General features: G+C 31.2%; 8 protein-coding genes across 10 annotated transcripts in view; all 8 read left to right on the top strand.

The window, feature by feature from the left end:
• The first annotated feature begins 7479 nt into the window (after positions 1-7479).
• Positions 7480-9509, top strand: LOC114184713 (F-box/FBD/LRR-repeat protein At1g16930-like). The gene is made up of 3 exons (XM_028072024.2): positions 7480-8651; positions 8744-8911; positions 8984-9509. The coding sequence occupies exons 1-3, from the start codon at positions 7566-7568 to the stop codon at positions 9263-9265; spliced, it is 1536 nt and encodes a 511-aa protein (XP_027927825.1). The 5' UTR covers positions 7480-7565; the 3' UTR covers positions 9266-9509.
• A 3660-nt stretch (positions 9510-13169) lies between these two features.
• Positions 13170-15248, top strand: LOC114184266 (putative F-box/FBD/LRR-repeat protein At5g22670). The gene is made up of 3 exons (XM_028071557.2): positions 13170-14331; positions 14418-14591; positions 14668-15248. The coding sequence occupies exons 1-3, from the start codon at positions 13261-13263 to the stop codon at positions 14950-14952; spliced, it is 1530 nt and encodes a 509-aa protein (XP_027927358.2). The 5' UTR covers positions 13170-13260; the 3' UTR covers positions 14953-15248.
• Positions 15249-17741: 2493 nt separating this feature from the next.
• Positions 17742-19875, top strand: LOC114185946 (F-box/LRR-repeat protein At4g14103-like). The gene is made up of 3 exons (XM_028073922.1): positions 17742-18891; positions 18983-19150; positions 19223-19875. Exons 1-3 carry the CDS (start codon positions 17854-17856, stop codon positions 19541-19543), a joined length of 1527 nt encoding a protein of 508 aa, XP_027929723.1. The 5' UTR covers positions 17742-17853; the 3' UTR covers positions 19544-19875.
• A 2131-nt stretch (positions 19876-22006) lies between these two features.
• Positions 22007-23989, top strand: LOC114184288 (putative F-box/FBD/LRR-repeat protein At5g22670). Its single transcript, XM_028071579.2, has 3 exons — positions 22007-23138; positions 23231-23395; positions 23479-23989. Exons 1-3 carry the CDS (start codon positions 22098-22100, stop codon positions 23752-23754), a joined length of 1482 nt encoding a protein of 493 aa, XP_027927380.2. The 5' UTR covers positions 22007-22097; the 3' UTR covers positions 23755-23989.
• A 12851-nt stretch (positions 23990-36840) lies between these two features.
• Positions 36841-39013, top strand: LOC114185925 (putative F-box/FBD/LRR-repeat protein At5g22670). Of its 2 annotated transcripts, none has more exons than XM_028073890.2 (3): positions 36841-38000; positions 38095-38262; positions 38438-38618. In XM_028073890.2, the coding sequence occupies exons 1-3, from the start codon at positions 36933-36935 to the stop codon at positions 38465-38467; spliced, it is 1266 nt and encodes a 421-aa protein (XP_027929691.2). In that variant the 5' UTR covers positions 36841-36932; the 3' UTR covers positions 38468-38618. The 2 variants fall into 2 exon arrangements, with proteins under 2 accessions (XP_027929691.2, XP_027929690.2); XM_028073889.2 differs by having other exon boundaries at positions 36842-38000; positions 38340-39013.
• A 2116-nt stretch (positions 39014-41129) lies between these two features.
• LOC114184300 (putative F-box/FBD/LRR-repeat protein At5g22670) lies at positions 41130-43143 on the top strand. The gene is made up of 3 exons (XM_028071594.2): positions 41130-42266; positions 42361-42522; positions 42598-43143. Exons 1-3 carry the CDS (start codon positions 41220-41222, stop codon positions 42913-42915), a joined length of 1527 nt encoding a protein of 508 aa, XP_027927395.2. The 5' UTR covers positions 41130-41219; the 3' UTR covers positions 42916-43143.
• Positions 43144-47054: 3911 nt separating this feature from the next.
• Positions 47055-49226, top strand: LOC114185924 (F-box/FBD/LRR-repeat protein At5g22660-like). The gene is made up of 3 exons (XM_028073888.2): positions 47055-48236; positions 48328-48492; positions 48575-49226. The coding sequence occupies exons 1-3, from the start codon at positions 47181-47183 to the stop codon at positions 48848-48850; spliced, it is 1497 nt and encodes a 498-aa protein (XP_027929689.2). The 5' UTR covers positions 47055-47180; the 3' UTR covers positions 48851-49226.
• Positions 49227-63788: 14562 nt separating this feature from the next.
• LOC114184241 (endoribonuclease Dicer homolog 2-like) overlaps positions 63789-70679 on the top strand; it is a 10580-nt gene continuing 3689 nt past the window's right edge. The window contains exons 1-16 of one of the 2 annotated variants that reach the window (XM_028071526.2): positions 63789-63890; positions 64239-64345; positions 64479-64656; positions 64807-64920; positions 65911-66045; positions 66585-66669; positions 66756-66820; positions 67274-67414; positions 67568-67696; positions 67790-67910; positions 68019-68118; positions 69038-69233; positions 69316-69476; positions 69624-69842; positions 69989-70203; positions 70355-70626. In XM_028071526.2, the coding sequence (XP_027927327.2) occupies positions 63828-63890; positions 64239-64345; positions 64479-64656; positions 64807-64920; positions 65911-66045; positions 66585-66669; positions 66756-66820; positions 67274-67414; positions 67568-67696; positions 67790-67910; positions 68019-68118; positions 69038-69233; positions 69316-69476; positions 69624-69842; positions 69989-70203; positions 70355-70626 (2301 nt within the window). In that variant the 5' untranslated portion in view covers positions 63789-63827. Of the gene's footprint in view, positions 63891-64238; positions 64346-64478; positions 64657-64806; positions 64921-65910; positions 66046-66584; positions 66670-66755; positions 66821-67273; positions 67415-67567; positions 67697-67789; positions 68119-69037; positions 69234-69315; positions 69477-69623; positions 69843-69988; positions 70204-70354; positions 70627-70679 lie in introns of both variants that reach the window. The other variant, XM_085673133.1, reaches the window with a different exon arrangement.

Raw genomic sequence — 70679 nt, 5'->3', positions numbered from 1 at the left:
TGTTCTATATGTTTTTTTATAACTATCTTTTATTTGAAACTTGTTTGTCATTGATTTTTTCTTTTAGTGACTCTTAATTTTTCATTTTTTAATTAAATTATGATAAATTATTTTTTAATCTTAAACTTAAAAAAGAAATAGATATATTGATGAAGAATAAAAGAATGAATTTATTTGTTAAAAGTGGTAAAAAGAAAGTTATCTGTGACGATGAAAATAATTCAAATTCAATATTTTATCTTAACGTATCTTGAATCATGATACAAATGATTATATTGTTCAATTAGAGGAACATGTTTTATATTAATTATTTGGAAGGTGTTTATATTTACATTGAAAAATAAATTGTTGACAATTTTAGTTTTAATTCAATTATTGATGAGTTCAAAAATCTGAAAGAACAAGGACAATCCTTTACATATGTGTGATTTTTTTTGTATGTACAATTATAGTAAATTATTTATTCATTTTTATTTTTATTGTATTAGTTACACTAATTAAATATATAAATTTTGAATTTTGAATATATTATTTTGGCTCCTCCAAAATTATTGGTCAAGATCCGCCACTGCCCCCAAGCCCAGTTTTATCTAGCCCCCAAGCCTAGTTTTGTACTGACCCCCAACCATAGTTTTATCTGGCCTAAGCCCAGCTTTGTTTGGCCCACCGATCGAGATTAATCTAACCCACAAAGCCCAAGTCGTCTGGCGTCCTAGGCCAGTTGTTCAGAAAAAAAATGCAAAAAATAAAAGTGCAAAAGATTCCCTTTGACATGTTTCGCCATTATCATGCACTTTCATCATATTACATCGTCCATCATACATCATAAAAATCAATGAAAGTCAATTAAAAAAAAATTGTTCAAAAAGAGAAAAATGTACAAATATTGTGTACAAGTTTCACCGATATTAAGCATTCACTTGATGTTTACCAACATGTCAAAATCATCTTCAGGTTCAACCTTTCAGGTATAGAACATCTCCAATGGAATGGTCATGGATATCCTTATGTTTACATCAAGGCCCTCTTTGATGGAATGGTCATTAATTTTCTTATGTTTACATCAAGGCCCTCTCCGATGGAATGGTCATTGATTTTCTTATATGCCATCAAGGCCCTCTCCGATGGAATAGTCATTTTTCTTATGTTTACATCAAGGCCCTCTCCGATGGAATGGTCATTGATTTTCTTATATGCCATCAAGGCCCTCTCCGATGGAATAATCATTTTTCTTATGTTTACATCAAGGCCCTCTCCGATGGAATGGTCATTGATTTTCTTATGTTTAGATCAAGGCCCTCTCCGATGGAATGGTCATTGATTTTCTTATATGCCATCAAGGCCCTCTCCGATGGAATAGTCATTTTTCTTATGTTTACATCAAGGCCCTCTCCGATGGAATGGTCATTGATTTTCTTATGTTTACATCAAGACCTTCTCCGATGGAATGGTCATTGATTTTCTTATGTTTACATCAAGGCCCTCTCCGATGGAATGGTCATTGATTTTCTTATGTTTATATCAAGGCCCTCTCCGATGGAATGGTCATTGATTTTCTTATGTTTACATCAAGGCCCTCTTTGATGGAATGGTCATTAATTTTCTTATGTTTACATCAAGGCCTTCTCCAATGGAATGGTCATTGATTTTCTTATGTTTACATCAAAGCCCTCTCCAATGGAATGGTCATTGATTTTCTTATGTTTACATCAAGGCCCTCTCTAATGGAATGATCAGTGATTTCTTTCTTCCCTTCTGGATAAGGCTTTTTTCTTATGAATAGTTGATTCCTTTTTTTACTTTCAGGATCCTGACCGTCTTCATAGAATTGGTCATCGCATCCCTTTAAATCATTTTTTAGTCACCCCTTTCTTGTTCAAAACCCAAACAAAATTAATGTCTCTATCTTCACTTATCTTTTACTGTGATACTATGAAAAGTCAAATTTTCATAGTATCAGTAAAATCTAAGTAAAGAGGGGCAGCTGTCAACACCTAATTTTGTCTGGGTAAAAAAAATAATAATTTTGTTTTCAGAAAATAATTAGGAAAAGGAGGGAAAAAAAACAAAAGAGCAGTGAACATTGATGGATATTCCTACTTTATTTTCATCTCATTTTAAATTTAGTTTAATCTTGTTTTATTTTATTTAATCTTGGTTTCTTTAACTTGTTTATTTTATGTTATTTTATCTTTTTTATTTTATTTTATTTTAATTTTTTGTTTTTTATTTTTTAATTTTGATTTTAATCATACTTTGTTTACTTTTTTTTATTATTTTATTCCTTTTTTCAAAAAATATGTATATAAAAAAATGAAATGAAAAAGAAAAAGAGAGAAGACCAAGAGGTTAACGTAAGGTCTCTGATAGTTAGGGGTGGTAGCTAATTGGCCATGGTCATGATGGTTGAAGAAGGAAGGAGCAGGAAGCAACATCTGCTTTCAGCCTTATCCCACGTCTCGAGGTGGGAAAGGAACAGAGCAGAGGCACAACAAATATCATCAAAGTCCCTTCATTCAGGGGATTCACCTTCTTCACTCATGGGGGCTTTTCTCATTCTGTTCTCTGCAAAACAAAAAAACAACACCTTCATCCTCAGGATTCCAACCAAAACACCATAACCTATTGTTGCCCCTTGATTCACTCAACAGATTCACCTCCTCCCAATCCCTCCATTATCACTTTCATCTTGAACTTGCACAAAACCAACATAACATATTCATACCATCATCCTTCACCCTCCATTCCTTTCACCATCATCTTCACTATCATCTGCCACTTCTAACAATTGCCACAATCACACGCGTTCAACACAGAACGGTAAGGCACAGAAGAACAAAAAATTGTCGGCGACAATGCCGTCGGCAAGTCAGAGTTTGAACAGGCTGGGTGATAGGGGCACGGCATAATTGAGGGTGCAACAGTAAAGCACAGCGGCGCAGGTTCCAGACCTTTTGTGGCTCGCAGAAGAAGGGAGTGGAACGTTTGGGGTGCCGTGGTGGTCGGCGACCTGGTAGCATTTGGAGTCATCGCCGGTGGATCTGGCGGGCCGGGAAGCTAGCGTTGTCGTCACCTTAGGGCTGAAGGTGGTGGCTCGTGTTAGGAAGTGAAGTTGCGATTGAAGAAGCGTGCATACATAGAAGAAAGAATGAGAAACAACAATGGGAATGTTGCGATCGTCGACGGTGGTCGGCGTCGTAGACATTGGCACTGGCCGGCCATGGGTACGTGATGGTTAATGCCGTGAGCGTAGATGAGGAAGAAACCTCTTTAGGGTTTTCATATTATTAGAGCCATTTTTGGGTTTGGGTTTAAATTTGCTCCCATTAACTTCCTGCACCACCACTTTTATTATTCTCACCCTTTTGTGTATTGTTTCATGTTTTACTTTGTGCACCCCCTTTTTCCTTTATTTCTCATCCCTGTTTTAATTTTTGCTGCGAGTACCCCTTATATTTGCTAACCTCGCACCCCTGTTACACTTGTTTCATACTTTACTCTGCGCACCCCTTTTTCCTTTATCTCGCACCCCTGTTTTAATTTTATCTGCGAGTACCCCCTGATATTTACTAACCTCGCACCCATGCCACCCTTGTTTCATGTTTTACTTCGTGCACCACCATAATTGATAACCTTGCACCCGTGTTTATGTTTATCTTGTTTTGGGCTTGTGTTTTATGTTTACTTCATGCACCTCACACATTACTCATGCACCCTATTATTATTATTATTATTTTCTTTCACTTTTGTCCTTTTGGTTATTAAATTTTCTTTTATCCTTTTTTGTTATTTATCTATTATTTTTTTCTCAAAAAAAAGAGAAAACAAAAATGTTCTAAATTATAAAAATTACAAAGAAAAAATAGGAAAATCTAAAAATGAATAATGTTCTCTTTTGCTTTGTTGTGTTTGTCCAGTCGCCCGTACCGTGTGACACTCATTTTCAAAACACCAAAAATAGTTTTCTTTATATTTTAGTGTGTGTCCGATCGCTCGCATCATATGACACATGTTTTCAAATAATTCAAACACACCAAAAAGAATATATAAAATTTCAAAATATAAAAACATCAACGTTTTAAACAAGATATCTTTTTAAGAACTATGTGATCCTTGATTCTCCACCGTGAGATATGTAGGAGCAAGGTCAGTCCTTGTCAAGTTCATCTCTAAAAAAATCAAATCTTTTACTCAATTGTTTTTCAAATATCTTTTAAAGAACTACGTAACCATGATTTCTCATCTTTAATGAGAATACGTAGGACCAAGGTCAATCCTTGTCGGGCCCAAAAAATTAAAAAAATATTTTTGTTTCTTTTTAGCATTTTTGTTTTATTATTTCTTTTTGGGGAAAATTAACATTTTGAAAACCACATCAACTTTGCATTTTTAATTAAAGGTACCGCCCTCAAGCGGGCGTGTGCTAACACCTTCTCTACGCGTAACCGACTCCCGGATCCAAAATCTAGTTTTTCGCATACTTGTCTTATCTTTATGGGTTTCCATAGTTTTCCAAAATAACTATGGTGGCGACTCCAAATCTCTTTTTAAACCCGTTTTCTTTTTCGATTCGCCTCCTGTCGCGATCCTGGTTGCGACAACAGAATTTTCACATCAGCAGACATCGTTTCATACACATGCGCTTGTGCAAAAGCTTCTACGCTAACATCCCGTAACATGTCCTCCATATTGTCTTTTTTCTACTCACTCTTCCCATCGCTCTTCCATGGTGGAATTAACAACATGTTCAGTTCGGACAACAATTGGAAAGTCTATTAATTCACCGTGCCTTGTCCATATTGTATAACTTCTAAGGAAACCATCACAAATAAGATGTTCCCTAACTTGAGTTACATTCAACTTTCTCCCATTCAAACAGTTGACACAAGGACATCTAAACTTAACCTCATCATCACTTCTACCCTCATAACGTTGTGCAAATTGTATAAATTCTTTTACTTCGTTCTCATACTCAACACTAATGTAAATTAATCCAATCTCGATCCATACGTATATATACTGAAATTTCGTGAACAATTTCAGTAATCTCGATCTCATGTCGTTTGTGTAATCAAGGTGTGACCCTATCCCATTTAAGAAGATTCACTTTCTTTATTTTAGTGGTACATATTACTTTTAAATACATATCTTAAATTTCACGAAATTTTGTGAACATTTCGCATTGGTCTTCAGGATACACGAAATGAAAGTGATTATCAACCACAATCAAATATGCACCTGAAGATAAATACAAAACATAGTTGACAAATATTCATGAATTTTAAGATATGTATTTTAAAATATATATGCACTAATAAACTACTAGAAAATGATTAATCTTTTTAAATTGTCCAATTGGACAATTCAAGATTCAATACATTTAAATTATTAGTATTGTATCTCCTTATATTAATTTTAAAAAAATGTAGCTTTTTCAAAATGAAAACTCGGGAACAATACATAATTTTCATATTAAATCTCAAACGGAAAACTAAGGCTAACTCACATTATAAGAAAATCAAACAAATATTTAAGCAAATAATAAAACACATATATATAACATATTACTAATACATAACAGACTACAAAATCCTAGAAAATAATAGAATTAGGAACCTGAGAGCATGAAAAGCAAATGACAATGGAAGATGATGCACACCCACGATACTTACGTTTTTGAGAGCTACAAGAGACAATAAAATACATAAGAGACCGTAAAAAAACAGAAAAAACAACGCAAAAATCAACCAAAAACCTCATCAAAATGCAAAATAATAACCCAAATCGTAATAAAAAAATACAAAACGAAAAAAAAAAAGAGAGAAGGGAACACATTTTCAACTTATCCCTTGGGAGAATTGGCGACGCGACGGTGGCTAGAAATGGGGAAGGAGACGCAACAGACTCGTCGGAGTAGTGGCACGGAGCAGTGGCAGCGTTCGTCGGAGTAGAGTGGTGGCAGCATCGTGGACAATAGACGCAATTCAGAGAGAGAGAAGAGAGAATGCTATCAACGACAAATGGTGGTTGTTCGCATGCTGTTCAGTGGCACAACAACAATCGGTGACAGTTTTTGTGGTGGACGGTGTGGTGGACAATGGCAAAGCAATGGTGGTGTTCGCGCAAAGAATTTGGAGAAAAGGAACAATGTTCGCATAGAGGTTTTGGGACGAAGGTGAACAATGAGAATTTGCAAAATTAGGAACCTAAATAGGGTATATGGCCTAAGTTCAATTAGTAACTGAGGCCTAAAGTGGATATTGCCTCAGTCCTACTCCATCTGAGGCTAAAGACTTTGTTGGCAGTGGCAATTTTAAAAAATTAGGGGATTCTGATGAGTTATAGACTTCGATTAACCTATAACTGAAGTATACAAATCCTTATTGGCTTCGGTTGGTTGGTGACCCGAGGCAGAAAAGTTCAAAAATTTTCAAAAATGTTATCGCGTCCTTGTAGACTTCGGTTCCTCAATAACCGAAGCTTATAAGATGATGTATAAACGCCAAACTGCAGTAGTGTATTATCTTATACAATATAATATGTTAGAATTATATAATAATAATAATAATTATTATTATTATTATTATTATTAGTATTAGTATTAGTATTATAATTACAAAAATGAAAACTATAAGACTGAAAATTATTTATTATTATTATTATAATTAATAGATAAATTTGAAAATAAAAAGAAAGAGAGAGAGTTAGATATAAAAGAATAATTTAATTGTTTGTAAAATGAACATAAAGGTGCAATATATTTTACACCAAATTTAAAAGTTATAATTATTTTATTTTATAATTATTTTTTATTTATTTTTTAAATCAAATGAAACTAACAATAACTTTACAAAACTTATCAAATTTAATTTTCCACTGGATTGAGTTTAGTGAATTAAATATTCATCTTTAATTACAGATGTTAAGATAATTAAGTTTACATAACTGTACAACTTTGTATGTTTTCTATATTCATATAAAATAGTTAAAAATATCTATATAAATACATGGTAAATATGTCTTCTCACACTTTATTCATAAAAAATATCTATATAAATTCGTTCTAAGTTTATCTACTAATAACTGTAACTTACACATTATGAATGTTTTCCACAAGTACACAAGTACAATAACTGACCGATAAAGTTTAACAAGTTTTCAAATTGATTATGTTTAATCCTCTTTATAACATTTATTACATTATCACATCTTAAATATAAAAATAATATTATTTCCATACTTCTAGATTGTTAAATGTCTTAAAAGTGAATTTTTTAAACAAAATCATAAACAGAAACTGTAATTTTAAAATAAATGATTTGACGTCACTTTATGAATTTAAGGAATATCACCATGGTCTTCTCCTACAAATTAAATATATATTGGAATCTAATTAAATAAAATATAAGTGCACTTTTCAAGGGCGCTGTGCTCAAACCCTAATTCCACGCTGTCTATAAATAAAGTTAGAAAGTCACTTCTTAGGGTTTTCTAAGATTGCGCCGACTTTTCCAATTGTTCCATTTTCTCTCATCCCAAAGTTAGAAAACCCATTCCCTTTGAAAATGGAGGACCCTTTACTAAAGATGATTAGACAATCCCTGCTTGAAACCCTAGTTGAAGCCCTAGATCGAAGAAGAGATGATAAGATTGATAGAATCAGTATACTTCCACAATCTGTTCTTCTGCACATTCTTTCACTCTTGGACTTCAAAGAAGCTGCAGCCACCTCAGTTTTATCCACGTCCTGGAGAGACCTTTTCTTACAACTTCCCAACATTTTGTTAGTTTTCGATACCAATGGCAATCCCTCTGACAATCCTAGACTGTTTCACATCTTCACACTCTTTGCTAATCGAGTGTTTCGAGAGAGAAACCCAGAAGCATCCATTAAGCTTCTCCATGTATCTGTGAGGAATTACACTAAAAGGATGGAAGAGGATTATAGATCATTGTTGATGTCTGTAGCTGCTGCAGTGTCCACTCACAAGGTGCATCAATTTTCTCTTGATCTTGGTACCTATAGTTCAAGTACTAAGGCATCTTCAATTGTTCTTCCACCTGCAATGTTTAGATCTGAGACTCTAACCAGTTTGCTTCTTACCCTTTTTGTGGGGTGGGATGTTCCAGAAAATGTTTGGTTGCCCAATCTACGGGATGCTCACTTTCTTCCGTATAGATTGATGCATGAGAATTCTATTCAGAGGTTTCTCGATGGATGCCCTAGGCTAGAAAAACTTATGTTTTGTATAAGGTTAATTACATGGAAGGTTAAGACTAAAGTCAAAACTCTTCGCATGTCAAGTTCCACCTTGAAAGTTTTGGGGGTTACTTGGGATCTGATAGATGAAACAGAGATGAGTATTGCTGTGAAGTCTGAAAGTCTTGAGAGCTTGACATTATGTCTTAGGGGAGGTCACAAAGTGAATGTGGATGCACCAAATCTGAAGTCCTTCGACATTAGCGGTCATGTGCGTGAATTGAACATCATTCAAGGTTTTCCTTCAATTGATGAGGCCGAAATAGATGTTGCATATACGTTTCAGGCCTCAGATCTGGATAACATCTATTCACGTTCTGAAAAAGCTTCTACCTTTTTGAGAGCTTTGGGAAACGTGAGATTACTCCGCATATCGGAACCCATCATGAAGGTTTTGATTTATTTTTGTTTCTTTAGTTTGTCTTGTGTTAAAGTACTGAAACTTTGTTATTGTCATCTAATTCTTTGTTTATATGTTTGAAGGTTCTATATCTTTCTACCTCGGCGATGCCCACTTTCAGAAACATGTATAAGATAAAGCTCATCCCTCATTATTGTGATGATTTTCCCCGTGACAGGATTGAACAGGTGTTATTCGACTTGTTTGAAAATTGTCCCAACCTTCAAGTGCTTTCCTTTGATAAGATAAATGTAAGTTGTGTTTGCCATTTCAGTTTAATTGCTATGCCTTTTTCAGTTACTTATACACACTCATACAAACAGGTGTTCAACGACTACAACAACTCTGGTGATGTCGATTTTGAACCTGTTTTCCCTATTAGAATGGTTCAAAATCTGAAGAAATTAAAAATTGCTCATTTCAAAGGTCGAGAAGGGGAATACAAGCTGGTGGAATATTTCATGAACAACGGAGAATCTTTGGAGATTGTTTCTGTGAGAAAAGATGGTTGGAAGGCAATTACGCGAGAACAACAAAAGAGAATTCTCTCCTTACGTGCTGAGAAGAGAGTGAGAATATATTTAGGTAAAAATTTAATTTTATGAAATCCCCATCTCTTTAAAACTATGTTATTTCGTCGAACACCACCACGCCTCTTCTTGGAGCGGTGGGTTTTCGATATTCTCTTTTTCATATTCCATTGCATGCTTCTTCGCTGAACAACACTGTTCTAGTTCGTCCGTGTCTCTACTTTACTCCTTCGAGAGCCAACTAGCTTTTGTTTTATAGGGTTTGTAAGTTGACGGTTGAAAACAAACTTATCTTTTATTTATTTTCTACATGAGTTAATATGTGTTGGATTGATGCGAGTAGTAATATTTCTCACTTATCATAAAATAAGTTAAATTGAGTTTACTCATCTTTAATCCAACTTATGCAATATATGTAAATTAGGTTCATTTTGACACCCTTAACCGTATGCAATTGATATTGATAAAATCGTCTTTTACTGTCAATATTTTAAAGGAAAATCATATATATGGGTCCAACATTGTTTAAAGTTTAGAGTTTATGTTTTAATTGTTTCTCTACTGGCTCTTCGTGAAAATTTTAAAGCTATATTTAAATTTTACAAGCTTGGAAACAATAGAAGCAACAAACACACAATACAAATTACATTTGAACTGAAATAAATAAAACAATTAAATTAAAATTCTTATTAAATTAAAATTTAGAAGCCATGTAAATTTGGATCTGAATAACAAATTATATATGAGAAACCAATAAATCAAATCACTATATATTTTAAGATTAAATAATACCATTGCAGGCAAGGTTTTGACACCATTTATTTTAGATGTTGTATTTCACTTGCTAAACCGAAGCGTATTATGCCGAGGTAAAAATGTTGGATTTTGGCCTTGGTTATCAACTAAAACATGAAGTTCCACATTATCCTTTGGTTTTAGAATCAAAGTATGAGACTATTGAATAAATAATAGAGAACGAAAAAAAGAAGGATTAGGCCTAAATTCATGTAGTAATTGAAGCCTAATACTTTTTCTAATTTAAAATTTTATTTAATTTTACATGCATTAGACTTCAATTTTAGTAATAATCGAAGCTTAATATCCTTTCCAACAAAATATCCTTACAAAAATATGTTATCCTTCAATTTTGGATAAAATTTTTGTTTCCTCGTATTATTAGAAAACAATAATAATTTCATTAAATCAAATATTTTACAACTTTATTTTTTTTAGAATAGCCTGTGCAAAATACATAATACAAATGTACATTATTATTTAGAATAGTACATTTATTTGTTATAAGAATAACATATTTTTGTAAGGATATTTTGTTTATGGTTTTGGTAATGTTTATGTTTGTTGTATATTTTATCCAGTTCTAATATGTAGGAAGTAACAAAAACAGAAAAATTATTTAGAAAAAATGGCTACTTCATGTCTTAATTATAACCAAAATTGAAGCATAAATAGAGTATTAGGTTTCTATCTTGGTAGTAACCAAAGCCTAATATCCTTCCTAACTTAAAATTTTATTTAATTTTAGGGTATTAGGTCTCGGTTATTTAACGAACTTATAGACAACGATTTTGAGAAATCCGAAACATAAACACCTTTATGATTTAGTTATTTTAGAACCGAAATCTAAACATTTGTACTCACAACCTCTCTCACCCTCCCTTCTAAACCCCTCCAAACCCACCTTATTTTTCTATATTATTAGCAGGAGGGATCCATATCCAACAAATGATCATGTTTTACAAATTTTCCAAGATTTAAGCATTTTTCTTACAAAAATATACAATCTAGTGACTTTAATTTTTTAACACTAAATGAAAAACAAACATATCTTCATATATTTTAAATTGTTCAAATCTACTTTTTAGATTGGTAATTTCTTTATCTACAATATAGAGAAAGTAATTAATTCTAAATTTTTTACAATTTCATTCTAAACGTTTACCTCAAATTATTTATTTTTGCGTCTAATACGTTTTTTCACAAAACTTAGGTTCTTCTCAACTCGATAATAAATCTTTTTTTCCCAAAACTTGAATTATCTTTCTAAAAAAATCTAACTTTGAATTATGCTCCAATTAATATATTATTCACCAAAAGACTAACCCCTAATAACTAATAGTTTTGTAGAAAAATTTAACTTCTTTATCAAGATATATGCAAAAAAAATTCTCAAAACTCATTTCTAATTTCAAAAAGTACTGAAACAAAATTGGGAAAAGAAACACATTTCTAATTCTAATACAAATAAAAAACATAATAAAAACAACAATGCAAATAGAAAGACAAAAACATACTAACCAAAAATAATGAGGATGAAAAAATTGGTACACATGGACAATATGAGATTTAAGGAATGTAATATGCTAAAACTTAGAAAAATGACTCTTATAAGGGAAGAAAGTAAGGAGAAACAAAGATACAAAAAAAAGAAAATACAATTCATATGGATTATAAGAGAACAAAAATAATTAATTCTTTCATTTTTCGTAAACAAAATTATAATTTATTAAATAAAGGTTTTAACTCATTAATTATTGTTATTAATACCAATCAAAATTAAAACAAACTAATAATAATTTAATTGAATTTTATTCTAAAAAAAACTTGTATTTACTTTAATAGAATTATATTAGTAATAACATATTTTTTTGAGGCTTTTTTTTTTCTTAAACATAATTTTAGAATTAATTTAATAGGGTTATATTGGTAAAAAAAACAATTGAGTCATTTTTTCTTAAACATAATTTTATAATTAATTTAATAAAAAAATATTAGTAGTAATTTTTTTTGTGGCCTTCTTTTACTAGAGGCCTAAAGCGGGTACTTTACTTGTTTTACCCTTAAGTTGGCCCTGTATATAACATCAATTATAAAGAGATAAGAATTTAAAAAAATATTTGACTTATTTATTTATCTATTTAATTTAATATTCATTATATATATATATATATATATATATATTATAACAATATAATATTTTAGAATTATACAATAATAATAATAATAATTATTATTATTATTATTATTAATTATTATTATTATTATTATTGCAAAAGTCAAAAATTATGATTGAAAAATAATTTGTATTATTATTATTTTTATAATTAATAGATAAATTTGAAAAGAAAAAAGAAAGAGAGAGTTGGATGTAAAAAAATAATTTAATTGTTTTTAAAATAGTACATATAGGTGCAATATTTTACACCAAATTTAAAAGTAATAATTATTTTGATTTATAATTATATTTCATTTTCTTAAATCAACTAGCAATAACGTTACAAAACTTATTAAATATAATTTTACACTAGATTGAGTTTAACGAATTAAATATTCCTCTTTAATGACAAATGTTAACAAACACAATAATGGGTAAGATAATTAAGTTTACATTAGTTTTTTATGTTCTATAGATTCGTACAAAATAGTTAAAAAATATCCATATAAATTCATGGTTATTTTATCTATATAAATAATATCTATATAAAAAATAGTTACACTTTATTCATAAAAAATATCTATATAAATCCACTCTATAACTTTATCTTCAAACTGTAACTTACACATTATTAATGTTTTGCACAGGTACATAAGTACAATAACTGACTGATAAAGTTTAACAAGTTTTAAACTTAATGAAAGTGAAAAAACAATTAAAATTAAGTTTGAAACGCAATCCTTATTTATAACTTAATAGATGATCTCATCTTAAATAAATAATATTATTTCCATACTTTTTAGTTAGTTAAATGTCTTAAAAGAGATTTTTTTTAAAGAAAATCATGAACAGATACAGTAATTATAAAACAAATGATTTGATGTCAGATTATGAATATAAAGAATATTACCATGGTCTTTTCCGACAAATTAAATTATATTGGAATTTAATTGCATAAAATATAGGTCTACTGTTCAAGGGCTTTCTTGAAACCCTAATCCTCGCTGCCTATAAAGTTAGAAAGTCACTTCTTAGATATGAGAACCTAAGATTGCGCCGACTTTTCCGATTGTTCCATTTTCTCTCATCCCAAAGTTGAAAACCCATCCCCTTTGAAATGGCGGAACCTTCAGCAAAGATCCTTAGACGAACCCTAGATCAAACCCTACATGGAGAAGCTGATAACATTGATAGACTCAGTGTACTTCCCGAATCTGTTCTTCTCTCCATTCTCTCACGCTTGGACCTCAAAGAAGCTGCAGCCACCTCAGTTTTATCCACAGCCTGGAGAGACCTTTTCTTAAACCTTCCCTATGTTCAGTTGAATTTCAATGGAAATGGCAATCCTCCTGATCATCCTAGACTCTTTCACCTGTTCACACTCTTTGTTAACAGAATTCTTCGAGAGAGAAACCCAGAAATACCCATTAAAGCTTTCTGGCTAACTGTGAAGAATTTCACTGAAAGGATGAAACTTGATTATAATTCATTGATGATGTCCATAGCTGCTGCAATGTCCACTTGCAAGATGATGACCATTGATTACGCTATTGGTTCCTGTAGTGAAGGTACTGAGGTATCTTCACTTCCTCTTCCACCTGCAATGTTTATGTCAGAGACTCTAACTCGTTTGCGTCTAACCCTTTCTGTGGGGTGGGATCTTCCGGAAAATGTTTGGATGCCCAATCTAAGGTACGCTTACTTCATTCCATATAGATTGACGCATGAGAATTCTACTCAGAGGTTTCTGGATGGGTGCCCTAGGCTAGATTGTCTAATGTTTACGATTAGGGCCACACCAACGAGGGATGAGCCTAGAGTAAAAACTCTTCGCGTGTCAAGTTCCTCCCTGAGAGTTTTAAGGGTTGGTTGGGATCCGATAGGTGAAAGAGGGATGAGTATTAATGTGAAGTCTGAAAGTCTTGAGAGGTTGATATTATATCTTAGGGGAGGTCACAATGTTAATGTGGATGCACCAAATCTGAAATTCTTGGACATTTGCGGTCATGTGCTTCAAATGAACATCATTCGAGGTTTTCCTTTAATTGATGAGGCAGTTATAGATGTTGCATATGCGGCTCAGGGCACATATTGGAAAGACTTTCATGCAGATACTAAAAAAGCTTCTACCTTTTTCAAAGAGTTGCAAAACGTGAGAGTACTCAGCGTATCTGAACCCATCATAAAGGTTTTAATTTATTTTTGTTTGTTTAGTTTGTTTTAAAGAACTAAAACTTTGTTATTGTCATCTAATTCTTGTTTATATGTTTGAAGGCTCTCTTTGTTCATGCAAATGAGTTGCCGACTTTCAGCAACATGTATAAGATCAAGTTTATCCCTGATTATTCTCTTGATGAATTTACCCGTAACGGCATTCAGGATGTGTTCTTCAACTTGTTTCAAAGATGTCCTAACCTGCAAGTGCTTTCCTTTCATGATAAGATAGATGTAAGTTGTGTTTGGTATTTCAGTTTAATTGCTGTGCATTTTTCAGTTACTTATACACACTCATATATACAAACAGATGTTGAGCAGCAGCAACGTCTTTGATATCGAACTTGAAACTGTTTTCCCTATTACAATGGTTCAAAATCTGAAGGAATTACAAATTTCTGAGTTCAAAGGTGAACAAATGGAATACATGCTGCTGAAATTTTTCTTGAAGAACGGACAATCTTTACAGATTATTTCTCTGAGAAAAGATGCTTCGAAAAAGGCAGGTAGGTATACTTGGCCGCGAAAACAAAAAAAGAAAATTCTCTCCTTCCGGAGGAAGTGCACAAAAGAGTGTGAGATTATATTCAAATAGAAATTGGATTTTACAAAATTCCCATGATTAGCCATGGCAACAAGTCTATCTATCTCTCTAAAAGTATGTTATTTTTGTTGAACATCGCCACCTGCCTCGTCTTATAGACCGGTGGGCTTTTTATATTGCTTCTGTCATATTAGATTGTATGCTCCTTGGCTGGAAACAATGGTTCTGGTTCATGTTCCGCCGAGTCTGTATTGTGTACCTTCCTGAGCCAACTGGGCTTTTGTTTTGTATGGTTTCTTTGTTTTATTTTCTTCAGTATTAATAAATATGAAATAAATAAGGAACAATAGCCTTGTCTAAACCTTTAAAAAAAAATGAATAACCATCTTATGAGTATCTCTCTTATAAGACTAAATTGAAACATACAATTACTCTACCAAAGATTATGCTCCTCCTTCGTAATGTGTACTAGATTTCTCGCATTCCCTTTCTTTGCTTTGTAATTTAGCCAATGTTACTTGATTTCTAAGTTAACGATTGAGAAAAAAAAATTATCTTTTTTGTTGAGGTGAGTTGTAAAATTTCTAGTTTTCTGTAAAATGAGCAAAGTTGGAGTCATTCATTTTTTATTCAAATTGTGGTGAGTTAAATATGTTCACGTTGACACCCTTAGCCATGTGCAATGACAAAATCGTGTTTGATTGCCAATCTTTCAAAGAAAAACTATGTATATGTACCCAACATCAAGTTTTCGTAAACCTTTTAGAAGAAGGAACAACATCTTTAATTCAAGCAAAAATACAAAGGATTTCAAGAAACAAATTTCAAACTCCTAACCACCAAAATCCTTCTCATATCCTAAAGTGAAGAAAAGCAAATTCATAAAACCATTTGTTAAGAGAAATTGCTTTACATCGACTCAAATGTTTCAATGTCACATCAAGTTTCTTAGAAAGATTTAATTGCATGAGAGGTTTATCATCTTTTGTTAACAAAACATGTCCATACAAATGACTTTACACTCTTCCATACCCATAAGATAAACTCTTTAAGCAATTTGCACGAGTTCATATTTAATATGAATACTCTGGGATAAGTTACCGACAAAGGATAAATTATCGGTGAAGGGGGTCCAATTACAACATTCTTTGTGTGAGTTATGCCTAGATTGTGAAGAGAGAGTATCACACCTATTTTTCTCTTGTATAGTGTCTCAAAAGGTGTGGAAAATGTGTGATAGCTGGATAGGGGTGAGCTCAGTGCATCACAACCAAGCTAGGATACATTTTCAACATGAGAAGCTTGAACACTAGGCAAAACACAGTGTGGAAAGGAATGTGGCTGGCTATGGTTAAGGAAATTTGGAGACATAGGAATGAGGTGATCTTTAAACAAAAAAAAGTTGACACTGAAGAGATTTTTAATTTTGCTCAATTTAACGCTTGGGCTCAGTTGAAACATAAAATAGTAAAGAAAAAGTTACAATTTTGAAAATTTAATGAAATTATAAGCACCGGTAAACACCTTTATGCTTTGGTTATTTTAGAATCGATACCTAAACTTCTACACTCAGATAGAAAACAATAAAAATAGCAGGAATATTTGAAAAATCAAGATCTATTAGGCTTCGATTATTGAGAAACCGAAACATAAAAGCTTTTAATCTTTAATTATTTGGACAATCAAAGCTTAAAAGTTTGTGAAAGTTGCAAAATTGTCCCCGCGATCATGTATGTTCTTTTTTCACCATAATTAAAATATATAAGCCGATTTTGAATCCAAAAACTACACTAGTTTAATTTAAATAAGTACCAAATAAATTTATATAAAATCAATTATAAAATGATTAGTATTTAAAAAGTACTTTATCGATGAATGCACTTCATTTAGTTATTTATTTATTATTGTATTTAATATAACTATTTAATATATATATATATATATATTATCTTATAAAAATCTAATATTTTAGAATTATATAATAATAATTATTATTATTATTGCAAAAATGAAAAATGTATGATAGAAAATAATTTGTATTATTGTTATTATTATTATAATTAATAGATAGATTTGAAAATTAAATGAAAGAGAGTTGGATTGTTTATAAAATATATAGACGCAATTTTTAACCAAATTTATAAGTAACAGTTATTTTTATTTCATAATTATATTTCATTTTTTAAAATCAAATGAAACTTATAAAATTTAATTTTTCCCTAGATTGAGTTTAATGAATTAAATACTCATCTTTAATTACATATGTTAACAAACACAATGGTAAGACAATTAAGTTTATATAACTGTAAACTTTTTATTTTCTAGATTCATACAAAATAGTTAAGAGATATCCATATAAATCCATGGTAATTTTATCTTCCAACCATATCTTACACTTATTCATAAATAATATCTTTATAAATTCAGTCTAACTTTATCTTCTAGCTGTAACTTACACATTATTAATGATTATTTATGTTTTGCATAGGGAGACAAGTACAATAACCGATAGAGTTTAACTGAGTTTTAAATTAATAAAATGAAAAACCACCTAATATTATGTTTGAAACATAAACCTCACTTATAACTTATTACAGTATCACATCTTAAATATAGAAATAATATTATTTCCAAACTTTTAGTTTATTAAAATGTCTTAAAAGTGAACTTTTCAAACAAAATCATTAACACAAGCTGTAATTGTAAACTAAATGATTTGATTTCAGTTTATGGGTGTTTTCCTAAAAATTATATATATATATATATATATATATATATATGAATTTAATTACATATTTTATATAGGTCCACTGCTCAACTGCTTTGTTCAAACCCTAATTCAACGCTGCCTATAAAGTTAGAAAGTTCCTAGAATATGAGAAACAAGCGCCGACTTTTCCACTGTTCCATTTTCTCTCATCCTAAAGTTGTTGAAAACACATTCTCTCTGAAATGGCGGAACCTTCAGCAAAGATCCTTAGACAAACCCTAGATGGAGAAGCTGATAACATTGATAGACTCAGTGCACTTCCAGAATCTGTTCTTCTCTCCATTCTCTCACGCTTGGAACTCAAAGAAGCTGCAGCCACCTCAGTTTTATCCACAACCTGGAGAGACCTTTTCTTACAACTTCCCAACATTTGGTTAAATTTTCATATCTATGGCAATCCTTCTGACCATCCAAGACTGTTTCACATCTTCACACTCTTTGCTAATAGAGTGCTTCGAGAGAGAAACCCGGAGGCACCCATTAGGTTTCTCAAGGTATGTGTGAGGAATTTCACTCAAAGGATGGAAGAAGATTATACATCATTGTTGATGTCTGCAGCTGTTGCAGTGTCCACTTACAAGGTGTACCAATTTGATCTTCGTCTTACCTGTAGTTTATTAATTGCGTCATTGGAGATTGCTATTCCACCTGCAATGTTTGCATCAGATACCCTAACTAGTCTGCGTCTAACCATTTCTGCGGGGTGGGATGTTCCGGAAAATGTTTGGTTGCCCAATGTAATCAATGTTCACTTCATTCCATATACATTGATGCATGAGAATTCCACTCAGAGGTTTCTCGATGGGTGCCCTAGGCTACAAGATCTGATGCTTATGATAGGGATCATATCGAACTATGAGATTAAAGTCAAAACTCTTCGCATGTCAAGTTCCTCTTTGAAAAGTCTGAGGCTTGGTTGGGATCAGATGGATGAAACAGAGACTATGAGTATAATTGTGAAGTCTGAAAGCCTTCTGAGGTTGACATTATCTCTTACGGGAGGTCACAAAGTGAATGTGGATGCACCAAATCTGAGTTTCTTCTCCATTACTGGTGAAGTACGTGAATTGAACATGACTCAAAATTCTCCTTCGATTGATGAGGCTGTTGTAGATGTTGAATATACTATTCAGTCCGCAATACACTCTCAAAACGCTTCCACCTTTATGAGAGCTTTGGAAAACGCGAGAGTACTTGACATATCAGAAGGCATCATGAAGGTTTTAATTTATATTTTTTTGTTTAGTTTGTTTTGTGTTAAAGAACTGAAACTTTGTTATTGTCGTCTAATTCCTGTTTTCATGTTTGAAGGCTCTATATGATTCTACATCGGCGATGCCCATTTTCAGAAACTTGTACATGTTAAGGCTTATCCCTGATTATTATGATGATGTTAGCCGTAGCAGAATTCAACAGGTGTTATTCAACTTGTTGGAGCATTGTCCTAACCTTCGAGAGATTTTCTTTGAGAAAGTGATGGTAAGTAGTGTTTGGTATTTCAGTTTAATTGCTGTGCATTTTTCAGTTACTTATAAACACTCATACAAACAGGTCTTTGATGACATCCACAACTACATTCCTGTCAATTTTGAATCTGCTTTCCCTCCTAGCATGGTTCAAAATTTGAAGAATTTAGAAATATTTGATTTCCGATGCCGAAACATAGAATACAAGCTGGTGGAATTTTTCATGAAGAATGGACAATCTTTAGAGATTGTTTCTCTGAGAAAAGATAATGTGAGGGGAAGTTGGACACCAAACGAAGAAGGGAGAATTCTCTCCGTCATGACGTGCTCAGAAGAATGTGATATTTTGTTCAGACATAAGTCGGAGTCAAAGATTATATACAGAAGGAATTTGGATTCCCCATGATTGTCCACGGCAACGACTCTATCTCTTTAAAAGTATGTTATTTTATTGCGTTTTTAATATTGTCTGTCATATTCTACTGCATGCTCCATTGTCGAACACCACTGTTCTGGTTCCTTGGACAGCCAACTGAGCTTTTACTTTTTGCATGTATTTAGACAACCAACCTACTTAGTCCACCATTTCATGGTGGGTTGAGTCGGATTTTTATATTTCTGGTTTATCGAGGTAAGAGTTGAGGTAATTGTTTTTTCAATTAGGATTATCTTCAAGGAAATCGCTTGAAGCTTGAAAACTGTATGTGAAACGCAATCCAAAAATCCTATTTTTTAATATGTTTATATCTCAAAAATTGCACAACTAAGAAAACCACTAATCTAAAATATTTGTTTTCTTTATTTCTTTTTTATAATCTTGTTAACAATGCACTTCCCCCATTTACAAAGGCAATGAAATAGTTCTTATATATCAATTCAATTTGAAAATAATAGTCAATACAACATTTATTGTGAAAGAACTTAATATCTTAACCAATAATAGATCTTCTTTTGTAACCGTTTTTTGGATGTATCCAAATGGCATAAATTGAAAATAATTTCAATTTTAGAGCAATTAGTGTTTGTTAAATAGCCATGTTTATCACAGCAGTAATATTAAAATAGTTCTTAGAAATCTAAGGGGAATTAGAAGTTCTGTGTTGAATAAGATAGAATGTTAGCTTTCCTTACATAGAAAAAACTCAAATTTTTTCTAGAGTTTTAGTATAGATGTGGTGTCCTTTTCTTTTATATATATTCTTTTACTATTTGTTAGTACAAAATCTCCATGTGTCTTTAAGAAAATCTAATCATAGTTTGATTTCGATTTATATACTTTAGAACGTCTCACGAAACAATGACTCTTAACTTCAATTTTTGGAGAATCTAAGAGTTGATGAAATAAGTATTTCTGAAGAGATGAAACAACATCAAACCATATCAAATAAAAAAATAGAAAAAATTTGAGTAGTTACTTACTTTCTTTCTATTTAGATTGAAGCAATAATAGTGATGTTATGACTATAAATACATGCATAAAATATTAATATTGCATTTCCATTTTAGTGGTGTGAATTAGAAAAATTGAAGACATACTTAAATATTATTTAATGAATACTTTTTTTCTACAAAAATAACTTATGTTATGTAACTTTTATTATTTTTATTATTATTAGACCTTTACAACTCATTAATACCCATAAAAGTTACAACACTATGAGAAAAAACATATTTAATGTTAAAATCGATGCTAACAAACAAAAGTTGATACTAAATAGTTATTAGTGTTAATTTTTCTTTGCAATAGTTATTAGTGTTAATTTTTCTTTTGCATGTGTATGGGGCACTAAAACTATAACTCTAGTTTGTTAGTATCAAATTTTGAATGTCAACTCTAATTAGTTATAACTAAATTTTAAATTAGTTTTTTACTTAAATAGTTTAGGATTGACGTGGCCGACAGTAATGACTTAAAAAAATTGTACAGTATCTTTATTTTCAAATATTATAAATAAAAAGTAAGAAAAAAATTATAATGGATGAAAAAGATGATTGTAAATAAAAAGATGAATGTGGATGCAGGAGATAGAAAAATAATGTTAATAAAGGAGATGTGTCGACAAAAAAGATGAATATAAATGAAAAAAAATGAATGTAAATAAAATATATAAGTGTGAAAAAATTTATGAATGTATAAATAAGTTAAGAATGATAAAAGATATTATGCGAATGAAAAATATGAGGACGAAAAGATTTATAAATAAATGTGAAAAAGAAGAGTCGTAAATGAAAGATGTGAGTTTAATGAATTAAATATTCATCTTTAATTACATATGTTAACCAATGGGTAAGATAATTATTAACTTTAAATAACTGTACAACCTTTTATTTTTCTAGATTCATTCTGAATAGTTTACACGGTATCCATATAAATTCATGGTAATTTTATCTCTCAACTTTATTCATAAAAATATCTATATAGATTCCTTCTAACTTTATATTCTAACTGTAACTGACACATTATTAATGTTTTGCACAAGTACACAAGTGCATTAATTAACTGATAAAAAAGTTGAACTAGTTTTATGTTAATACAAATAAAAAACTAACTAAAATTAAGTTTGAAACACAATCCTCACTTATAACTTATTACAGAATCTCATCTTAATTATAGAAATAACATTATTTCCATACCTTTAGCTTTATTAAATGCCTTAAAAGTGAACTTTTTAAACAAATCATATACAGAAATTGTAATATTATAAAATAAATAATTTGATGTCAGTTAATGAATTTAAAGAATATCACTGTGGTCTTGTCTTACAAATTAAATGTATATTAAAATTTAATTACATAAAAAATAGGTCCACTTTTCAACGCGCTTTGTTCAATCCCTAACTCCACCCTACCTATAAAGTTAGAAGGTTCTCTTCCTAGGGTTTGAGAAGCAAAGATGCGCCGACTTTTCAATTGTTCCTTTTTCTCTCATCCTAAAGTGTCGAAAACCCATTCCCTCTGAAATGGCGGAACCTTCAGCAAAGATCCTTAGACGAACCGTAGATGGAGAAGCTGATAAGATTGATAGAATCAGTGCACTTCCACAATCTGTTCTTCTCTCCATTCTTTCACGCTTGGATCTCAAAGAAGCTGCAGCCACCTCAGTTTTATCCACAACCTGGAGAGACCTTTTCTTACAACTTCCCAAAATTGAGTTAACTTTCGATATCTATGGCAATCCTTCTGACCATCCTAGACTGTTTCACATCTTCACACTCTTAGCTCATCGAGTGCTGAGAGAGAGAAACCCAGAAGCACCCATTAGGTCTCTCAACGTATCTGTGAGGAATTTCACTGAAAGGATGGAAAAGGATTATAGATCATTGTTGATGTCCGCAGCTGCTGCAGTGTCCACTTACAAGGTGCAGCAATTTGATCTTAGTCTTATGTTTAGGTTAATAACTAAGTCATTGAAGATTTTTATTCCACCTGCAATCTTTACATCAGAGACTCTAACTAGTTTGCGTCTAACCCTTTCTGCGGGGTGGGATGTTCCAGAAAATGTTTGGTTGCCCAATGTAACGGTTGTTCACTTCTTGCCTTTTTTATTGGTGGATGAGAATTGTGTTCAGAGGTTTCTCGATCGGTGCCCTAGACTAGAAGATATGATGTTTAAGATGAAGGATGAGGGCAAAGTCAAAAACCTTTGCATGTCAAGTTCCACCGTAAAATCTGTGATGCTTGGTTGGGATCTGAAAGATGAATCAGAGACTAGTATTACTGTGAAGTCTGAAAGCCTTCTGAGGTTGACATTATCTCTTAATAGAACTCACACAGTGAATGTGAATGCACCAAATCTGAAGTTCTTCTCCATTAAGGGTAAAGCCCTTGAATTGAACATGATTCAAAGTGTTCCTTCAATTGAAGAGGCAGTCATAGCCTCTGATTGTATGCTTGAGTTCTCAAATTTGAATAACTTCTATTCACGTTCTGAGAAAGCTTGTACCTTTTTTGGAGAGTTGCAAAACCTGACATTACTCCACATATCAGAACCGATCATGAAGGTTTTCATTTATTTTTGTTTGTTTAGTTTGTCTTCTTGTGTTAAAGAACTGAAACTTTGTTACTGTCATCTAATTCTTGTTTATGTTTGAAGGCTCTATATGTTTCTAAACCGGAGCTCCCCACTTTCAGAAACATGTATAAGATAAAGCTTATCCCTGATTATTCTCTTGATGATTTTAGCCGTTACTGGATTGCAAAGGTGTTATTCAACTTGTTTCAAAATTGTCCAAACCTTAAAGTGCTTTGCTTTGAGAAGGTAAAGAAATGTTGTGTTTGGTATTTCAGTTTAATTGCTATGCATGTTTTCAGTTACTCATACACACTCATACATACAAACAGGCGTTCGACAACTACTTTGGTGAGGTTGATCTTGAATCTGTTTTCCCTACCAGCATGGTTCAAAATCTGAAGGAATTAGAAATTTTTAACTACAGAGGTCGAGATATGGAATACAAGCTGGTGGAATTTTTCATGAACAACGGACGATCTTTAGAGATTGTTTATCTGAGAAAATATGATTTGATGCCAAATACTTCTACTTGGAAGCGAAAACAACGAGAGAGAATTTCCTCCTTTTTGACGTCTTCAGAAGATTGTGAGATTATATTCAGATAGAAATTGGATTTGATGAAATCCCCATGATTACCCACGTATGGCAACAAGTCTATCTCTTTAAGAGTATGTTATTTTGGCTATTAGATCAACGTTTAATTTAGTTGCATATTTAGAACAATGATGCTTTCTGTTGTATTTCGGTTTTCTTGTTGGAGACTTAGATTAATTGTTGTACCACTCCTTAAATAGACATAAATTTCCTTAAATATTTAATTCGGATTCTTAATCACGATTACTATTTGTGTCTTTGGTTGAAATGATAGTTAGTTGTTTTACCTCGGGGGTTGAAATGATATTAGAAATTTTATACAACAGGTAAATGGTAAACTATAGTATATAGATCACAGTTTAGTATTTAGTTGTAAATCTTATTTTATAAGATTACATTAAGTGATTGAAAAGTTTATAATTTAGTTTTGTAAAGTTAATTAGGTTTAAAGTTCATTTTAATATGATATCAACATCACACTGAAGTAAAATTTATAGTAAATCAAATCACACATGATAGGAAAACTACTAAATATTTAAGTTCAAGTTTAGAGTTCTACATTATTCAAAAAAAAAAAATTGCAAATTTTCTTTATTCCAAAGGAAAATTTAACTCTTCTTAAGAATTAATAGTTCCATTAATATATAGCCAAATTATAACTTCATTTTACACTTTAATTGATTATTATAATATGATTATTAATTAGTTGTTTTAGTTCTTTCTATTTTGGAAGTGTAGTTGAGATCTAAGATGCTATGTTCTTTTAATGGCAGGACTTGCATTTTGTGAGTTTCTTTTAGTCTAACATAAAGGCATTATGATAGTCTTTTAATAGAGTATGTAACAATCTTTTGTCCAGAAACATATTTAATAGGAAGAAAACAGAAATTGTTGTATTTTTTTCCCAAAAAGATAGACTTTATAAAAGATTTAAGAAATATAAATTATGAATAGAAAATTAATACATTAAAAAAGAACTTTAAAGTAATAAATTTTTAGGTCATTTATTATATATATATATATATATATATATATATATATATATATATATATATATATATATATATATATATATATATATATATATATATATATATATTTGCATATTTTTACCTAGTGTTTAACTCTAATTTACCCTTGACTTCAAGGGAATAAAATTAAAATTAGTTTAGTGTATAACTTAAAAAATAAATTTTAAAGTAGTTATATGAGAAAACTTTTATATATTTATCCTCTAAAGTCGTGTTGTTTTTTCTTCTTAATTCTATGTTAGAACAATTGGTGTCTATAGAGAGGCTTAGTGTGTTACATGAAAATTCACACGGTTAACCTTTGTTTAAAGAAAACCTATTTTTTGGCATAATAGAATTCACACAATCGCCCTTTGTTTTCTTATGGACTTCATGAAGATTTTAACTTGAAAAATGTTGATCAATAACAGTTTCTTAGTGTATAATAGTAAAGTGTAACTTTCTTGCATGTGGATTTGGTTTTTTCACGTAGTGAATGTGAAGAAAACAAGTCTTGTTTTCCTTCTTTATCTTTCATTTTTTATTTTTTGTTTTTGTTTCTGTCGGATTGTGAGAACATATTATAACATGAAAAATGATAATTTTTAAGCAATCCTTTACTTATTCATTAAGGATATAAGGTATATTATTTACAAGATTTTATAGATAAAAAGTACATATTTTAAATTAATTTCTTTGTATTAAAAGAGCTCATTATAATGAATGTTCTATATTTTAGGTGTCATAGAGTAACCTCCAAAGAATTCAAAATATCAAAATAACGTGATATTTTTTAACGCATAAAGTGGCAAAAAGGATTATAAAAGGAAAGTGTGAATCACAAATAAAAGGAGAAATTAATTAAGAACAAGAAATAAGAAAATACAACTCACTATAAGTATGTATAGTAATTTATACAAAAATATATCTTTTAATAAGACTTATAAACATAAATTGATGTCTCAATAAGCTTAGCTTTTTATATAGGTCAACATTTTTGAAATTTAGAAGATAGATAAATTTAACATTTTACTTCATTATAACAAGTTTAATGTATATTACCATTGTTAAGTTTATATATTTTTTCTTCTAAACCTCTCCTCCATTATATATTTTTTGTTTAGACTTATGAAATCACCCATGCACATACCACACCATGGTGGAAAAACCTTCCTTTTAGCTTCTCCAACCTAACTCAGTGTTTTTGAAGCTGACAGCTATATATACTCTTTCATCCTTTTACACAATCCTCCTATATTTAAAGTTCAGTGTTACTGTGAAGTCTTAAAGTTTTGAGATTTTCATATGCTGTTTTAGAAATACAATACAAGGTTACCTTAGATGCCTCAACCTCAAATCTTTTAACTATCAACGGTCATGTGGATGAATTGCATATAACTTGCACCCTCTCTTTCGAGATCACGTGATGATAGCTGCTGAATTTCAATTTTCTATTTGCCAATGAGAATAACTTGAATTCACGTGCAAACCATGTATTAAAGTTTGTATAGAGCATGCGAAACACCTGATTTTGTCACAAAAACAGATGTACTTTCTTGTTTGTCTCGTTTAATTTCACTGTCTTTCAAGTTTTTCCATCAAAGGAAGTTGTTATATAAATTTTGTTACTTACAAGAACTTGAATTGTTCAAAAGTTTTGTTAGCGATTTGGGTTATATTTATGTTCCTTTCTCTTTTTCTCTATCAAAAGAAAAAATCAGAAGGAAACTTTCAAAGACTCTACAATTAAAAGATCATGTATAAGCTTTTATCTATTATTCCTAACTATTAAGTATGTTTCCACATTTTATTTTTTGTGATATTAGAAATTGCTCAATTAATTATAGGGTTTATTGATCAATTGATCTAATTTGATTCATAATCTAACAAACCCTTCTTACTTTAGTGAAGTATTGATAAAGGTAAGTTGTGCTCGATATTCATTTTAAGCAATTATGTTCGAGTTCTTAACTTCATTTGAAGATGTTGAGCTAATTGAAATTAAAATTTTCAAAACTTGTTCAAGATGATAAATTTTTTTTTTTTGTTTTTTAAATTCTCAATGTGCAGAACAAGAGTAGGTATGTTAGACCCAAGTACTGATTGTTAGCATACTTTATCTGCACAATAAGATTAGGTACATGACTATTATAAACTATTGAATGATTTATACAAAAACACATAGTTTCATTCCTATAGTAGAACATAACAGTAGAATTTGTGTACACCTAATAACAGTAGAACATAACAGTGAAAGTAATTAGCGAAAAAAATAATTTTTTTAAATACTTAATTATAATTTTAACAAAATCAAAAGGTGCAACTACACACGGTCATGTACATATAGGTCCCCACTAGTTAGAGGAGGATTCAATAGGAATTCAAAGTTTGTTTAACAAGGAAAATGAGAATGAAGTAGAATTTGGAGTATTGTGTGCATGTAAATCTTTATACACATCTTTTTAGGACTTTTAAATATAAGTTGGTTGGAGTAGCCAATTGCTTATTGTTCATAAAAAGAATCGACAACAACATCTTTCATCTACTGCCTCACCAAGACCCACAACGGTTTTTGCCTTCTCTGCCTCTCCTACCTCATACATTATTGTTTCTTTTGTAATTACATTATTACAAGCGATTATTTGATGTTGTTGGTAGTGTTACTTATTAGGAGACAATAGGATTCTTTTTAGTTCTTCGATGTATTCGATGTAGTTTCTGTCGTAGTTATCCGATGTGGTTGTTTCAATTAATTTAAAAAAAAAATGGTTAGATCGTTGAGCTCTAATTTTTTCAATCATACACTGCTTTTACCTAGCCATCCAAGTTTTTATTTACTTTTAAAATATTAGATGATAACCTAGCTTAGTTGAAGTGTTTTTTTAACATTCAAATTTCAAAAAATATTTAAAATCGTAGCCTAAATCATAAAAACTGTGGTCTAATATTTAGGCTACGGTTTTCAGACGTGGACTAGATTGGTGTGGTCGTAGGTAATAAGCCACGATTTTTTATATGACAACATTTTCAAAATCGTGGACGGAAATCTTAGGAATGATCACAGTTTTCAACTTGTGATTTTTAATTTGTTTTAGACCACATTTATTAAATTGTTATTTTATGCTTTAGACCACACTAATATATGTATTGCCTTTAGGTTTAGGTCATATTTATTAAACTGTTGTTTTATGTAAAATAAGTCTTTTGAATTTTTTATAAATTGCTTATGCAAGAATTAAAGATGGATATTTGCAATATTTATCCTCAAATCACAACATTAGACAACAAGAAACTACACAACATTAAGTGAAAATAACACTTAAATGATCGATGAGAAAATATATATAATTGAAACTTATATATGAAGATTATAAGAATTCAAAGTACATGACTAAAATAATTGTCGTGAAATCATTACTAATTAAGGATCAAGTTATTAAAGTTAAAACTAAAAAGTAAAAAAAAAAAACTATATATATAAAAGTATTTCTTTACTACATGATTGTAACTTTATTAATCTAAAAGGTTTTCTTCATTGTCTTCATCATCTTCATGCTTTTGAAGCTGCAAACAATATTAAAATATAGTGTCAAATTTTTTCAACATGTTATATATAATGTTATCACAAATGGTTTGATGATTTGATGCTTGAAGATTTGATGAAGACACATGAAGCCATTGCATTGGGAGATGATGAACCTATGATAAATTGATGAAGATGTGAAGACTTGAAGATTATCGTGTTGATCAAGCTTAAAGTGTGTGTTGAATTTGAGTTTCACATGAACAACACAAAGGTTGAAGATTGACTCAAGCTTAACATCATGGAATAGTAAGAAGCAATCATGTGTGGCACTCTCCATAAATGAGGCATAATACATAGCAGATGGTCATGGTTGTGCTCAAACCATTTGACTAAAACATCAATTCTTGGATTGTGATAACACTAGTGCAATCAAACTAACTAAGAATCCATACAACACTCTAAAACCAAGCATATTGTGATCAGACATTACTTCATTAGAGATCATGTTCAAAAAGGTGATTGTAAAATTATGTTTGTTAAAACTAAAATTTAATTGGTTAATTTCTTCACAAAACCATTAGCTCGAGATAGATTTAACAAACTAAGAACTAAAGTACACATATTGGATATGAAAAATGCAAGTTGATTTGTTTTTAGCATGTTAATCTTATTAATCCATGTATTGATTTCAATTAAATAAGCTAATGTGTGCATAAAATGTGAACTATGTAACATCCCTAAGGAATATTACTAATTTTTATGCATCTCCTGGCCCACCTGTCAAATCATCTGCTCCCAGATAACGAGTTATTCGATCATCGCCACACACACACAGAAAGGGTGAGCTATGCACAATATATAAACCGATACATGAAATAATTATGCCACCCTTCCCAAAATAACATAACTAAAATTTCATGATTTTCAAATTACCCAACCATGACCTCATAGTCCTTCATGAGTCATATACATGAACTAGGTCTTGGGACTTCATTGTGCTTCCTCGAAACTAACCCATTCGTGGTCCAACCCTATGAGCCTATCTCGCTCATAGTCCTGCCCTACAGACTCCTCATCTGTAGTAAATCATCCAAGCCTTCATAACTTGGACCCTAGCACGTACGCAATCACCATACTATGGACTCCTTGCCCAATAGTAGCCGACGAGAACATAACAGTTCCTTGCCCATCGTGCGTCTGATGCATGTAATCACCATGCTAAGGACTCCTTGCCCATTAGTAGCCGACGGGAACTTAACCAATTCCATGCCCATCATGCATCCAACCATCAAGCACATCCCAAACCCCTATTGGACTTAGTCCTTCAAGCCCAAACACCACAAACACAAGCATATAATCCCTATCCTTTAGGAAATAACAAGCAAACAGTCCAAACAGTACACAAACACATAGCTTCGCGCCATTCTCGCTTAAGCCATGTCTGTTCGCCCAAGCTAGAACCTCGGTCTCGCTTAGGCTAGCCCACTTCGCCTGAGCGAGCGTGTAACAGTGGTTGTACCTCGTCATTTCGCTTAGGTGAGCTCTCCTCGCCTGAGCGAGACCTCAAGTCGCTCAACCCACACAAAGATTCTCGCCTGGACGAGGATTCAATCAGCAAATACAATAAGTCTCCTCGCGGCCTTGCTTAGGCGAGCCATTCTCGTCTAAGCGAGCGTACCTGTCGCTCAAAACCCTAGAACCTCTCGCCCGGGCGAGAAATTGCGCTCAATACATCCAGGTTTCCTCGCGACCTCTCTTAGGCGAGTGCCTCTCGCCTGAGCGAGAGACCAAGTCGCTCAACCCTTTTCCTGGTCGCCTAGGCGAAAAACACGAACCAGAATAAAAAACGAGACTCTGTAACTCTCGCTTAGGCAAGATGGACCCGCTTGGGCGAGACTTGTAGGGTTTCGAGTCTGTTCCCACACATAATTCGCCAAAACTAAACCAAAACCCCACTCAATCATTACCAAGCGTAAGAATAATGTCAAGCAACACTCAAAAGCATGTTATATAACCATTTGAACTACCACACCTCGGGATTTCATCTGCATTACCCATTCAATTCCAAAACCCTTATCATACCCATATAAGCATAAAAGGCTTTGCACCCAAATGTCAAGCCAACCAATTCACAATCACAGTACATAGGATACGAAATTTACATCATTCAGAATTCATTTGAGAAAGACAATAATCCAGAATCATAGCACACACATCAGTTAATTTACATGCACAAAGACAAGCTCCCCTAACCTGGATTCTTGATCAAAATTGAGAACCCTTGATTCACAATTACCTTTTTGCTTCAGCCCTTGCACCCCCAATTCAACCTCTCACTCTCCAAATTTCGCTCTCCTCCCAAGCTAGAACAAACCAAAGTGAAGAAAACCCTTCTTTCTCCCAGATTCTACCTTTTATAGGTCTCCTAATATTGGTCCAAAACTAAAACGAAAAATTGGGCTTTTTAGTGTGTTTAATTCTCATTTAGGGGCATTATAGGATGTTTTCCAGCCCCTCGGCTTCCCCTTCTAGGTTTTCTTTTACCCTCTCATATTCCCTCCAAAACTACACTTTTAAAAAATAAAGTTCTAGTTTCTTTCCCAACCAAGTTTGAACCTATAAAGCACAACCACTTTACCAATTCCCATTTTGTGATACACTCCAATCAGTATAAGCTTACAATACCAATTTCATACTCATACATATTATTAAAAATTAATAATAAAACAACAACACATAATTAGCATACATAGGACTTGAACCCAAGTACTCTCAACCACTTGAACTAGTACTTTTCCACATCACATCAAACAATAATTAATGTCATAAAGGCTCTTTCTACCCACATTTACTAATTAATTAATTAATTTTCACAAGTCTTACAAACTATCATAATTACTTTATTGATTTTACAATTTTATGCATTGATTTCACTTAAACAGTCACTGTATGAAGAAAATATAATATGTCATATCTTTTAGTGTGTTGATTTTTAGAATCTGTGTTGATTTCACTTAACCAGATTCTGTATGCAGAGAATTATGATCTGATGGACTTTCAATCTGTTGATTTTTAGAATCTATGTGTTGATTTCACTTGAATAGAAAATATTTGAATAAAATAGATTCAAAAGTTGACTAGGTCAAAGCTAAGGGCACATGGTCAGATACTATTCTTAACAGCTATTGCATCAACTATTTGTTGCTTTTTCTGAATGTATTGACCATAAAGCATGTATGTTGTGTGATTCCAATGTACATGCACCTTACATGATTTGAACTGATTGATCTACTCATAAAAACTCATTGGAAACATAATGCTTTAATTTGATTTTGAATTCTGATGCATTTACTCTGCTTTGGTAACCTAAACAGAATTAAATGAAATAAATTTGCATAATTCAACTAAATGATTATGCATTCAACGTGTTCATTTATAAATATTGCACTTGCAAACATGCATTTGCATCCACATCTCTTAGAAATAGCCACACCTATAGTCACCATGCCTTGTCATCAACAACGTCATGTCCAATCAGAGGAAGAACACTCCATTCCTCCACTCCTAGCTCTCCAAATCCCAAACACGAAGGGAGAATATAAGCATGCTTTGAAGAAAATGTGGATAACATCCAAGTGTTCCTCATAGGGATGACCAGGAAACATATCAACATTCCTAAGGAGCTGAGATATTCATGGCTAAGAACTGAAGGGTTTGAAACTCTCTTCCAATAGCTTAAGCACCAAAAGTTGAAGACATTCCTTGAGCTTTTGGGGAAAATATACCCTAACTTTGTGAATGTATTTTTCACCAACCTGTAACTAAAAAATGATGCTATGTTGTCAAGTGTCAAAGGGGTTTAAATGGATATTTCCAAGAAGGCTTGAAAGGATGTTGCTGTATTAAATCAAAGACGAGTTAAATTGAGGAAAGGTGAAATTGGTGTTGTTGAAGAATCCTGGTATAGGCAATGTTTGAAGAATCCAGGTGTTGAGATCAAGACCTTCCATGTTGGTTGTCTCAAGGTGGGTGAGAGGCTCCTTGTTATGATCATCACCAAAATCATAGTCCCATGTGGAAGCAACCATTTTACCTTGAATGAGGGAGACTTGATTCTCATGTACTACATCCAAAACAATGTGCAAGTGGACTGGATTTTTGTGCTTCGTGATCAGATGTTAAAGGCCAAAAGGCTCATGAATTTCAGGCCTCCTTATGTGGTGTTGGTTTCTAAATTCATTGAATACTTTGGAGTAAATGTGGAAGATGAATTGGAAGAGTCTACAGGAATCTTGAATCAGACCTCATATCTCAATCTGCATAAAATGGGCTTTACCAAGGTTGGAAATGTTTGGACTGCAAGAGGCATTGGTGGTGCTGCAATTGGTGGTGCCAACGACCATTAAGTTGGACCAAGTGGGGCAAATCAAGAGGAAGAAGAAGAACCCATTATTGGACCAATGGACATTATTCTGTTACAACCCTCTAGAAGAAAAATGCCATGTGTATTCCCAATTTAAGAGGATGGTTCTTCACCAACTACATGAACTCAATATGTCTCAAGATGCACATCATCCCTTTTGCAATGAGAGGTTCAATGACTTTGACGGCCAAATCCATGGCATTCATGATTTGCTAACATCATTCCAAACGAGAAACAATTCTCAGGATGATTGAGTGTGCTGACCTTTAGGATCATGCCTTGCATTTGTGTTGTTGCTTTGTTTTGTTATAAGTTTTGTCAATTTTCTAGTCGATTGATTTTAAATTTCAAAATCTATTGAATGTATCAGTTTCTAATTTCTTCTTTTGTTTTCAGTTTCTGTTGCAGTGTATCGTTTGCTTTGATTAATGAAAAATTTGCATTGTTTGTTATTCTTCATTACTTTACTTCTATTTGATGAATCAAAATGAGGAGAAAAATTGGAGAAGTTGAATTAAGAAATGGAAATATTAAAGGAATTAAATTAAGAAATTACAAAACTAGATTCTGGATGACACCCATACTATTGAAAGGGGAAGCATGTGCATTTATCTGTGTTTGTTAGTTTTCTAGTCGATTAATTTTAAATTTTCAAATCTGTTGAATGTATCAGAATGTTAGGTGAAGTCTGAGTATTTTTTTATCTCCTCTCACCAACTAGGGTTTCCTAGTTTTTGAGTGATTATGAAGTGGTACCAGAACTAATTTAGTCAATAGGAATCTTCAAATACTTGGGTGCTTATCAAAGAATTTTACTATCTTTAACTTCTAACTTCCAAATATTTAATTAGTTCACTAAATTTGAGTACATCTAGTTGGAATTGCAAAACAAAATTTCAGTGGTTGATTACTCTGATTATTCACGCAACAATCAACTCAACCTGATTTTAAAGCAATTTCAAAACTATACATACTCATAAAGCTACTTTTTGTAGAGAGGAGGAACGCATGTATGTCTTCATGAGCTTGAACACTAGAATATCCAGAGGCATTCCTTTAATTTTAATCCATGGATAACCTGCAAAACACCTGTAAGGAAATTTATTTTATAACTTTGGCAAATTTTATACCGTTGTGAGTACAGAGAAACTTCAATTGTTAACAATGGATAAGTTGAAAATCCAGAAGCAACTAAATGCATCTTTTTTCAAAAAAGACAATAAATGATTTGAGGATCTTGCCAACCTATTGTGTAGGGGCGCATATACAAGAAAAAGAAGTTAGAGTTACCAGCTCCAAAGTTAAAAAAACTTTTCAAATGAAAAATCTATCAACAGGTTCTCCCTACAATAGCAAACAAAGAAATGGAAAAAAGGAAGTGAAGAATCATACGTGTAATACTTGACACCAAAGTGCTTTCTCTGCTTTCTCCACCTTGTAGTATACCCTAAGCACCCAAATCAAAATTAAAACCAAAACCTTTATGCCAACCCTAACCACATTATCTCTCCCTAAACCACTAATTTACAAAAAATGACAATCAAAAACTTGTAAAAACAGAGATAGGAATAAAGGGATGAACTTGAGATCCTTCACCATGAGGGTCCCAAAATGAGGATTCAGAACGTAGATGACGGTGAATGGATTGGGTTTCCGATGATGATGGATTTGCGTTTCTGACGAGTTCTTATGAGCAATTCTTGTCACGTGAGCAGTGTCGATGAACGTCGCCAGAGTCGATGTGCGTGGTTGTTGTGGGTTGCGAGATCTCAGATTCGAACGGTGGCTGACAATGAGGTGTTGTGGGAGGTTGATTGCGTTTCTTTTAGGGTTAAACATTGAGTGCAAGAGAGATAGGCGCGAGATGAAAAAAATAATAGTCTAAAATAAAATAATGGCGTTTGTAAATGTCATAATTTGTATGTAGAATACGGCAGTTATAAAACTGTCATATTACAAAGCAAATTATGGCAGTTTTTAAGAACCGTCGTATTAAAAACGCCATATTTACTTCAATGGAGGTTGGCTACATCAAATCAATGGGGATTGTTAACACAAGTGGTTTGAAGATTTGATGATTGGAGATTTGATGAAGATACATAAAGCCATTGCATTAAGACGTGATGAAGATGTGAAGACTTGAAGATTCTCGTGTTGATCAAGTTTGGAGTGTGTGTTGAATCTAGATTTCACATGAAGAACAAAAAGCTTGAAGATTGATGCTCATAGTGTAGACCATTTTGCATTGTATAGATGTCGAGGATAAGGTTGGTGTCTTTTGACCTGTTGAATTGGTTTTTAACAAGTTAAATGATTTGCTGCAGTAATTTGATTTGTTACATATTCAATCAGTTGAATTATGTTTTAATCAGCTGATTTTACTTAAGCTAAGTTAAATCAACATATTGAATGGAAAAATCAACATGCTGAATATGTTAACATATTGGCTCTAAGTTTTGTTTTTCTAAAGAGAGAGAGAAAGAGAAAAGACTTGTCATTTTGAGTGCGAAATCTTTCTGAATTCCAGGAAAAACTCTCTTTCTCTCTCTCTGGATCATACAAAAGTGCATCCTTTGGTGATTGATCTTTGATGTTTCTTGGAGCAATTTTGATTGTTTTAGGAACTTAGAGAAAGATGTTTGGTTGGCTAGGGAGAGCCTTCATTCTGGTTTGATCTCTCTCAAGTGTTTGGGTGTTACCTGATGGTTTTCTAGGTCTGCAAGTGGAATCTTGTTGTGCTTGCTGAGATTCTTGTGGAATTCAAGAGTCATGGTTTGTATTTTTGCTTATATTGAAAGTGTAATCTTGTGGATTGTGTAAATATTTTGAAATAGTGCAAGTCATGCTCAGGTTGCCTAGATAAACTAGATGTAGCTCAGATTTGAGTGAACCAATATAAAAAATTTGTATCCTTGTGTTTGTCTCTATTCCCTTCTCTCTTGATTTTTGTTTTAAAGTTTCAAGAATTTTGAATTGTATAATCTTTTATCTATTCTTGTGTGTTTTAGCATTGAGGCTTTGTTCATATCTGTATTGTATATTTGAATCGATCTTGATAAGTCTTTTAGTTGTGCTTGGTTATTTGCTTGAAGTATTAAATATGTGATATTTTCTTTCGGTAGATTTACTCTATTAAATAAGATGTTACAAGAAATATTTAAAAAATATTTGAGTAATGCGTGTTCTTCATTTATTTATTTTAATATAATTATTTATTATTTATTATTTATTATATATTTATATATGTTATATCTTATAACAATATAATATTTTATAAATTTATAATAATTGTTATTATTGCAAAAATGAAAAATGTAAGATTGAAAAATAATTTATTATTATTATTATTATTAGATAAATTTGAGAATATAAAAAGAAAGAGAGAGCCGGATGCAAAAGAATAATTAATTGTTTGTAAAATAGTACATATAGGTGCAATATTTAACACCAAATTAAAGAGTAACAATTATTTTGATTTTATAATTATATTTTTTTTAAATCAAATGAAACTAGCAATAACTTTACAAAACTAATAAAATTTAGTTTTACACTAGATTGAGTTTATTGAATTAAATATTCATCTTTAATTACATATGTTAACAAACATAATGGTAAGATAATTAAGTTTATATGACTCTAAAATTTTTTATGTTTTCTAGATTCATTCAAAATAGTTAAAAAAAAATCCAATAAATTCATGGTAATTTTGTCTTCCAACTTTATTCATAAATAATATCTATATAAATTCATTCAATTTATCTTCTAACCATAAACCTACACATTAATGTCTTGCACAGGTGCACAATTACAATAATAACTAACCGAAAGAGTTTAACAAGTTTTTAAATTAATAAAAAGGAAAAAGTAAACTTAAATATAAAAATAACATATTATTTCCATACTCCTAGTTTGTTAAATGTCTTACAAGTGAACTTTTAAACAAAATCATAAACAGAAACTGTAATTATAAAATAACAATTTGATGTCACTTTATGAATTTAAAGAACATCACCATGGTCTTCTCCTACAAATTAAATATATATTGGAATCTAATTACATAAAATATAAGTGCACTTTTCAAGGGCGCTGTGCTCAAACCCTAATTCCACGCTGTCTATATATAAAGTTAAAAAGTCACTTCTTAGGGTTTGAGAAGAAAAGATTGCGCCGACTTTTCCAATTGTTCCATTTTCTCTCATCCCAAAGTTAGAAAACCCATTCCCTTTGATAATGGCAGAACCTTCAGCAAAGATCCTTAGACGAACCCTAGATGAAGCCCTAGATGGAGAAGCTGATAACATTGATAGACTCAGTGCACTTCCTGAATCTGTTCTTCTGCACATTCTTTCAGGCTTGGAACTCAAAGAAGCTGCAGCCACCTCAGTTTTATCCACAACCTGGAGAGACCTTTTCTTACAACGTCCCAATATTGAGTTAGCTTTCGATATCTATGGCAATCCTTCTGACCGTTCTAGACTGTTTCACATCTTCACACTCTTTGCTAATAGAGTGCTTCGACAGAGAAACCCAGAAGCACCCATTACATCTCTCAAGGTATCTGTGAAGGATTTCACTAAAAGGATGGAAGAGGATTATAGATCATTGTTGATGTCCGCAGCTGCTGCAGTGTACACTTACAAGGTGCAGCAATTTGATGTTGATCTTGGTACCTATAATTTAAGTACCGAGACATCTTCAATTGTTCTTCCACCTGCAATGTTTACATCAGAGACTCTAACCAGGTTGCTTCTTACCCTTTCTGTGGGGTGGGATGTTCCAGAAAATGTTTGGTTGCCCAATCTACGGTATGCTCACTTCATTCCATATAGATTGATGCATGAGGATTCTATTCAGAGGTTTCTCGACGGGTGCCCTAGCCTAGAAACTCTCATGTTTTTGATGAGGGTCACAACAGAGGATGAGACTGAAGTCAAAACTCTTTGTATATCAAGTTCATCTTTAAAACTCTTGATGGTTGATTGGGATATGATAGATGAAACTGAGATGAATATTACTGTGAAGTCTGAAAGTCTTGAGAGGTTGACATTATATCTTAAGGGAGGTCACAATGTGAATGTGGATGCACCAAATCTGAACTTCTTCTCCATTAGCGGTCAGGTGCTTGATTTGAACATCATTCAAGGTCTTCCTTCAATTAATGAGGCAGTTCTAGATGTTGCATATACGTTTCAGGTGTCAGATTTGAATGAATTCTTTACACGTTCCGAAAAAGTTTGTACCTTTTTTAGAGAGTTGCAAAACCTGACATTACTCAGCATATCAGAACCCATCATGGAGGTTTTAATTTATTTTTGTTTGTTTAGTTTGTCTTCTTGTGTTAAAGAACTGAAACTTTGTTATTGTCATCTAATTCTTGCTTATATGTTTGAAGGCTCTCTATGATTCTACAATGGTGATGCCCACTTTCAGAAACATGTATAAGATAAAGCTTATCCCTGATTATTCTGATGATTTCCCCCGTGAACGGATGCAACATGTGTTATTCAACTTGCTTGAAAGTTGTCCTAAACTTCAAGTGCTTTCCTTTGAGAGGATAATGGTAATTTGTGTTTGGTATTTCAGTTTATAATTGCTGTGCATTTTCAGTTACTTATACACACTCATATATACAAACAGGTATTCAGCAGCTACTTCATTGATGATATCGATTTTGAATCTGTTTTCCCTTTTAGAATGCTTCAAAATCTGAAGGAGTTAGAAATTCTTGATTTCAGAGATCGAGAAATGGAATACAAGCTGATTGAATTTTTCATAAACAACGGACGCTCTTTAGAGATTGTTTCTCTGAAAAAACATTTTGTAGAGACTGTTGCTCTGAGAAAAGATATTCCGAAGGCAATTATGAAAACTTGGACGCCAAGACAAAAAAAGAGACTTCTCTCCTTCCTGTCGTGCTCAGAAGACTGTAAGATTATATTCAGAGAGAAGTCGGGTGCTATACAATCCCCATGATAGCCACGGCAACAAGTCTATCTCTTAAAAAGTACGTTATTTAGTCGAACACCACCACCTTCATCTTCTTCGACCGGTGGGTTTTCGATATTGTCTTTTTCATATTTCATAGCTCCTATGTCCAACACAACTGTTCTGGTTTGTGGTGCCGTGTCTCTACTGTGTTCTTTCTAGACCCAACTTAGCTTTTGTTTCATAGGGTTTGTAAGATAACGGTTGAAAAAAAAAATTATATTTTATTGTTTAGACAGGTCAGTGAGCCAATCTTAACCTAGTAGGTTGAGGCTAGGCTGTTGTAAAATTTCTGGTTTATTATAAAATGAATCGAATTAGATCTACTCAGTTCTAATTTAATTTGTGATGTGTTAATTTATGTGAGCATGATAGGTTAATTTTGATACCTCTAATCATGTACAATTGATAAAATTACTTTTGAGTGCTAATATTCCAAAGAAATACAATATATATGCAGCTAACATTTATAGTTAACATTTGCTTAACCGATAACAACTTAAATAAATATGAATATTTTAAATAAATAAAATTAGTGTTCGTTAAGTTGATAATAATTTTATTTATTTTTAATATTTATTTTAGTTAATATTTGCTAAACTGTCGTTAATTCAAATAATTATTTAATAAAAAAAATTTAAATAATGTTATATATGTTTTTTTTAATTTTCTTTTTAAAAGATTAATTTTTTATGTCGTATCAGGGTAGTTAAACTGATGCTAATAATATTGTGGTTTTCCTGAATCTATATTTAAAAGTTAAATTTTTGTTTTCTTGTAATCCAATAATATTTGTGTGATTTATATTAGAGGAGGAGTGACTCTAAATACTCCTACAAAACAAAGGTGACAATGATAATATTTATTATAATGTATTAATTATGCAGAGCCCTTCGGTCTTGAAAAGAAATTGGACGAAACTCAATTAAAATGAATTAGAATATAACAAATTTTCGTTACACTTAATATTACACATATTTCTCATCCTATCATCCTTTCATCTTTTACAAAAGTGTTTTAAAAAAATTTTAAACCACGGTCATTATCCTAAGATTTGGAACATCATTAGAATACTGAAAGTAAACATAATAGATATAAAGTTTCCTGGATCTATTAATACACCAGTCTTCTGAAAAATTATGTCGATAATTGTGTATATATATACATATTTTTGTGGATCTATTAATACACCAGTCTTCTAAAAAATTATGTCGATAATTGTGTATATATATATATATATATACATATTTTTGTGAATGAAAATGAATGTGTAATTCTTTTTATTACATATTTGACATTTAATCCTTCTCAAATATTTACAGTGTCATTAATTTTTTTTTATTCTCCTTTTAAATGTATTGGCTCATCTTAATATTTTTGTGTTGATATGTTGTTCTTATTTTTTCTCTACGACGATAGTACAATGCATGAGTACAGTAGGTACATATAAGACTAGTAGCTTTGGAGTTGGTCAGGGTCTTGAAGACTATGTAGTCTTAAATTAATTAGGAGTGCTTCTAAACTTTTGAGATAAATTTACCTAGATAAAATCTCTATCCTTTGAAAAGCTTTAATCCATATTAACTTACAAGATTGGATTTTATATTTTTATAGTTATACCATGACAATTATGACATGTTAAGTGTAACTATCCACATGTAGGCATACACATGTAGTAAAATTTTATGGTTGTTACAATTTTTATTTCATAATTATATTTGTTTTTTTTTTAAATCAAATGAAACTACCAATGACTTTACAAAACTATTGTAAAATTTAATTTTGCACTAGATTGAGTTTAATGAATTAAATACTCATCTTTAACCACATATGCTAACAAACACCATTTGTAAGACAATTAAGTTTATATAACCGTACAACTTTTTTTTTGTTTTCTAGATTCTTATAAAACAGTTATCCATATAAATTCATGATAATTTTATCTTCCAACCGTATCTTACACTTATTCATAAATGATATCTATATAAACTCATTCTAACTTCATCTTCTTACTGTAACCTTAAACATTATTAATGTTTTGTAACCTTAAACATTATTAATGTTTTGCACAGGTACACAAGTACAATAACTAACCGATAGAGTTTAACCAGTTTTAAATTAATAAAGTCAAAAACCACCTAAAATTAAGTGTTTGAAACACAATCCTCAGTTATAACTTATTACAGGATCTCATCTTAAATATAAAAATAGTATATTATTTCCATACTTCTAGTTTGTTAAATGTCTTAAAAGTGAACTTTTTAAACAAAATCATAAGCAGAAGCTGTAATTATAAAATAAATGATTTGATTTCAGTTTATGGGTCTTTTCCTACAAATTAAATATATATTGAAATTTAAATACATAAAACATAGGTCTACTTTTCAACGCGCTTTGTTCAAACCCTAATTCCACGCTGCCTATAAAACTAGAATGTCCCTCTTCCTTAGGGTTTGAGAAGCAAAGACTGCGCCGACTTTTCAAGTGTTCCACTTTCTCTCATCCTAAAGTTGAAAACCCATTCCCTCTGAAATGGCGGAACCTTCAGCAAATATCCTTAAACAAACCCTAGATGGAGAAGCTGATAACATTGATAGACTCAGTGCACTTCCCGAATCTGTTCTTCTCTCCATTCTTTCATGCTTGGAACTCAAAGAAGCTGCAGCCACCTCAGTTTTATCCACAACCTGGAGAGACATCTTCTTACAACTTCCCAACATTTGTTTAAATTTCAATATCAATCGAAATCCTCCTGAGCAGGCTCGACTGTTTCACATCTTCACACTCTTTGCTGGTAGAGTGTTTCGAGAGAGAAACCCAGAAGCACCCGTTTGGTTTCTCAAGGTATCTGTGAGTAATTTCACTCAAATGATGGAAGAAGATTATAGATCATTGTTGATGTCCGCAGCTGCTGCAGTGTCCACTCAAAAGGTGTACCAATTCGATCTTCGTCTTACCTGTAGTTTATTAATTGAGTCATTGAACATTGTTCTTCCACCTGCAATGTTTACATCAGAGACTCTAACTATTTTGCGTCTAACCCTTTATGCGGATTGGGATGTTCCAAAAAATGTTTGGTTGCCCAATTTAAAGTATGCTCACTTCATTCCATATAGATTGATGCATGAGAATTCCACTCAGAGGTTTCTCGATGGGTGCCCTAGGCTGCAAGGTATGATACTTATGATAGGGGACATAACGGATTCGTATGAGACTAATGTCAAAACTCTTCGCATATCAAGTTCCTCCTTAAAAAGTTTGAGGCTTGGTTGGGATCAGATGGATGAATCAGAGATAATGAATATCATTGTGAAGTCTGAAAGCCTTGAGAGGTTGACATTATCTCTTACGGGAGGTCACAGAGTGAATGTGGATACACCAAATCTGAATTTCTTCTCCATTACTGGTTATGTACTTGAATTGAACATGATTCAAAGTCTTCCCTTAATTGATGAGGTTGTTTTGGATGTTCAATATATTATTCAGTCCTCAACATACCCTCAAACTCAAGACGCTTCTACCTTTTTGAGAGCTTTGGAAAACGTTAGATTACTCGACATATCAGAACAAAGCATGAAGGTCTTAATTTAATTTTGTTTGTTTAGTTTGTCTTCTTGTGTTAAATAACTGAAACTTTGTTATTGTCATCTAATTCTTGTTTATATGTTTGAAGGCTCTGTATGAATCTACATCGGTGGTGCCCATTTTCAGAAACATGTATAAGATAAGTCTTAATTATTGTAACCTTTTCCCGCATAGCAGGATTCAACAGGTGTTATTCAACTTGTTTGAAAATTGTCCTAACCTTCAAGTGCTTTTCTTTGAGAAGGTTAAGGTAAGTAGTGTTTGGTGGTATTTCAGTTTAATTGTTGTGCGTTTTTCAGATACTTATACACACTCATGCAAACAGGTTTTTCACCACTACTACTACTTTCATCATGTGGATTTTGAATCTGTTTTCCCTATAAGCATGGTTCAAAATCTGAAGAGGTTAGAAATATTTGATTTCAAAGGTCGAGAAATGGAATACAAGCTGGTGGAATTTTTCATGAACAATGGACCATGTCTAGAGACTGTTTTTCTGAGAAAAGATCATTTGAGAGGAATTTGGAAACCAGAACAAGAACAGAGAATTGTCTCCATGATGTGCTCAGAAGAGTGTAACATTATATTGAGTCAGAACTTGGAGTCCAAGATTATATCCATCAAGAAGTTGGATTCTCCATGATTGTCCACGGCAACGACTCTGTCTCTGTAAAAGTATGTTATTTTATTGTGTTTTTAATATTGTCTGTCATATTCTACTATCGAACACCACCACCTACCTCTTCTTCGGCTGGTAGGTTTTTCATATTGTCTTTGTTATATTCGATTGTGTTCCTTGAAGAGACAACTGAGCTTTTGTTTTTTAAGGTTTGTATGTTAACCGTTGGCATAAAACATTATGTTTGTTTTCTATGGTTTGTATGTTAACCGTTGGCAAAAGAATATTATGTTTCACTTATTAATTGATTAGAAAACCGAACTATTTAGTCCACCTACTCGTCGTTATGGCTGTTGAATTGAGTTGTAAAATTTCTTATTTATTATAAAAGGAGTTGAGAGGAATTGCTTTACATTGATCGTTTTTTAGAGTAAAAAACTTATAACATAATCATAAAACATTCGATTAGGATGTTTTTTTCAACATCATTTAGAAAAGGAATGGTATATTATTGTTATTTGTCTTTCTTTTTTTATATATTATGTTATGTATGAATTGGGAAAATTCAATTATTTTTATTCAATATAATTTTTTTGCTGATTAAAAAAAAAACATTCGATTAGGATTATCTTTAAGGAAATAGCTTGAAAATTGTATATGAAATGCAATCCAAAAATGCCACTTAAAAGATATGTTTATATCTCGTAAAAATTGCACAAGTAAGAAAACTCCAAATCTTAAACAATTTGTTTTCTTTTTCTTTTTTAAAATATTTTTAACATTGCACTTCTCCCATTTAAAAAGGCAATGAAATAGTTCTTATTATATCTCAATTCATTTTGAGAATTGTAGTCAATACGAAAATTATTGTGAAACAACTTCATAACTTAACCGGTAGATCTTTTGGTAACCGTTGGCATAAATTGAAAATAATTGTTTGGAATTTGAACAACTTCTATTTTAGAGCAATTAGTGTTTGTTAAAATAGCCATGTTTTTCACGGTAGTAATAATAGTTCTTAGAAATTTAAGGGGAATTATATGTTGAATAAGATGAATATATAAATAGAAAAAACTCAAATCTTTTCTAGAATTTAGTATAGATGTGATGTTATATTCTTTTGTATAAATAATTTTACTATTCGTGAGTACAAAATCTCCATGTGCCCTTAAGAAAATCTAATCATAGTTTTATTTCGATTTATATACTTTAGAACGTCTTACGAAACAATGACTCAACTTCAATTCTTGGAGAATCTAAGAGTTAATGAAATAAGTATTTGTGAAGAAATGAAACAACATATCAAACCATATCAAATAAAAAATAGAAAAATTTTGAATAATTACTTACTTTCTTTCTATTTAGATTGAAGCAATAATAGTCATGTTATGACTATTAATACATGCATCAAATATTAATTGCATTTCCATTTTAGTGGCGTGAATCATAAAACATGAAGAGATACTTAAATGTTATTTAATGAATAACTTTTTTCTATAAAAAGAACTTATGTTCTGTAATTTTTATTATTATTAGACCTTTACAACTCATTAATATTCATCAAAGTTATAATACTATGAGAAAAAACATATTTAATGGCAAAAGTTGACGCTAATAAACAATAAGTATTAGCTTTGTTTTTCACAGGTGTATGGGACGCTAAAACTATAAACACTAATTTGTTAGTATCGAATTTTGAATGCCAACTCTAATTTGGTATAACTAAAATTTAAATTAATTTTTTTATTTAAAGCAATTTAGCATGGCTGACACCAAGGATAATAACTTTTGAAAAAATTGTATAGTACTTTTATGTTCAAATATATGAACGAAAAAATAAACAAAAGATTATAATGGACGAAAGAGATTATTGTACATAAGATGACGAATGTGGATGATATAGATGAATATGAATAAAAAAGATGAAGAGAAGAATGTGGATGAAGGAGATAAGGAAAAGAATGTAGACGAAGGAGATGTGTGGATTAAAAAAATGAATATGAACGAAGGAGAAGGGTGTGAATGAAAGATATGTGTGTGAGAAGATTTATGAATCTCCAAAGAAGTTGAGTATGGATGAAAGATGAGTGTGGGGAGATTTATAAGTGTGAAAGAAGAAGATGTGGTGAACAAAAGATATGAGTGCGGACAAGAAAATTTATGAATGTGAATAAAATAGACTGTGAGGAGATTTATATTAAAAGTGAGAAAAAAAATTATGAGTGAAGAGATTTATAATCTTCAAATCTAGACATTTATACTAAAAATAATTTATTCTCCATATTTAATATAAAGAACACATACATATTTATAATAGCTTACAATAACTTAAATAAATATAAATATTAAAAATGAAAAAAGTTCACATTCATTCATCCACACTTATTCTTATATAGTTATCATATGATATGTTGACGTTAACTTTGTTTATTTTAGGTTTTTTTCTTTTGTTTACATTTAATAGCCGCAGATAAAATATTACAACTAAATTAAGTCTTTTACACATATTGTTCATTTTTATTATTTCTTTCTATAGTTAGAATGTGCTTAACGTAACATGAATAAATATAAATATAACAGTTAAATAAGGTATGTGTTCATTAAATTTGATACAATTGTATTAATATTAAAAAATTAATCTTTTGTGTTGTATTATACTCATTTAAACTAACGCTAATTTGTCCGACTCTAATATTTAAAAGTTAATTTATGTTTTTTTTTAAAGTATAAGTACCTTTATATCAAAGAATATTTGTATCTTTTAGATTAAGAGAATTGTTAGGAATTGTTACACTTATGTTACATATAGTTCTCATCCTATCATTCTTTTACATGTCTTACAAAAGTGTTTCAAAAAAAAAGTTTTAAACCACAAGATGGTGGTCATTAAATTGTCAACTTATACATGTTTTCCTACTAGCTTCGTGAAAAATTTTAAAAGCTATATTTAAATTTTACAAACAATTGGAAACAAAAGAAACAACGAAAGCACAATAAAAATTACATTCTAATGGAAATAAATAAAATAATTAATTTAAAATTAGAAGTCGTGTAAATTTTGGATCTGAATGACAAATTCTATATGAGAAACTAATAAATCAAATCACTATATATTTTAAGATTAAATAATTTAAACAAGAACAAAATAAAATTGTACAACATCAATTATAAAATTAGAAGTATTTAAAAACTATCTGAGTGAATGATGAATGTACTTCATTTATTTATTTAATATTATATATATATATATATATATATATTAATTATATCTTGTAACAATATAATATTTTAGAATTATATAATAACAATAATTAATAATAGTCATTATAATTTTTGCAAAAATGGAAAAGGTAAGATTGAAAAATAATTTTTATTTTTATTATTATTATTATCTAATTAATAGATAGATTTGAAATATAAAAAAAACTGAGAGTTGGATGTAAAAGAATAATTTAATTGTTTGTAAAATAGTACGTGAATAGGTGCAATATTTTACACCAAATTTGAAAGTAAAAATTATATTTAATTTATAATTATATTTCATTTTCTTCAATTTTCTTCAATCAAATGAAACTAGCAGTAACTTTACAAAACTAATAAAATTTATCTTTACAATTTAATTTTACAGGAGATTGAGTTTAATGAATTAAATATATTCATCTTTAATCACAGATGTTAACAAACATAATGGGTAAGATAATTAAGTTTATATTCATGGTAATTTTATCTTCCAACTTTATTCATAAAAGATATCTATATAAATTCATTCTAACTTTATATTCTAACAGTAACTGGCACATTATTAATGTTTTGCACAAGTACACAAGTCCAATAACTAGCCAAAAGAGTTCAATAAGTTTTAAATTAATAAAAATAAAAACCAACTAAAATTAAGTTTGAAACACAATCCTCACTTATAACTTATTACATAGTCTCACCTTAAATATACAAATAGCATTCTTTTTACACCTTTAGCCTTATTAAATGTCTTAAAAGATGAACTTCTAAACAAAATCATAAACAGAAATTAAAAAATAACAATTTGATGTCACTTTATGAATATAAAGAATATCACCAAGGTCTTTTCCTACAAATTAAATATATATTAGAATTTAATTACATAAAATACAAGTACACTTTTCAAGGGCACTGTGTTGAAACCCTAATCCCACGCTGTCTACGGATAAAGTTAGAAAGTCACTTCCTAGGGTTTGAGAAGAAAAGATTGCGCCGACTTTTCAATTGTTCCATTTTCTCTCATCCCAAAGTTGAAAACCCAGCCTTTGAAAATGGCGGAACCTTCAGCAAAAATCCTTAGACAAACCCTAGAAGAAACCCTAAATGGAGAAGCTGATAACATTGATAGACTCAGTGCACTTCCCGAATCTGTTCTTCTCTCCATTCTCTCACGCTTGGAACTCAAAGAAGCTGCAGCCACCTCAGTTTTATCCACAGCCTGGAGAGACCTTTTCTTACAACTTCGCCATATTCAGTTAACTTTCAATGGAAATGGCCATCCTTCTGACCATCCTAGACTCTTTCACCTCTTCACACTCTTTGTTAATAGAATGCTTCGAGAGAGAAACCCAGAAGTACCCATCAGAGTTATCAGGCTAACTGCGAGGAATTTCACTGAAATGATGAAACCAGATTATAAATCATTGATGATGTCCACAGGTGCTGCAATGTCCGCTTGCAACGTGAAAACCATTGATTACACTATTGGTAACTGTAGTGTAACTACTGAGGCATCTTCAATTCCTCTTCCACCTGCAATGTTTATATCAGAGACTCTAAGTGGTTTGCGTCTACTTCTTCCTGAGGGGTGGAATCTACCAGAAAAAGTTTGGTTGCCGAAGCTAAGGTATGTTCACTTCATTCCTTTTAGATTGGTGGATGAGAATTGTGTTCAGAGGTTTCTCGATGGGTGCCCTAGGCTAGAAAATATGATGCTTGTGATTAAGGATGAGATCAAGGTCAAAACTCTTTGCATGTCAAGTTCCATCATGAAATTTGTGATTCTTGGTTGGGATCTGATAGATGAATCAGAGACTAGTATTACTGTGAAGTCTGAAAGCCTTCTTAGGTTGACATTATCTCTCAAGGGAGCTCACAAAGTGAATTTGGATGCACCAAATCTGAAGTTCTTCTCCATTAAGGGTCAAGCGGTTGAATTGAACATGATTCAAAGTGTTCCTTCAATTGAAGAGGCAGTCATAGCTGCTGATTGTATGTTTCAGTTCTCAGATTGGACTGTCTTTTATTCACGTTGTGACAAAGTTTGTACCTTTTTTGGAGAGTTGCAAAACCTGACACTACTCCACATATCAGAACCCATCATGAAGGTTTTCATTTATTTTTGTTTGTTTAGTTTGTCTTGTGTTAAGGAACTGAAACTTTGTTTCTGTCATCTAATTCTTGTTTATATGTTTGAAGGCTCTATATATTTCTAGACCGGTGATGCCCACTTTCAGAAACATGTATAAGATAAAGCTTGTCCCTGATTATTCTAATGAAGAATTTACCCGTTACTGGGTTGCAAATGTGTTATTCAACTTGTTTCAAAGATGTCCAAACCTTAAAGTGCTTTCCTTTGAGAAGGTGAAGGAATGTTGTGTTTGGTATTTCAGTTTAATTGCTATGCATTTTTCAGTTACTTATACACACTCATATATACAAACAGGTGTTCGACAACTACTTTGGTGATGTTGATCTTGAATCTGTGTTCCCTATTAGCATAGTTCAAAATCTGAAGGAATTAGAAATTTTTGACTTCAAAGGTCGAGAAATAGAATACAAGCTGGTAGAATTTTTCATGAACAACGGATCATCTTTAGTGATTGTTTCTCTGAGAAAAGATGTTTTGACGCCAAAAACTTATACTTGGACGCGAAGACAGCAAAAGAGAATTCTCTCCTTTTTGACATGCTCAGAAGAATGTAAGGTTTTATTCAGATAGAAGTTGGATTTTATGAAATCCCCATGGCAACAAGTCTATCTCTTTAAGAGTATGTTAATTTGGCTATTAGATCAACGTTTAATTTAGTTGCAGATTTAGAACAATGATGTTTTCTGTTGTATTTCGATTTTCTTGCATTTGGATTTGGTTTTCTCACGTAGTGAATGTGAAGAAACCAAGTCTTATTTTCCTTCTTTATCTTTCATTCTTTCATTTTTTATTCTGTCGCATTGTCAGAATAGTATAACATGTAAATGCTATTTTTTAAGCAATCCTTTATTTATTCATAGAGGATCTTTAATGGTCGATAAAGATCTTACATGTAAGTATATCATTTACAAGATTTTACAGTAGAGAGATAATATTTTCACCATGATTTTTTTTTTTTTTTTTCAAACTCTTAATATCTCCAAATTCTTTTCTATTAAAATAAGAGCTCATTATACAAAATACAATGTATAATAATTTACACAAAAATATATCTTTTAAAAAGACTTATAAACATAAATTTATGTCTCAGTAAGCTTAACTTTTTATACAGGTCGACATTTTTTAAACTTAGAAGATAGACAAATTTAACATTTGACCTCATTATAACAAGTTTAATATATACTACTACTGTTGTTAACTTTATATATTTTTTCTTCTAAATCTCTCGTCCATTATATATTTTTTGTTTAGACTTATGAAATCAACCGTGCAAATACCACACCATGGTGGAAAACCCTAACTCAATGTTTTTGAAGCTGATGGCTATATACTCTTTCACCTTTTTACACAATCCTCCTTATATCTAAAGTTCAGTGTTACTGTGAAGTCTTAAAGTTTTGAGATTTTCATATGCTGTCTTAGAAACACAATAGCTGCTGAATTTCAATTTTCTATTTGCCAATAAGAATAACTCGAATTCACGTGCTCACCATGTATTAAAGCTGCTGAATTTCAATTTTCTATTTGCCAATAAGAATAACTCGAATTCACGTGTTCACCATGTATTAAAGTTTTTATAGCATGCGAAGTGTTCACCATGTATTAAAGTTTTTATAGCATGCGAAATACCTGAGTTTGTCAAAAAAAACAGTATAAAGATGTACTTTTGTTAGTCTCGTTTAATTTCACTGTCTTTCAAGTTTTCATCAATGCAAGCTTTTATCTAATTCTTGTTACTTATAAGAACTAAAAGTTCTCCTTGCCTTTGTGAGGTGTTTATAGGAGGTAAATTGTGCTGGATATATTCATTTTATGTTGAGTTCTTAGGCATTGAGTTAATAGAAGCTAAAAATTTAAAAACTTATTCATCAAGATGATAAAATATTTTTTAAGAAAATCTCCACTGTGCAGAACAAAAGTAGGTATGTTAGAACAAGTATTTGATTGTTAGCATACTTTATGATATGCAAAAGTTTCATTACTATTATAAACTACGGAATGATTTATACAAAACACATATAACAGAGTTATATCCGTTATAGAGGATTCGAGAAGGATCGAGAATGAAGTAGAATTTGGAGTGTTGTATGCATGTAAATCTTTATACACATCTTTTATACACATCTTTTGAGGACTTTAAATATAGGTCGGTTGGAGTAGCCAATTGCTTCTTGTTCATAGAAAGAACCAGTAGCAGATACTGTCATCTGCTCCCTCACCAGAGCTAGACCTGCAACAGTTTTTGTCTTCTCTTCCCCTCCCACCTAGACTCTATTACAAACAATTATTTGATGCTGTTTGTTGTTGGGTTACTTATTAGGAGACAGTAGGATTCTTTTTGAGTTCTTCAATGTGTTTGATCGATATATTCGATGCAGTTTCTTTCGTAGTTATCTAATGTGATTGTTCTAATTAATTTTAAAATAAAAGATGGTTAGACAGTTGAACTCTATTTTTTTTTTATCATTTTTACCTCGTCATCCAAGTTTTTATTTACTTTTTAAAAAGATGGTTAAAGAAAATAAAGAAGGGAGAAATGCATCAAGAAAAGGAAAGAAATTATCGAGATAAGGAAGGGTCTTACGAACAAAGGTTTCATCTCCACTACATGGGACATTAACCAGAACCTGATCAAAGAACAATTGGGCTTCATATAACAACATACAACATCTAGGAGTGACAAATTTTATAACTATATTATTTATAGCCAAACATACAATATATGAGTAGTTATAAATTGATTATAATGTTCTTAATCTCTTGATGTCGGTGACGAATATTGACGGAGAGTTAAAATAATATAATTAAAATTTATATATTTAATTATTGTCATTAAAGTAAAGATAATGAATACATAATTTAGTATAATCATAATTATATAAATAAATAATAATTATTGTCATTTTTTCTTTCATATTCTTTTGAACTCATTAATAATTGGACCAGAACTAAAATTTTCATCTATTTCTTTTTCAATGTAAATAAACAAATTGTCAACAAAAAATTCACCTTCCATCTTTATTTAGCAATCTTGTTTTGATAATCTTCATTACAAAAAACAATTTTTTTATTATAGTAATGACTCACTTGTAATTTTTTTAACTTTAACAAAAATAAATTATAATTTGACAATTGAGTCAGTAGTATCATGGTTCAGAATATCTATGAAAAAGTTGAATTTATTTTGTTTTCATCTTCACACAATTTCTCTTTTTATCATTTTTAAAATATGAAGAGGATCTGTCCTCAGATCAAGAGGGTTGTTAAAGGCTCATAACAACCAAATTGTAGGTTCCACCAGGATCAAACACATATCTGCAATAGTCATCAAATAAAATGGCAAAAAATTCACCTTCCACTTTATTTAGCAATCTTGTTTTGATAATCTTCATTACAAAAAACAATTTTTCTATTATAGTAATGACTCACTTGTAATTTTTTGAACTTTAACAAAAAAAAATTATAATTTGACAATTGAGTCAGTAGTATCATGGTTTAGAATATCTGTGAAAAAGTTGAATTTATCTAGTTTTCATCTTAACACAATTTCTCTTTTTATCATTTTTAAAATATGAAGAGGATTTGTCCTCAGATCAAGAGGGTTGTTAAAGGCTCAACCAAATTGTAGGTTCCACCACGATCAAACACATATCTCCAATAGTCATCAAATAAAATGGCATTAAAATCATAATGACCATGCAGTATAATTGATTGTGCACTATGTGAAAATAGACTATAAAATCGAAAAAAGTTGATAATAGGCCCACTTCACAAAAAGAGTGTCTTACACTTTGACTTGGATTATTTTTGAAAAGAATTTTAAAGTCAAAGTGTGTTTTGGCACAATATGTTGAGGAAGATGAAATAAGTGAATGAGATGAAGAACAAAAAGTTTGAGAAGGAAACAAAACAAAAAATTTAATGAAAAAGTGAGAAGAGTTTAAAGATTTGAGAACTCCCTTTGAAAATTGGGTCTTCATGGAAGGAATTGGTGAAGAATTTAACACCAAATCCCTAACAATGAGTTCCCTTGGGTTTGAATTACTCTTTAACTCTACCACTTGTGATTTACTTTCAAACTCATTCTCTTGTCTTATTTTCTCTCTTGCTTCAAATTATTTTCTCTCATTCTCTTCTTTGGCTTTTCTAAGACTCACCTTTTTTGCCTTTTCTTCCTCATCTCTTTTCTTTTTCTATTTTATCTCTTTTTTCTCTTGTTCTCTTTTAGCACGAAGCTTCTCAAGCTTTTCTTTTTCTCTCTTCTTTTCAAACTCTCGAAGCTTTTCAAGTTTTGCTTGCTCTCTCTTTGTTCACTCAAGAGCATGTCCAAATTGTGCTTAAAATCTTTTTCTAGTCTAGAAAACTTAACAAGATTTTGGATGAATGCATCACCTATGTCAATGAAGTTTTCTATCCTAGCTTGTTACTCTCTAGTGATCCTAAATGAAGGGGAAATGAAATGTTTCCACATGCATGCTTTGAATTCATAAAATGTATTAATGCATGATTATCTCCCCTTTTACACTCTAGACTATCTCTTTTGCCACCACTTATATACACGCCCTATAAACCTAGAAGTAACATGCCTAAAAATATCAAATTGACTATATTTACTAAACAATGGTTGCACCAATTTCTCTATATCCCACATCCAATTTCTAAATTATATTGGTCATATATCTTCCCCAAAGAATGAAATGTCACTATGAATGGTATGATGCAACTCATTACTACTATGCCTACCTACATGCACATTACTATGCTTACTTAAATGCACACTACTGTAAGGAAAACTCATTTTCAAACAATTTTTTGAAACACTTTTATCCAAACAATTTTTCACAGAGAGACTTGAAGAATTTCTAAAGAGAAAATGGAGTGAAAATGGTCTAGAAATACTCCCAGGAAAGGGAGGTGAGACTCTTGGACAAGCTTAGAAACCAAGTCTTTCCTAGCCAAAGATTTCTAAACAACTTTCACAAAAAATCTCAATAAAATTCTAAGGAAAACAGATTGTGTGAAAAATAATTTTTCAAAGTGTGTGGACTCCTATGACGAAAGGAAGGTCAAATTAAGTGTTGAAAAATTTTATACCTATATACCATGGAGACGTAAAACATAAATTCAACATGCATATCAAAAGCACAAGCAAAACCTGGACATGAAAAACATAAAGACGGAAAACTGAACAAGCATGAAAACATAAACTAGACAAGAAATCCTAAGTGGAAAGATTGAGTGGCCTTTGGAACCCCTTAATTCTCCACACTAGACGTTAAAAATATTACAAACCAAGCTAAGGATGGGATTGCTCTAAAGCATTTTCCCACCTAAGCCAAATGAAACAACAAAACAGAAATCTGAAAAGAAAAAATACACAAAATCTGTGATATGAAAACAAAACAACACAACAAGAAAATAAAAGAAAGTGGTTGGATTCTTCTTCTTGCATGAGCTCTCTCGGTCCAGCCCCAAAATGTATCCCTCAAGTGTTTGCACTCCTTTGAAGTCCCAGCTCACTCCACAATTCCTCTTGGCAGTTTGCTCTCAAAATAGAATCACTCACAACTCCACCTTTAAGAAGAGGCGTCAGCTACAAGGCTGCCAAAAATAGTGAAATTGCAGAATCCCAAAATAGAACAAGAGCAAAAAAAGCTGCGTGAGAGTAAAAAAATCAGAAAAAACAATAAAAGCTCAAATATGAGGCAAGGACAACATCAAATGATGAATTTAATAGACAAACTCAAAGGATAACCAACAAAGACAATCAAGAAAACAACCTAGCAAAGAAAGAAGCCACACAAAAGGAACCTAAGGAAGGTGTCTAGAATAAGATCAACAAAACCAAAATCAAACAAGACTAAAAAGCAAGTTAAATCAAGAGCATATGCAAATGACATTGAAAAGAACAACAATAACTCTGTGAACTGTGTGACACGTTTAGCATACTAATGAAACAAGCAATGTCATATTCCAACATTGTTTTTCAAATTATTGTCAAATTCTTTTTCTATCTTAGTAAAATCTGTACCACTGACTTTCTTTCTTTTCTTTTCAAACGCTCAAATATCTTTTGACTGTAGCTCACAAAATTTTAGTGTTCCAATTCCAATTCAGGTATCAATTGCACATGACAGAATTCAAAGTTGATTCAACTTAAAAACAACAATGATGAAAACACATACAGGATGCAACAGTCTTGAATCAAACCTAAACACAGATCACAAGATTTGCAACATTTTAAGTGATTTGGCAATCTAAAAATCTGGACATGGATGATTAAAGAAAGTAGCAGCAAATCAAAGCAAGAGCACCAAAATTATGGATGCAATCAATGAATCAAGGCCACAACAGAGGCACTCAAGATTAAATGAAAGCTTGATACCACGACTGCATTCAATTAGACCAGACAGAAACAAGAAACGAAAACAAGTTTAGGGACATTATTCTAATAAAATAGAAGCTCCCAAAAGAAAAATTGCAACCCCAAAAAAATTACATGGCATAGCTGAATCTAAGATACTATCAGATCAATGCAGCAAGTGAACAAGCTGAGGCACCAATTTGTGTTAGACCACAACAGCAAATATGATTGTACAAAAGCACTTCTCAGATATTAAGGTAAGTAATCAACAGAATATGAATTTCATGTACAAGCTTCTCGGTCCAATCAGAAACTATAGGTTTGAATCAATTGCAATGGTACAAGACTCATAAAGACTATGCTAATCACAAAAAACAAGAAAATGTGACTTAGCGTTCAATTAATTGGCCAAAACAGATTGAATCTCAAATAAAGAGGAATCTAGTAAAATAGTAACACCACAGAGTAACTCAAGCTGACAGACTTCTCAAATCAATGAGCATAGTGAATTGAAACGGGTGCAGTCTTTAAAACTATTTTTAAAAAATAGAATTGCTTAAATGAATGTTGTTTCAAACACAAGCACATGTATCAGATTGAGTTTTCACATCAACATTGTAGATAACCAGAATCAAGCAACTCAGTGGAGATATTTCCAAATAGATTTGGCCAACAAATGGAATTTGAGCACAACAACAAATGCAATTGGACAGAAAATGGATTTAAAAAAAAAACAGGACAAAGCACACAACAACAAATTTAGTCGAAGTAAACAGGAACAATTTCAATGCACACTGCAAAACAGTTGCTAATGATCTAATAGCAAAGTCAGAACTCCAGAACATACACATGAACCTACTTACGCGAATGAAACAGTGACTGAAAGATATGCAACACTGAATACAGAACAGATTCTACTAACATCATAGGTTAACAACAAAAAAAGATAAGAGGTACTACTTCTATTGAATTCAGAACATGTGAACAACTACACATGACTTTAAGACAAACAGATTTTAAAATTCAAAGTTAGGTAAGAAAATTCAAAGAAACCTAAAAAACATGCATTGAGCAGTAGAATCAGAGAGCTAAGACATGTTTTACCATCAGGATTAATTCAAGAAAGCAGATCAAAGTGTTCGAATCAATTTCAGCAAAAAAAACCATAAAAACACAATTTCAACTCAAAAAAATCAACTCGAAAACTCAAGCAATCAGGAACAAGACAAGAATAAAAACAAATGTGAATGAAGACAAAATAAGATGAAGAATACTTAGCTTGCGACACTCCGAGAACTTATTGGCTCTGAATACCACTTGATGAGGTCGCGGTGTCGTTAATAGGTGGAATGTGGCTCCAATCGACGGGGAATGATCGGAACGGGCTCTAGTAGTCGATTTGTTCGGTGAAATCGACCGAATATGCAGCGAAAGACTCGATAAAGGACGATTCACTCTCTTTCTCTCACTGATCCTCACAACACTCACGGTGTTAAAACCCTAGGAGGAGAAATCCTCGTCTAAGGAGAAGGGGGAGCTGACGAATAGGGAATAAACCTCATATACGAATAGGGAATAAACCTCATATCATTCATCTAAGTTGTGTTACAAGAGGATGGCCTGCCTTTATATAGGTGAAGGATGTCATAAAATAGAAAAGAAGAAAGGGGAACGCCGTTCTAACAAGTTCCTAACGACAAAGGTGAGAAAACACATGAGCTACTAACAAACGTGAAGCTAATGGAAGAAATGCGTGAAGCAAACAAGCTCACGTGGAGTTAAGAAAGGGTTTAGGGACAATCCTAGCAGCGGCGTGTATGTGTGATGAAGGTGAGGCAACGCGTGAAGGATGAAAGAGCAACCCTAGCAACTGGTGTTGGAGGGTTGGGCTTGGTGAATGCTGAAACAAGGGGGCTTCTTCCTGCACCCCCAACCCTTTCTCTTGTACCCCCAAAACTTTCCTTATTCCCAGTTTTGCCCACGGTAAAAAATAAAAGAAGAGAAAAAATAGTAAAAAAATTTGCACCCCCTGCACCCCAAAGAATCTACTTTTACTACAGCCTTGCACCCCCAAAAATGAATCTCATTGACCTATTTGACCTAGCAGCAGCGGGCCATTTAAAATTTAGCCTTCCTCTTCTTTGCCTTCACTTGTTGCCTTGTGGAGTAGATATGAGCCGTAGCCGCAGAGCACCAGCAAGCAACACCACCACGAGTAGTTCCCTCCTTCAAGCCTTCTAGTTCTGCATTTATAGCCTTCCAGTTCTGCATTTAATCCACAATCCACACATCCAATTAAGTGTTCTCAATCTTTTTATTGATTTTTCTTGAATGATGATGTTGATTCATGAACCTGACTGCTGAATGTTGTATGCCATGCATGTATCATGTTTTAATCACTTTAATCTGCAACCCGTGAAGACCCATTTTGTTTTTCACTGAAGTTTGCCATAACGGATGTCGACATCCGCTTCAGAAAAGTATACAATGGATGTCGACATCCGTTTCATTTTTTTTTCTTATGAAACGAATGTCAAAATCCGTTTCAGGATTTTGAGAAACAGATATCAAGATCCGTTTCCTTTATTTTTTTTTGTTTTTTTGTGAAATAGATGTTGAAATCCATTTCACAAATTCCTGAAACGGATGTCGACATCCGTTTCGTTATTTTTTTTATTTGTTATGAAACGGATGTCGACATCCGTTTCAGGAATTTGTGAAACAGATTTCGACATCCGTTTCCTGTTTTTTTTTGCCATTGCGAATGTCGACTTTCGCTTTGCAAATTCCTGAAACAAATGTTGACATCCGTTTCTTTTTTTTTTTTTGGGTTAAATCATCCAGAGGTCCTCATTTTTGTAGTGAAATCTCAAATAAAGAATTGGCAATAAGTGAGGATGGTTTAGGCATATAAAATAAAGGAGTATATAGTGTAACATCCCTGGCTACCCCTCCTCGGGCCCCAGAGGCTGTCAGGTTACTACAGCCCAATGCACCCCAACCCCTCACCCTTCTCCGTCCATTCATACTGGGTGGGTTGTTGCCAGTGGGAATCGAACCCCCAACCTGACCTTTAACACCTCTGGCTCACCAGCAGATGCTACCAGCAACTGGTAGCATCTGCTGGTGAGCCAGAGGTGTTAAAGGTCAGGTTGGGGGTTCGATTCCCACTGGCAACAACCCACCCAGTATGAATGGACGGAGAAGGGTGAGGGGTTGGGGTGCATTGGGCTGTAGTAACCTGACAGCCTCTGGGGCCCGAGGAGGGGTAGCCAGGGATGTTACATATAGACTTTGGCTGTATACAATCAAATTTGTATTTTTTACAAGTTTGGAAGATTCAAAGTTTGTTGATGGAGAATGTTAAAGATGGGGATGAAGTAAAAAAGAATATGGTTGAATTGATGATGGTCAAATTTCAAAAGTATTGGGATAAATATAGTGTTGTGCTTGCTTTTGGGGTAATTTTAGTCCCAATAATGAAACTACAAACACTGGTCTATTGCTTTGAAAAGATTGATCCACTTACTTTTGAATCCAAATTGATAAGAATCAAGAAAAAGTTGTGCAAATTTTTTGCTGAATATAGTAAAAGTTTGCCAACAACAACATCATCAAATGTTCTAAAGCGCAAACAAGGACAATCTTCTTCTTCCTCATCTGCTTCTCTTCCACATCTAAGCTTGTTTGATGTAAGTTGATGGTTTAATTTAACTTGAATTTATTTTTTATGCAATTCTTCATTATGAGTTTTTGACTAACTTGTTTATTCAGTTAATAGGAATTAAAAGGGTGTGAAAATGAATTAGATAATAGATTTGGAAATAATCAACTTGAGACATATTTGGAGAACCAAATCTAGGTTTTCAATTTTTGGAGCACATGGATGTGTTGGAATGGTGGAAAAATAATAGTCTAAGATTTTCTGAGTTATCAATAATGGGTAGAGACCTATTAAGCATTCCAATAACGACTGTGGAATTTGAATCTTCTTTTAGCATTGGGTCTCATATCCTTAACAAATATAGGAGTCGACTCTTGCTCGAGAATGTCAAATCCAATATTTGCATTTCTAGCTGGAAGCATGGTTTTTTTATGGTAATTATTTTATTCTTACTTTCTATTTTTTATTGTAAATTAAGTAAATTCATACTAATTATTTATTGTTTTTTTTAATACATGCAGAAGATGTAGAAAATATTAGTTACCAAAATGTGGTGGTAAATGAAGGGTCATCCACTGTTGCTTCCAATGTTATAAGCAAGGAAAATGAAGAGCAATAGACTACCACCATGAAGATGTTTCTTGGATTGTTTTTTATTTGAACTTTGTTTATTGGGTTGTTTTCATGTTTTAGGACTACTTTTATGGACTCTTTTACGTTGTTTATTGCACTTGATATGATGTCCAGGACTTGTTTATTACACTTGTTTTGATGCTCCAAGACTTCGTTTTATGGAGTATTCTTGATGATGTTTATTGCACTTGTCCAAGTTTTGATTTACTACATTGTTATAATGCTCCAAAAATTGTTTTATTGCATTGTTTAAAATGCCCTTGCTATGATGCACCGATACTTCCACTTGGGTTACATATCTGTGTCCTATATGTATCCGTGTCCGATAATTTAGGATACTTTATCGATACTTATTAATAAAGTATATAATTTATAAAGTCATAGTACACTACAAGAAAAATTTTGAATAATGACAAATTTTAGTGACAACAAATATTTAGTTACCATATAGTGACCAATTTAAAAACTAAAAATTATTGACAACTAAAATAGTTCCAAACGATTATAATTGATCTCTAAATTGATAATTAAAATAGTTTTTATTATGATTTGATTTTTAAATTAGTTACTAACATAATCTACCAATGTTTTGACTACTAAATAATTGGTTTCTAAATTGTCCACTAACATTAGCTACTAACAATGATATATTTATTATCACGTATCTATCATATACTGTATCCTATTTTAGAAACAAGTTTGGTATATATATATATATATATATATATATATATATATATATATATATATATATATATATATATATTATTCAAGTTTTGGTATCCCTTCTATCATCATCTTACCTTTCTTTTCATTTTCAACAAGTTCTTGGGTGTACTAAAAATATAAATATAGATAGAGGATTTATTGAATTATGCTTTACATATTATTATTGTATTTCTTAAAAAGTAATAATATTTATTTTATCAATGTTGACATCTAATTACATGTATAATATTTTTTTAGTAGATCAGTATGGGAAAATTATTAAATAACAACTCAATTTATATAAAAAAAATAATTAGTCATTATATTGACTAAATTAAAAATATATATAGTTAACATAATTTTTATCATTAATAGAAATTTATAATTAATTTATGAATTAAAGTCTAAATTTGTCTTTAATATTAACTATCAAAATTTTGGCTACTTATTATTAATTCTAAAAATATAGATAACTTTTAACATTTTTAATATTAATCTTTTAAATATTTGATATAGTATAGAAAGTGATATATATATATATAATAAATTAAAAAAATAAAGTATCTATATATATATAATAAGTGAGTCAAATCACAACATGACCTTCAACTTAAAGCCTTAAAACAATAAATTTATGGATTTTCTACTTTATATATTGCTCAACTCTATCATTTTTACACAATGTGAGACTAAAACTCATACTTAAATTCTAACAATCACGTCTTTCACTTCTGGTAGGTTGGAATTTATGGATTTTTTATATATATTTAAATTTAATTTTATGATGATTTATAGTATAAATATATATCATATAATGTAAGAATTATATATTAGAAATATATTAAATATAAATATACATTAAAAAATATATATGTTAAACAAAATTTTAAAATAATAAAAATAACTTATAAACAATATTATTTAAATTTTTATAAAAACATAGTTTTAACGAGTCATAAATTTGGATATATTGGCTTGAATTTCATTAGTATTAGTATTGTATCTCTGATAAATCTCTCCTCTGAAAGACTCATTTAGACTCATTTGTGGTATAAGAATATATATATATATATATATATATATATATATATATATATATATATATATATATATATATATATATATATATATATAAGTTCATAACCTTAAATATAAAATTAAGTTTCTAAACTTATTTAAATTTATAATTAAATTATAGAATATAAATGCAAAAATGTTCTAGAATATAAATTATAGAACTTAAACTTATTTAAGTTCATAACCTTTTCATGATATGTTTACATTCAAAATGTTCAATTCTCAGTATAAAAGAGTACGCTTGAAATCCCGATTTGTACTAATATAATAAAATTAAAAAAACACATTAACTTTAAGTGTAATTATATTTTGCAAAAAAAAACAAGATAATAATTAATTTTGAAAGAGAATTAAATTAATAATTAATATATCTTTAAATTTCATCTCTCTCTCTATATATATATATATAATATATATTTAATGAATATGGTTTATTCATTCAATGTTAGGATTAAAACGTTAATGGTTATAAAATTTTATAAAAATATAAATTAATTTCTATTTTGAAATATATAAATTAAAATTTTGTAATCTTATACTTTTGAATTAATGGACTAAAAAACTTAAGATAATTTTATAAGTTTTATACTTAAAATTTAGTTTTTAATATAATATCATACCACGGAAGACAATAAATAAATGGGGGACAACTTTCATTTTTTCATCTCATTCTCAAAAAAATATTAAACTAATCATAATAATTTAATTTTGGTTAAATATATTTTTAGTACTACACTTTAACATGAAATTGGAATTCGTTTCTATCCGAAATTTTGATACATTTTATACTTTTTAAACCTTAAAAATGAATGGATATAGTTATTTTAATCCCATTACGTTAATTTTTTTTTACGTATGAATCAAGGTAAACAACTCAAATGCTAAAATAAAACACATTTGACATGTCAAAAATTTTAACATAATTGGACTAAAATGACTATATCAAATAATTTTTTAAGTTTGGAGACAAAAATATATTAAAGTTTTAGAAATTGACAAATTCTAAATGACTACTACAAATTCTCATATTACATGGGAATTTTCTTGCAAATTTGTTAAGAAAATTTGCAAGAAAAGGTTTTTTCCTACTATTTTTTCTAAGAATTTTAATTGACAGGTAATTCTTTCATGGATAATTATTTCCTACAAAATTATAAAATTTGCAAGTATTTCTTACAAAATTTGTTGCGAAAAGTGTTTTATAAAAAATATTTTGCAGCAATTTCCTGTAAATTTTTTTTTCATAACAAAATTTATAAGTATTCCCTACAAAAACAATTTTAAAACAAAATTGGCAAGAAATATGAGTTTTTTTAGTAGTACACAAAACACTATCCAAAGATAGACAATTAGCTTAGAAAATTTTTACCAAATTGAGATTTATCAGAAAATTTTCTAATAATAATCATTAATACAATTTTATTTTATTTAGAAGAGAAAAATGAGTGTTATACAAATAATTTATTTGATGTGCACAACAAAAAGTTAAAAAAAATACTTAAATAATAAAATAATTTCAATATGTTGTACCGTTTCTTAAAAATAAAAATAAAAAGTAAGGGAGTATATTGATTATCAAGTAATAACACGTTAATCATCTAAAAGTCCAAGCCTAAAATTGATTATGTTATTTGTTTTTCTCAATTCAGCTGGGCAGAAGAAAAAAAATATGAAAAGTAGAAAAAAATTAGAATTTTTATTATCATGATATTTATCATTCACACATATTCAAAATAAAGAAAAATTTATTTGAAGAAGTGACAAAAAGCAATATGAAGAAAGGATAACTTCTTTTCATAAAAGTTGCAATCTTTCTATCATAGAAGAAATTTGAAAAAGGCTAAAAATTTCAAAGAATTTTGTTTTTTTTTAATTAAAGATGGTACTTTTTTAAATGTTTCAAGTATTTACCTTTCAAGCATTTATATTTCAAGCTTTTATGGAGAGAGAGTCTTCGAGCTTTAGAGAAATATTTTTGTTTGCTTATTAATAAAGACGATAGAAATTGTAATGTTTATTTAAATATTTTCTTTAAAAATTATGTTATATAAATTTATATTATTTTAATTAGTGAAGTTTATTATTTTCATAAATATATTAAAATCAATTATCATTAGTTATACTTTAAACAGAACCCGATTAACATTTCCCTAATTAAATTAATAATTAATGACACTTTAAATATTTTTTTATAATTATTTAATTAATATGATTTATTCATTAAATGTTATAAAAGTAATTAATGATTATATAAATATATATAAGTTATGTTTTATTTTGAAAGTTACAAATTAAATGTTTTAATTTATTGATCTTATTACGTTGAATTAAAATTATTATTTTTTTAATATAACATCATGACTTATGATAGTAAATAGGTTTTGTTACATTTATATTGTGTCATCATCTCTATCTATTTTGTTTATCACGCTTGAGATGTTTAATATCTGATGTTAAAAAACATGATTAAAATCTCACATAAATCAGAAAAAAATATGACCATTTTATGAAGAAGTGACTTTAAATCTAATTTAGAAGAATAAAAAGATAACAAAACAGTAATTATTTTTTGAAGGAGAATTAATTTAATTATTAAAATCAATTTTAAATATTTTCCTACATTTATTAAATGAACATGGTCTATTTATGGAATGCCGGGATAAAAAGATTAATTATTATTTATCAAAATATAAATTATTTTCTATTTTGAAGGATTATAAATTAAAGTATTGTAATTTTAGTATCTAAATTAATGTATTATTACAATTTCAAAAAGGAAAAAATTGTTAAACATCAAATATAACCATTTAAAAACCCACAAATAAAATAGTTAAAAGAAAAAAACAGAACTTTTAAAATTGTGAAAAAAGAAATATTAAATAAATATAAAAACTTTTTGGACGTGTAAATATAATTCTTCTTTTTAAAAATAAAAGTAAAAAAATAAAAATAAAGAGACTGAAATGAAAACTAACGTATGTGGTTAAAAATTTATTCAAATTTTTTCTGTATAAATTTCGAAGTCTTGTCCCTTCTCTGCACACTCTTCTTTCTTCCTCCAAACCAAAATTTTCTTACGCTTCACCGTTTCCTATGCAGTCATGGCGACGCTCCCTCTCTCAGTGCATGGCGGAGAGAAACGAAAAAGTGACGAAACAGAATCGGTATTCATTCAAATTACCTGTTACTTCTCTCCCTCTTTCTCTCTCGTGCTAATTACTACAGTGACTGTGTCTTTTCACGATTATTTTTGGTAACAAACTGTCGATCCCTTGACTCGCTTCATGTGTTTACTATATTATTTGTTTCGGAAATCTGTTAAATACAACACACTCCACATTACTCATTCTCATTTATCAGATGGTAAAGCTTGAACCTTTGCACTACCCTTTATTCGATTTGCGTCTGCGAGTTCTGGGTTTGAGTTTGTTTTACTGTTTTCGTCTTCCATGATAAGGAGAGGGATCATTTTTGTAATGGGGTATTTTTCTTTCGTTGGATTTTGGATGCAGGCTGAACAAAAAGGTAAAATAGTTATAGAAGGTGCACTCTCAATGGGTATACACCCTCATACCAAGCAGCAGAAGATTACACGTGATGTTCTTCCATTTGCCAGAAGGTGAGTTTAATGTGCACATCTTTATGGTTAAACTTCTGGGGTTTATGAGTGCATGCATTGTTGAATGTGTTCTTATGATTACTATCTCTTTCTCACTGATTTTTTATTTTTTATTCTTTTTTATTTCCTGTAGTTATCAGCTTGAAGCATTGGACAAAGCTATCCATGAGAATACCATTGTGTACTTGGAGACTGGTTCGGGCAAAACTTTGATAGCCATCATGCTTCTTCGCAGCTATGCGCATCACCTTCGAAAGCCTTCTCCTTTCATTGCAGTGTTCTTGGTTCCCCAAGTTGTGTTGGTCTCTCAAGTATGACACTCTCTATCTTATGATGCCTTTTGCAAAGTCCAGATTCATTATTATTGTGCTGTTTGATAAGTTATGTAATGGATCAGTACTTTCACTGCGTTTTATTTTTTTCATTATCTTCTAACTTGTTGCTGTTCACTCGTAATTTAGCAAGCCGAAGTTGTGAAAATGCATACCGATTTGAAAGTGGGTGTGTATTGGGGAGATATGGGTGTTGACTTCTGGGATGCAGCGACATGGGAACAAGAAATGGATAAACACGAGGTCTGTTTTTTCTTTTTTTGCATTCTATCAGATTTGAAAGATTCCTTGTTATTTTTACTGGTCTGCTTTGCTTAATCTTAACCCATCTGTTTGTGCAATGTGTGATATATTCCTATTTCCCCCCATTTGAAAAGGTGGCTGAATATTTATTTCCGTAGTTGTTAGATTTGAATCTTATGATTCGATACAATTAAACTACCTACCGATAATATTATAAGATGGATTTTAAATGACTTTGAAACTTACGATACATGGATGAATTTGTCTGATATCTTATCATTGATATAAATCACACAACTCAAGGATTTGCTATTTATTTGTTTTGTACTTTTTCTTTCATCATTTCCAGTGAAAAATTTAAAGTTCATAGAAGCTTGAATTGTTAAACGGAAAGGATTTGAAGGGAACACGCTTGAACTTACCTTATTTGGTTGTTCAGTAATTGTCACTAATACATTCAATGCATGCCTATTTAAGTATTTAATTGCTTGTTTCATTTTTCTGAATTGAAGATTACATAAACTCATACAATTAATATTCTTTTACTAAACCTTTGGTTTACTTGTTCAAACTTTTTTATCAATTGAAATTGAAGCAAATTTTCGATAAAAGTTATATGATTATCAACACCCTTGGGCATGTGGTGTTTTTAGCTTTTGAATACGTTCTGAGGAGAACACTGAGATACTCCATTTTCTTCATCTACTTTATCGATAAAATCTTACGCAAACTCTTTCTATAGTTCCTTTGGAATCCATCGCTTGCATGTTGTCTGTGACCTTTGTACCGGGTTAAGTCTCATAGTATACTAAAACGAAATCTTTACAATTAAATTTAATGGAAACTAAGGCAACTGTTTTCTTTTTTCTATTGTTCAATTGCTTGAATGTGACACACATTTTTCATTTGTTACTTTATTATCATTATGATGGTTCTGATTTTTTTTTTTTTTTTCTAAATGGATATCATGTAATGCTTTTCATTGTGTAGGTGCTTATCATGACTCCTGTAATATTGCTCAATTGTTTGAGGCACAGCTTCCTCAAACTGAATATGATTAAGGTTTTGATAATGGATGAATGCCATCATGCTAGGGGTAAACACCCTTATGCCTGCATCATGACTGTAAGTTTGATATTTTCTCCATCCTTTTCTCTCAACTGGGCTGTGTCTTTGAACTTCTTACTAATTTTTAGTATAATAATATATTTGAGTAATGACTTCTTCATTAATATGTTGTATTATACCTCCAACCATTATATGCAACTTAATTTTTTTTTTATTGGGTGATACAATGAGTGTAAAGGATCTGTGGACTGGGGACAAAGGGGAAAATTGAACCCATAAAAATATCGGGTGAGGTGCGGCTGATATGTGACATTAAAATATTTTCCTTCTTCTATCCATGAGTATAAATTGCCTTATATTTTATACTGTGTAATTGATCTGGACCCCAAAGTATGCAACACGAGATTATAATTAGAATCGGTGACTTTGGTTCAGTAGTATCATGTTTTTTCAATTATTTTGGTTCTGTAAGATTTGTAATTAACTTTGTTTGAAGACAATTAGTCAATTACAATCTTGTATGCATCTGCATCTTGTGGTTTTAGTTTGTGGTTTGGAATTAGTTTGTTACTTTTTTATGATTTGATTTCATGCAGGAGTTTTATCATCACCAATTACAATCTGGTAGCTCTGACCTCCCTCGAATTTTTGGTATGACTGCATCTCCAATTAAGACGAAAGGTATACAAGTCAAGAAAAGTTTATGGCTCCTTCAGTTTCTAGGTTTTTTTTTTTCTCTAATGTTAATTCCCTTTTTTATAATCCAGTTGGAAAATCTGAATCATCCTTGTCAGAGAATATTCAGAAACTAATGACTCTAATGCATTCAAAGGTAGTTTTTTCTCTTCCTCTTCTGTATGGTTTTTCGTGTTTTGCTCTTTCTACTCATGATATTATGTTGTATGGGTCTTGTCCTATATCTTCTTGGTGTAATTGGATAAATGTTGAAGAAATATAGAGACTACTCGTATGGCCCCAAGTGACACTTTTATGGCAAGAAAGATGCATGAAAAGGATTAAAGTTTTGTTACCTTATGGGGTTATGTTATTTGGTACTTTATTGTTATTTTTAGTATTTAGGTTCTTAGTTTTAGGATCCAGTTGTGTGTTAACATTCTTAGAGGTAGTTAAACCTATAGCTATGCCAGATTTCTTTTCTTTATTTATTTATTCTGAATCAATTACAAATGATTTATTCTAATGTGATTAGGAGTTCTTTGTGTCGATGTGCAAACCCTTTGGTCTTGCTTTGTATTATTTGCTTGACAAATATTTTCAAATGAAGGTATATACATGTGCAAGTGAAGCTGTCATCACTCAGTTCATACCAACATCAACACCAAAATTGAAGTTTTACAATGACAATGGAATTCAATTTGTATTATTTGAAGAAATAGCGTCTAAACTCAAGATGTTAAAAGAGCAGGTATGTACATTTAAAGATATATCAGTTTTTGAAATATACTTTCATCATCCTGTATTTAGTTACTGTCACAGTTTCATTTATGTCTACTGCTGCTATCTAAGTTATTTATTTTTTATGTCTGAGGTTATTAACAATGGATATTCTGTTTCTCAGCATGAACTCACTCTAGAAAGTTCAGATTTCACTGGATCAGTTGCTGAGTCTGCACAAAAAAGAATAACAAAGATGTTTGATGCTTTGATATTTAGTCTGGGCGAGCTTGGTGTTTGGTTGGCTTTGAAGGTTCATGCCTATTTCCTGCAGAAACTTTCTGTCTCTCATGTCTCTTTAAGGTTTCATAAATGCTAACTGTTGTTTTTTCTTGACTTGTGGTAGGCTGCTGATTGTTTATCTTCTAGTGAATTTGACTCGTTTTCATGGGGACACTCTGGAGATAAAGTTGTTAAAAACTTTATTTTGGCGTGTATAGACACACTAAAAAGTTACTTGCAATGTGGTAATGATTCTACAGCCACTGAGAGAAATGGTGAAATCTTAGATATAAATATTTTGCTTGCATTTCTAGCATTAATTAATTTTCATACAATGTTCTTTTCTTACTCAGATGCTAAGTGGTCTATTGGTGACAATATTAAATTCGATTTGGAGATGGGGCTGTTGACCTCCAAAGTTTGCTGTCTTATAGACTCTATACTTGATTACAGGTTATAATCATGGATATGTTTCTTTCTGAATGTTTCCATTGTGGTTCTGAAATCATGTAACGTGTTGTCATTATTATGGATGTGCCTCTAGACTCTCCTTATTTGACTGTTAAGTTTCTTATGAGATGAGAAGGTGCCTAAGAAAATATAATGTATTCTATAAATAAATTCAATCTTTACATATGGTTTATGCATCAACCCTATAGATAGAGCAACTCAACCTAAACCAACTGTAACTAAGTTTTTTCTTATCATTTTTTTCCTACTAATTTTGTGATATCACTGATGATGAATGTTTTACAATACTTATTTTATCATTTGATGCTACTTGTCAAAGGTTGGGAGATATGTTTTTAACCACCCTGATTATAGAATATATTTAAGGAAAAGGTAAGTTTTGAATAATTTGATTTTGATCTTAACTACGTAAATATTTTAGAAAAAGGAGAATGAAATTAAATTGGATTTCAATAATCTGATGTTGATCTTAGGTTGCTAAACCTACTTGAATCCATATTTTAAAATAAAATTTTAAAGTACACATTCAGCTGTAAAAAGTATATATAAAAGATATTGAATCAAGAAATTGTATCACTTACTACTGATTTTGGAACAATGATAAGTTCTAAAACGTTGTGTTACATCAGGTAGAGTTTGTGATCACTTTGATTCTTAACCTCAAATACACTGGCTCTATTTTCTAAAATATAAGCCTGTCGTTGTTGGCTTCAGATTGGGATGAGTGTTGAAAATTTATTCTAACTAGTTGATCTACATACTGTTTTGATCGACTGATTGCATGTAGTCCTGGTGGAATAAGGCTATTGTTGTTCGATTGTACGTTGTGATCATTCTAATGTTATTATGATGATGATATTAAATCTATTTGATGGATCTTCTACTTGTGCTGCAATTGCAGGGGTTTGAGAGACATGAGATGCATAGTTTTTGTTGAAAGGATCATTACCGCCATTGTACTTGAAGATTTATTCAATACCTTGCTTCCAAAGTACAATACCTGGAAGACTAAATTCATAGCAGGAAACAATTTTGGATTGAAAAATCAGTCAAGGAATAAACAGAATAAAATTGTGGAAGAATTTCGAATGGGATTGGTATGTTACTTTAGGGTTTAACAGTCCACTGTATTGTAATAACCAAATGACATGTCTTATCAATATAAAATTTAATATGCAGGTCAACATCATTGTTGCAACATCAATTCTCGAAGAAGGTTTAGATGTTCAAAGTTGCAATTTAGTTATCAGATTTGATCCATCTCCTACAGTGTGCAGTTTCATACAGTCCCGAGGACGTGCTAGAATGAAAAATTCAGACTACATATTAATGGTTGAGAGGTATTTGATTTTTCATTACTCCCTAAGTTCCTTTATTACTCTGATGCTTTGTTTAGGTAAGCTGCAATAGACAAAAATATAGTGACAAATTATTCTTTACCAGTTAACTTTTTCCAAAACCATCCTTTATTTTACTCTAAATTACAGAGGGGATTCAGCTACACGTACTCGACTTGAGAAATACCTTGCTAGTGCGGATATTATGAGGAAGGAGTCCTTGCGACAGTCTTCCCTTCCATGTGACCCTTTTAAAGGTGATGACTTTGATAAGGAAGCTTATCATGTTGCCAGCACAGGAGCCATTGCAAATCTTAGTTCTAGCATTAGTTTGATATACTTGTACTGCTCACGCCTCCCTGCAGATGGGTTAGTTAGTTCATTGCTTCCCCCATTATCTGGCTTTTCTTCCTTCATTTTAATGAACCTAAGATATACTTTCTTCCTTCATTTTTTTTTTAAGTCTTTGTTTTATCTTGTTCTTTTTCATTTATACCATTAGATTACTCTCTCAGATACTTTAAACCGACTCCAAGGTGGGACAAAGAAACTGGAACGTTGTATCTTCCAAAGAGCTGTCCTCTACAGCCTATTCGTGTAGTTGGAGACAAAAAACACTTAAAGAATATGGCATGCCTTGAAGCTTGCAAACAACTTCACAAGATAGGAGCTCTGACTGATAATCTTGTTCCTGATATTATCATTCAAGCAGCAGAGGTTGAAGAATTTGGTAACTTACATGCCTTTTATTAATTTCTCGTACTATTAGTGTTTTTCTTTTTGAATATTGTATTTGAACATAAACTGTTTGTCCATATAATTCTTTGATCGACTTCCACATAAATCTTTGAATGATTTCCTCATCAATCAAATTCTTTCAGGGAATGAACCTTATGATGATATCCAACCAACTTACATTCCATTTGGATTGGTAAGTTGTGTGTCAACTAATAGTGACACAACATACCATTGTTATTTGATGGAACTCAGTCAAAATTTTAGCTATGATATCTCTGTGCAAGATATTTTTCTTGCTATGAGAATTAAGCTTGATCCAGAAATTGTGTGCTCCCAATTTGATATGGGTTTTGACAGAGGTAGTGTGTCCGTAAAGTTAAGATACAAAGGAACCATTAATCTTTCGCAAGATCAGGTATGCTGTCTAGTTATCCTTTAATTATATCCAACTTATTTGCATGTGGGTTA

Source organism: Vigna unguiculata, chromosome 5 (assembly GCF_037176805.1).
Source record: "Vigna unguiculata cultivar grain cowpea cultivar isolate G323 ecotype 2 chromosome 5, ASM3717680v1, whole genome shotgun sequence".
NCBI lineage: Eukaryota > Viridiplantae > Streptophyta > Magnoliopsida > Fabales > Fabaceae > Vigna > Vigna unguiculata.
The sequence above is the reverse complement of the archived record's forward strand: the minus strand, read 5'-3'. Positions and strand labels throughout refer to the sequence as shown.

Excerpts from the sequence above, each read along its gene's own strand:
- LOC114184266 (XM_028071557.2), top strand. The coding sequence starts at position 13,261 with ATGGCGGAACCTTCAGCAAAGATCCTTAGACGAACCCTAGATCAAACC. Across the intron at positions 14,332-14,417 it reads TATCTGAACCCATCATAAAG|GCTCTCTTTGTTCATGCAAA; the intron begins GTTTTAATTTAT and ends ATATGTTTGAAG. Across the intron at positions 14,592-14,667 it reads CCTTTCATGATAAGATAGAT|ATGTTGAGCAGCAGCAACGT; the intron begins GTAAGTTGTGTT and ends ATATACAAACAG.
- LOC114185924 (XM_028073888.2), top strand. The coding sequence starts at position 47,181 with ATGGCGGAACCTTCAGCAAAAATCCTTAGACAAACCCTAGAAGAAACC. Across the intron at positions 48,237-48,327 it reads TATCAGAACCCATCATGAAG|GCTCTATATATTTCTAGACC; the intron begins GTTTTCATTTAT and ends ATATGTTTGAAG. Across the intron at positions 48,493-48,574 it reads AAGTGCTTTCCTTTGAGAAG|GTGTTCGACAACTACTTTGG; the intron begins GTGAAGGAATGT and ends ATATACAAACAG.
- LOC114184288 (XM_028071579.2), top strand. The coding sequence starts at position 22,098 with ATGGCGGAACCTTCAGCAAAGATCCTTAGACGAACCGTAGATGGAGAA. Across the intron at positions 23,139-23,230 it reads TATCAGAACCGATCATGAAG|GCTCTATATGTTTCTAAACC; the intron begins GTTTTCATTTAT and ends TTATGTTTGAAG. Across the intron at positions 23,396-23,478 it reads AAGTGCTTTGCTTTGAGAAG|GCGTTCGACAACTACTTTGG; the intron begins GTAAAGAAATGT and ends ACATACAAACAG.
- LOC114184713 (XM_028072024.2), top strand. The coding sequence starts at position 7,566 with ATGGAGGACCCTTTACTAAAGATGATTAGACAATCCCTGCTTGAAACC. Across the intron at positions 8,652-8,743 it reads TATCGGAACCCATCATGAAG|GTTCTATATCTTTCTACCTC; the intron begins GTTTTGATTTAT and ends ATATGTTTGAAG. Across the intron at positions 8,912-8,983 it reads TTTCCTTTGATAAGATAAAT|GTGTTCAACGACTACAACAA; the intron begins GTAAGTTGTGTT and ends TCATACAAACAG.
- LOC114184300 (XM_028071594.2), top strand. The coding sequence starts at position 41,220 with ATGGCGGAACCTTCAGCAAATATCCTTAAACAAACCCTAGATGGAGAA. Across the intron at positions 42,267-42,360 it reads TATCAGAACAAAGCATGAAG|GCTCTGTATGAATCTACATC; the intron begins GTCTTAATTTAA and ends ATATGTTTGAAG. Across the intron at positions 42,523-42,597 it reads TTTTCTTTGAGAAGGTTAAG|GTTTTTCACCACTACTACTA; the intron begins GTAAGTAGTGTT and ends TCATGCAAACAG.
- LOC114185925 (XM_028073889.2), top strand. The coding sequence starts at position 36,933 with ATGGCAGAACCTTCAGCAAAGATCCTTAGACGAACCCTAGATGAAGCC. Across the intron at positions 38,001-38,094 it reads TATCAGAACCCATCATGGAG|GCTCTCTATGATTCTACAAT; the intron begins GTTTTAATTTAT and ends ATATGTTTGAAG. Across the intron at positions 38,263-38,339 it reads TTTCCTTTGAGAGGATAATG|GTATTCAGCAGCTACTTCAT; the intron begins GTAATTTGTGTT and ends ATATACAAACAG.
- LOC114185946 (XM_028073922.1), top strand. The coding sequence starts at position 17,854 with ATGGCGGAACCTTCAGCAAAGATCCTTAGACAAACCCTAGATGGAGAA. Across the intron at positions 18,892-18,982 it reads TATCAGAAGGCATCATGAAG|GCTCTATATGATTCTACATC; the intron begins GTTTTAATTTAT and ends TCATGTTTGAAG. Across the intron at positions 19,151-19,222 it reads TTTTCTTTGAGAAAGTGATG|GTCTTTGATGACATCCACAA; the intron begins GTAAGTAGTGTT and ends TCATACAAACAG.